Below are 71,736 nucleotides of genomic sequence, written 5' to 3'. Positions count from 1 at the left end.
TGTGTTCAAATTCTTAAACATAATCTGGCAGAAGATAAGGCATGCATTAACCTGCTACTTGGAGGAGTAGTGCATATGGAATAGTCTTTTCAAACTTTGAGTAGCTAGTTCTCTTCCATTTGAACCAACGTTTAGAGTGGATTTCTAGCATATGTGTTACAAGACAACTTGGAGGCTCTGCATCCGTTCGCTTTTTCAAGTTCCTAATTTCCCAAGTGGAAGCTGCAATCAACAAGAACGAAAAGATGTGAGCGTCAAAGAACTTAGTCTTAGAACCACCTAGTTGACAGAAAATTGTAGATGTAGAACTCGACACTATTCCAAAAACGGAGAGGCAAGTAATCACAAGCAGCTAACTACGCACAAGGACAAAGAAGCTCTGGTCATCGAAGTACCATTCCGGTCAGTGTTGGATAGAGAATGTCTTAACAATGAGAATTTAACTTTACTGCATTCCCACCAAACATCAAGCATATTGGAACGGTAAACCCTACGGATAGAAATGTTATCAAAAGAAAATATCTTACGAGTAATATTTGTACGTCGATATCCAGACTTAGGAGGCCGTTTCTTATGCACTGCTGGAAACTGTAAGATTGCTGCATACAAAAGTACAGTATGAGAGAAAAGTCGAGATATTTTACTGAAAGCTATTTTCGATAGAATAATAATGAATTAAATGAGAGTCCAGGTCCCAAGAGTATGAAGATATTATCCGGAACTAATATTAGAGAGAAGAATGCATAACTAAGATTTCTAGATGGCAGTGGTGAGCTGACATAGACTGTAACTGTGAAGTTCATATTTTAAATATAGGTTTCTTTAAATTGTTTCCATGATTAACCCCTATTTTCCTCACCAGCTCATAGGGCAAGAAAAAGAAAAAGACTATCTGGATGTTCTTTTTGCATTTGATGTTGCAACATATAACTAAAGTTGATGTTGCATCATAAAATTTACAACACAATCCTGTCTTAAACGACACAACTACAGCCCAGATATTTCACTAGCCACCCAGTGACAGGGCTTAAATCAATTTCCAGCTTTCTGTATAGCCGATGCAGACATCATCAGACTGATCTAAGAAAACACTATTTAGAAGAGTATTGTTCTGTACTTACTATATGTACCATCTTGCCCACGCACCCACTGTCTAGAGAAGACAAAATCTCTCTTTGATTGCCATCTGAAAATACTATCTAACCGATCAGTTCAACGGAAAAAAAAATGTAACAGTAAAGATATCCAGTACAACACGAGACATATCTGACAAGAGGAAAACTAGAAATATAACAAACATGACATCTTTTTACTAAAGATACAGAGCGATCAATGTGTCATTAAAGACAACCAGAACTTTCAGTTAAACAACATACCGTGAAAGATACTTAGGATCATATACGCAGTAAACAACATCATAGTGGCCCTCGTATGAGTCTATCAGTTCGGAATCACCTGTTACTGTATCCCACCTGTGTGGATAGTTAGGAAGATCTAAGTTACAAATGACATCTATATTTTTCAAGGAAATGAGCTTACTCGTATCTTTGACGTTTGTCAAGCTTAGAAATCACTTCGAACACAGCATCCGCACTAGCTTCAGCCACAGCAACTGCTTTCACAAGAACTCCTCTACCAGCCTAAAAAAGATATCATTTTGACAAGATCTGAAAATTGAGGGGCATCCCAAGTATTCAAACAATAATTGAATCCAACCAATTACGGTTCCAGTTGCAAAACAACCAAATAAAAAATACTAGTTGTCACCTTGACGTAAATAATCGCAATTATTCAGATGCCATATGTTCTGGAGTTGAGAACACTTAGTTATTAGATCTACGTCAACTTGTTACCTTGCTAATAAGAACAAATACGATGGCAATCACAAAATTATATATATTCTAGTTGAAGCAGAATATAAGGTAGTTTAGTTTCCATTCCTCCTGGAATAATTTTAATTCAGTCCTGATAGGAAATACCCAAAATCTCCAAGACCTAGTAAGTTGGGACAGCCATCCAACAACTGGTTTTTATCAATCATCCAACCAGGGGCAAGAAATCAGCAAAAGCTAACTTGAAAGAAGAGAATGTAACTGGTTTTAAATTTAAAACAAAGCAGTTCTGTCTATATAGGTGGGAATACATTCTCTGAATAAAAGTAAAATTACCTTGAAGTTAGCCACATCTTCAAAAATCCTCACACCTTCAAAGGAAAATAAATAATCAAAGGTAATGTATCAAAGAGAAAGCAAAGCATAAGAACAATCTCAATGATTTTAGGCCTTTAGTAAGGACTACTATCTTGCCACACAACCTTCTGATTCATAGAGATGAATAACGGCCAGCCTAAAAACCCGGACAAATATCGTCCGCATCTTTTTGGTTATTATGAGTCTTCTACAAATACCTCTTTATAACTGATAGAGAAGTAGACACCCCCAAAAATACAATAATGCAAGTTTTGTAGAAATTAAGTGGGTACATTCTAATTACCCCATTCTGGTTCTACAGATGAAATAATGTAATATGCAGGTTGGTTGATATCAAAGCTCGACAGTGTACTGCCAAGCATACCATTGATTGTACGAACACATTTCCATTCATGTGCCTCGATTGCATCTCCATTGTCACCACCCTCGTAGAAACCATCACCCCTGGCGTCATTAACCAAGGTAGAGGACTGCCTCAAAAGAGTCTCCGGACCTGTAATTCAACACTATAATCACACATCTTTGTTTTGAAAGAAAAGTAACTTTCAAGATAAACATTAAAAGCTGAATAACTAGATAAAACCTTAAGGATCAAATTCAATTATTTTAGGGAACTGGATAGAGTTTCAATATAACTATGACACTCAGAACTATCAATGCGTGATAAAATCAAGAGCCATAAAACTGTAACAATAGTTTCAGTTAATACAGGAAAACAAATATTTGAAGCCATTGTTGATCTATCTTTGTCAAGAAATAATAAGAATTTTCAGGGAGCTCAATACTCAGTGAGAATTTCGACACCACAACCAATTTAACCCAGTATCCAATCATTTTGCATGTGCCCAATCCAGAGATAGGGGAGCAAGGAAAATGGCAAAGAGTACTAGAGTTTTCTTTAAAATGTAAGATTTGGAGCTCCACCATCAGCTATGATCATAAATATACACTAGATGCCAACCACTGAAATTTAACAATGTAGACGCACAACTTTATAGAATTCGTAATCAATAGATGTTGTACCAAAATAAAATGGAAAATTTGACAAAAAAAAAAAACATGACGGGACATCAAACTGCATCTTTTGAATAACCATATTTGAACCTTAATGCATGCTAATGGAATGCTAATGGAAGAGCTAAGAGCCCATAAACTTGAAATGCAGAATCTTACCTTGTCCAATTCGGATAAGCTTTTTTAACCCAAAAGCATAACGCCTTACTCTAGGTCGATGTCCTTCAAGATCGATGCTTCAAAAGAAAATAGAGTATGGTTCAAAAATCGTGGACGAGTAGTGGATTTATACTATTTGAGCGTTTTGATCTGATTAAGAAGAGAGGGATATCATCAAAGTGTTATCCATTTTTTTTTTCTTTGGTCTTAGTGTTATGCGTTTTCAATTGGAAAAAGCCTCATCTTCTAAAAAAATGTATATTTAGGGCACCGGTAAAGGAACTATTTAGTTACTCAAAAATATCATTTAAGGCACTAATCATATGGTATTTAGATCGTACTTGGCCTCCATGTTTAATTTTGTTCTTGCGCTTCCACCTCTTGATAGTGCATATTCAGCCTTCCAAAACAGGAAAAACAGTAATCAAAATGAACCAAAGAAACTGGTGATACGTCATCCCAATAAGGACTAAAATAAATGCTTTCACTCACAATGAGCAATATGAACTTTGGAAAAAGTAGCCCTTTTGTGGTATATAATTTACAAAACTTCAGTACATTGCATGATGCTATAATACTTGAGTATAGTCTTCTTCGTACCTGTTGTTTTGCTTCGTCAAAAGCCTCAACCCATTTCAGGGCTTCTCCAGCGGTAGGACAAGCAATCTGAAGAAGCAAAAAAGTTACTTAATGCACCTGGGTCAGGCAAATATAAACACCAGAAACGATATAACTTTATCTCTGAGCACATTCAGGTAACAAAATGAATTACAAGTTTTACAACCAATCTTCAAGATATTTACATTGTAAGTTAACTGCTTGGTTCATCCAAGAATACAAATAAACACCAAAAAAAAAAAAAATCATAGGCCTTCCAAAACAAACTCAAGTTCACAGTGGCAAGCTTCAGTCTAGTGCACATTTCCAAAGAAAAAGATTCAGATACGCAGACACCAACGTCTTAGCCAACACAAGGCCATTGCAAAGAGGGAATTTAACTTACTTCTCCTTTTCTTGTCTCGTCCAACCGGTTATAGAACCTTATGACGTAGACATCCTACATGATATAAACAAAATCTTATCAGTAAGTGTACCTGTTTCATATAGTTTCACACTTCCATAACACATCTGTATTCTACACAGGCTGCAGTGAACCATAGAAGTAGGGATTAAGAGTAATATTACCCTTTGATTAACTTTGCGACGTCCCATCTCTTCAACCATCATTGTAGGCCCTATTACACCACGCCTTATAGGTTTCTAGAATATCAAAACGAAACAGAATACTATGGATACACATCTCGTTGGCATATCGATTTCAAACTTACATAAAGGAAAAGATAGAGACTAAACCAACATTGAGTACAACTATGTCATTCATAGATGCCACAGTGAATTTAGAGTATGGGATTAAATCATCAAATTATCGAAAATTCAAAAGCATGGGAAACGTGCCAACTTCATTCCAATACTAAATAAATAAAAAGATCAAATTTGCAAGAGCATGACCCAAGAACAAAAGGTCAGAACATTTTCTCTGTCTCCCAAAAAAAAGAAGTCAATATATTGAACATTCAGCTCACAATTTGAATAAATAACACTTTAAAAAAACCAGTTACATGTTGGTATTAACTCTACACCATACAGTGAGATTAATAAACATGTAACTCTTTACGTAGACGATATTAAGCAGGCAAGGTGTTTCCTATAATAGAATATCAAAACACATCTAGTTGGCAAATCGATTTTAAACTACAAAAAGGAAAAGATAGAGACTAAACCAACATTGAGAACATCACTAAATTCCTTCATAGATGCCACAATGAATCCAATGTATTGGATCAAATTATTGATTTATCGAAATTCAAAAGCATGAGAAACGTGGCCAGCTTCACTCCAACCAAAAAAAAAAAACAACACAAGAGACCCAAGAAAAATAAGGCCATAATATTTCCTCTGTCTCCACAAAAAAAAAAAAAGAATAATATAAGCAAACATTCAGCTCAGGATCTGAATAAATAACACATAAAGATCAACTACATGGTGGTATTAACACTACACCATACACTGAGATTAATAAAGATGCAACTCTTAAGCATATTCAGCAGAAGATACTAAGCAGACAAGGTGTTTCCTAGAAATTTCGAAGGAACCAAGCATCCAAAAAGCCAACAAAGAGAAAAGCATAATCTGAAAATCACTTAGTACAATTCATTTCTAATATCCAGATATTCGAACTAATTTGCTACGATCCAAGCTTCATGAGATTTAGTTTCCTAACAATCTGGAACAACACAAGCACAAACTCATCGAGAAGGATCAAAAGCAAAGCAATAAAACAGGAAAAGGAAGAAACAAAGAAGAAAAAAAATCATACAATGTCTGGGTTCTCGTGAGGATCTCTTTTGTACATCTCGACGTATTTGCCTCTAATGAAAAGGAAACGAAGATGACAGTACTCGTGCCCGATCTTATTCGCACCCAAATGATAGACCCAACCGAAATACTCAAACGTTCCTCCTTCTACGCCGCTGCTACGGCTGCTGCTTCCGCTATCACTATCTCTTCCGAGATTCCCGGAAAGTTTCTCATCCGATCCGTCAGCGGCAACAAGTTTCTTCGATCCAGGCGATGCCATCGCCTTTTCCAATCAAACGCTAGGATCGTGTGAGCAAACGATTCAGCTAGTTGTTTCCAAGTAGTCGGACATCGTCCGATTACGCAATCAATCGATTCAAATCGTTATTTGCTTTATTCATTTCTCTTCACTGTATTTGAGAGAATCTTACTTTTTTTTGGCTCAATGATGGAGGTTGGTTTGAGCTCATTGTCCTACTCTACGACAAAGTAATGTCATCCAATCAAAACAAGCTACGTCAGCTAAATATTTATTGTTTGCCTTTGCCATTTTATTAGACTTTGAGGAAAAACTGAATGTATGTAAGTAAGATAATCTTTTATTAATGCGCCGACAAAACAAAACAATCATTTTTTTTAACACAAAATAATCATTTATTAATAATGCTGTATTCTAAAAAAAACACATCAAAAGTATTTTAAGTCAAAACAGAGATTTTCCTCGATGTTTAGGAAGCTTCAAAAGCTGCGGAAAAAAAGCTTTGCTTTTCTTAAGTATTCAGATAGGTAACGGCGAGGACTCTTTTTTCTGGTATGACTCGTGGATATTGTTTGGATCCCTTATCGATTTTCTTGGTCCAAGTCAGAGCCCGTCCTAAGGTAAAGCTGGTATAGCATTTGTTTTGGATGCCAAAATATATTAACATGTTTAAGGACATCAATTTCCAAAAGTTAGTGGTGTAGTAGTTTTATTCACGTATAATACTGCAGAGATCTGGGGTTCGATTTCTGGACCGGCCCTGGTCCAAATGGACCAGCTCGGTTGGGAATACCTTTAAGTGTTCTGGTTTCTGACCACATTTTATCCAATGAATGGTCCCTTCCTCCCGTGAGGTCTGATGAGCAACTTCAGCTATACACATTCATCATTCAACTGAGACCATCAGACTCTTCTGATCACGCAATCTAAAAATTGATGGAAGAAGATTAGAGTGACCAAGCCTAAGGTTCCATGGTTCTCCTTACTATGGCACAAAAGGGCCATCCGAATGCACACTCTTTCCACTTGGCTATTTATCCTCAATAGAAATCCGATCATGGACAGAATCTCCTCATGGGGACTTGACCATCTCTTCTTCCAATGTCCCTTCTCTTCTGAAATTTGGCATGGAATTAGTGTCTTCTTGCGATTCAACTCTGCTCCCACCTCTTGGAATGCTGTTCTAGATTGGGTTGGGGCTGTGACAACCCCTAAATATCTTTCCATTGCTCTCCGCCAAGGCTGGCAGGCTTCTGTTTATGAAATTTGGTTGGAAAAAAACCGCAGATTCCATCAGGGTGTGTCCCTTAATCCATGTCAGCTCATCACAAAAATTCTGGCAGTGATCAGGAACAAGGCACAGGCGCTTCGATTTTATCTTGCTTCTTTTTAAAACAAAATATTATGTATCATATGGGCTGTACATAGGCTGTGCTTTGGGCATCAAAACATGACGGGCCGGCCCTGGTCCAAATGGACCAGCTCGGCTGGGAATACCTTTAAGTGCTCTGGTTTCTGACCACATTTCATCCAATGAATGGTCCCTTCCTTCCGCGAGGTCTGATGAGCAACTTCAGATATACACATTCATCATTCAACTGAGACCATCGGGCTCTTCTGATCACGCAATCTAAAAATTGATGGAAGAGGATTAGAGTGACCAAGCCTAAGGTTCCATGGTTCTCCTTACTATGGCACAAAGGGGCCATCCGAATGCACACTCTTTCCACTTGGCTATTTATCCTCAATAGAAATCCGATCATGGACAAAATCTCATCATGGGGACTTGACCATCTCTTCTTCCAATGTCCCTTCTCTTCTGAAATTTGGCATGGAATTAGTGTCTTCCTGCAATTCAACTCTGCTCCCACCTCTTGGAATGCTGTTCTAGATTGGGTTGGGGCTGTGACAACCCCTAAATATCTTTCCATTGCTCTCCACCAAGGCTGGCAGGCTTCTGTTTATGAAATTTGGTTGGAAAAAAAACCGCAGATTCCATCAGGGTGTGTCCCTTAATCCATGTCAGCTCATCACGAAAATTCTGGCAGTGATCAGGAACAAGGCACAGGCGCTTCTATGGAAGGGTTCCAAGTTTGGGAATGATCTGGTTGGTGTCTGGAACCCCCCCCCCCTAATCCTCATCAGTGTCTTCCTCTATCTTTTGTGATGGTGATTTGTTTTTCTGGTGGAAATTATTGTGATAGATAATTACTGCGTTGTTGTGTTCGTTTTAGCTCTGTTTTGCTCTGGTTCTATTCTCATTCCTTATTTTGTTTCCTTGTATTTTGTTAACATTCTTTGTATTTAAGTAAGCCCTTTAACCAAAAAAAAAAACACATCAAATTACATCAAACAAATATTCATTGTTGGGAATAAATTCGATTATTCCTACTTAAACGAATTGCATGCTTATAATGTCCATAATTTTTTTGCAGGTATGGTTCCTCCTGGCCAAATTAGGATTTGTACAGCCCAATACGATATAAGCATATAGAACTGGGCTTCGAATCTTTTGGATTCGAGAGATCCGACACGAAAGACCACCTATTCTTGGGTTCTGATAACACCGTATTTTGACCACTTTTATGGATCGTTTTAAAATATTTTTTCTATGTTTTTAATTGCTTTTAAGTACTTTTATTACGTTTTTCTAGTATTTGTAGTTCCAAGACTCTTTTCAAATAACTTAGGGAAAAACTTAACAAAATGGATAGAAAACCAGATTTCAGCTCAGAGTCAAACTGTCAGAAGTTCACCCCCGATTGAAGGCCTTCTGACCGTCTGATCCAGCTCAAATTTGGAGATCTTAAAGATGGAAGTATCAGCTTTCCAGCACACTTTACAGCTTGGCAATCCAACGGTTCAATCAAAAGATACGCGAAAAGTAAGATGTCACGTAAACCAGCCGGCAAGCGTTTCCACCCGCGGCCAACAGAGCATTTTCAGCGGTCAGAACCACCGCGACCGCAGCCAGCAACCCATTCCCCGCGGTCACAGCCATCCCGACCGCGGCCAACTACCTCCGAGCCCGAAGGCCCATTTCTGAAGCCCAAAATGATTCCCTCATTTGGAGAAACCCTAAGTGACGCCCAGAGATGTCTTGAGCACTATAAATACATGTTTTAGGAACCCTAATTCGTATGCCTTCATATGTTCTTATTGTTTTAGAATACTTTTTAAGTTTTAGGTTTTAAGGAGAGAGAGATTTGTCTCTTGAACCCTTGTTCTTTCTTTTTCAATTTCGGTTTCTATTCTACTTTTTAATACTATGTTTTTGATTTCGTTCATTATGTCTGAGTAGTTTTATTGTTGGGATTAAGGGATTTTCGATGGGGATTTATATGTTCGATGAGGATTCCATGAGCTTTTGAGCCGAATCTTAGAACTTTTTCTTCTGAATTCGTTTTTACTGCATGAGAGTGGCGTTATGAACTACAATCTGATCCAGATGCTTGGTGACACGAAAGTGTTCATCCGGTGTCAGATCTAGTTTGTGAGAGCAAAACAAACATAGGAGTGGAAACCTACCTATGGGCGATTTGTGAATGCTGACGAGTCTTAAACATAATGCATCTCTTCTTTTCTAGGGCCAGAGTGGAAATCTACTGGTCAGGGTTGAGAGAGATAGTTGTCTATGATCACGACAGTGGCATATTCATACGTCTGTGACTCCAGTTCGAAAAGTTTAAGCTAAGATCTTATCAATTTTACTCTCTAGCAATGTTTTGAATCGTTCGTACCCCTGAGAAAACTTCCCTGAACCCCAACGCTTTCTTCCTTATAGATTCACACCGTTTTTATTTTAAGCTTTAGTTCAATATTCTCATTCCTTTTTAATCGATTTTCATTTAAGCAATTAGATTAGTCGTTTTTCTCGTTTTTACCTGTTTTCGTTAAGTTTAGTTATTAGGTCATTTAATTCCCGTATTTTCTCCTTAAGATTCGTTTTTACATTTTAAACACATTACCAAAACCCTCACAAAACTTCCCTGGTTCTAGACTTCCTTACTTTATATTTCTTTCAAAGGCTTTTGCAGAAAAGATCCTCCTTCCCTGTGGATTCGATCCCTAAGTACTACAATCGATCAGCTGTGCACTTGCGGCTATTGAATTCATTTAGGGTAAAACTTGACAACCCTCACGACAGCACACATCAGGTTCCTCATATCTGAGAGCGCAAACCACACTGTCAGTGACAAAGAGATCGAGAACTGAGTGGTAAAGAGGAGGAGATGTTACATTCTCTATGTCCTAGGTCCAAGCTCATTTATCTGAAAATGTCGGGATATAAAGAAATATAAACGCATAGATATCTGGAGAGAAGAGTCAGCCAACAAGACAATCAGGACAGCCCGATCCCAGTATCAAGGGATCCAGACCAGGTATGAATAATTCTTTTAAGCAGGAAACACTGTTTAAATTTTCGTTCACTCGACAATTGGAATATGCCTTAATCTTATTTGACTACCCATACTTTTACAAACTCACGAAATTGGCATTTAATACACTATTCTTACACGTGTTAGGTGACAATAACCATTTGCAGAAGGCAGAGGAAAAGTAGAACCTCAGCAAAGGCCATACCGCGTCTGAACCGCTGAACCCAACCTATATGCCTAGAGAGAAGAAATGCGCCAAGGAGCGGTCTCGCAGCAGGCAGAACACGTCAAGGAAAGTTGGTGAGATTGTCAATTCAGCCAAGTCGGATCACAAACCGATCCGCCTGACTCACGACCCAAGGACCGACCTGGTATACTAACCCGTATCAGGTAAAACTCTATAAATACTTTGTCCCTTCTAACAAGGAAGGGATTTGTTGGTGGTGTACTCCGCACCCCCGGTTTAGCCCGGTATGAACCAAGATTGGCCCAATTAATCCCGATTTATGATGGTTCACCCGCGGAATATTTTCTGATCTTATCTGGAAAAGGAAATATTCTCAGAAGATAATTCCTCGAGGAAAAAGGAAGTTGTTCTTATTTGCTCCAAGAAATAAGGAAATCTGCATTATCAAGTCAAGAAAGAAAAGGAAAATCGACCGGCTTCAACCTCTATAAATAAAGAGCTCCTCGTTCATTCAAAGATGATTCATTCACAACTCCACAGAAAATCTTAGAACACATCTTTTTTCTATTCTCTCTGTAATATGAACTATGAATGGCTTGATCCCTCTTTTAAGTACGTAGGCAGCTCATCTTGAGTTCAGCTATAACTATAATAAAAACTCTTTGTGTGATACTCGGTATCAACAATTGGCGGGCCAGGAAGGGGACGGGAAATTCTTTACAACCTAAAAATATTCTCCGATCAAATTTATCAAGACAAAATACAAGATATAGCGTTACTTGATAAAGAAGAAACAAGGGAAGAAGGAGCCTTAAGGTTTTTTATAGCCGTACAATGTAGCAGTCTTAGCAGACACTATGACAACAAAAAGAAGAGGACTTCACAAAAGTCGAAATCAACCTACATAATCGATGTTTCCATTCTCCAATCACAACCATGGGTCTTTGACAATACCACCGAAAAACGACTTCGTCACAAAAGTTAAGTTTTCAATGTTTGATTATTTACTTAGGGTTTTGGTATATTATTGGTTTACAATAAACCAACTGGTTTAATTTAATGTTGAACCAAATCAAATTATATGGTTTTCCTTTTCACATGATTCTTACTTATCCAATGGCAGGCGAAGCAAATACCTTCTCCCTCACGCGACGAGAGCTCGAGGACTCTGTTTTTAATTCTTTATGGAGATATCGACTACATGTCCACGTTACATGGAATCCACGACCTCATCACCATTAATTTGTGATTAAAAAACAAAGCAAAAGAAGAAAAGGAGGTCGTCACAACTTCTTCTCCAGACTTCTCTAACTTCACCACCGACGTAGCTTTATCTCAGCTCGTCCGTACTCAAGTCTTCAACAGCAATTCACAAACAAATCTGGAACTCATTGGTCTTCATACGTCTTCTCCCATACCGAGCTAAGCCTCAGAGAATGGCGAGACCACATCGAGACATCACCTACATTACCACGTTCCATGGAGTCCTTTGCTGAAAAATCAGAAGGATTCGTGGCAATCTACAAATTCTCAGAAGCAGTTTGAGACATAACTTGTGGAGCAATCAAAACAACAACCTTCAACAAGAACAAAGATCGTGTGCACCTTCTCACGACCGAGCTAACCCTCCGTAACAAACACCGACGAGCTACACAAAAGAGGTTCAAGCACAATCGCAGTGAATGACAAGTCTACATCAAAACGTTCTCCGACCTCCCGCATAATGCGGTCCTCCATTCTCCGATCTCCTCAAACTTCACGACTTGAAGGCTCTTTAGAACAATACAAAGAGTTCAAACACCTCAACTTGATGAGAAACAAGAAGAGAGTATCCCGTTTCGTACATTCAAGCAAGGTTCATGACCTGAGAAAACATCACAGTCACGATTAGTTTGTTTCAAAAAAAAAAAAAAAAAGAGTAGGGGCTAGGAGAGATCACTGCGTCACGCCACACCCCCGCTCAACATCTTGCTGACCTCGATTCGCTATTATTCAGAGGAGAAGATAATGTCATATTAAGATCAGCGAAGAAAGATGCAGTTATCTGCAAATTGTAAGCAAAGAACCCTCAAAATTGGAGCTTAACTTGGACGACTTCACATCTGCTAGTTGCGAAATCTACTTCTAAAAAGCCCAAGATCACAAATCAACTTCACATCTCAAGCCGACCTCTCCTTCAATGGCTCACATCATCAACAAGGAAATATTAAATTGGAGATCTCTGTTCTTCCAAGGGGATTCTCCGTTGCAAAAACCACTCACCGAGAATCTCACTCCGACTTTAGACGCTGTATTTGTTCTCCGATTATATCATCACCACGACCATGGTCTACAATCCACCACCACTCGAGCTTTCCAGAGCTCTGCCGTCGCCGCCTCTGCAACAAAACCAAGCCGTCATTGAAGAAAATCTGATTTTCTCATCTGTTGGGCTTGAACAAATTATTGGCCCATGCAAAATTATAAGATGATAGGCCCAGACTCTGACCCAAGATGATGTGAAGACTTTGGCCCATTCCTTACCATCTCGTCGATGCCTCACGATCCTTCCTCGACGGTGAACCTAAGGCAGCTCCGATAAAAAATCTGATGAATCGCCGGTCACGGAAAATCCAATGACCCTGACCAGACCTGCAATTTCCGGCGAACTGTAGATTTTACGACCTGAGCCGTCTCCATTATTAACTCCATCAAAGAACCTCAGAGACCTTTCCCTCTTCCTTGCTTCAAACAACCATGGCGAGAAAAACACACGCCGCTTCCATTTTTGGATTTCGAAAATTCATTCCTGAAATTCTCCATCGTCGACCTCAAGAGCTTTCATGTTCATTCTGGGCTCGGAAAACTTCAGAGATTCGCAAAACAACTCCCAAGCTTCAATTCCCGATAATATCCTAGAAAAACTTCAATGAGATTAAGAAGATTTATTGGTTCGGTTTTAATTTTCTGTCGAAACTTCTAGCTGATACCATCACCACCTTAGCTCGCCGTACGGCTTCACTAAGCTCTTTACCGGAATCAAAAAAACAGTTTGGAAGCACCTCGTCAATCCGTTTCTCATCTAGATCACAAGAGATGGATAGAGTAAATCGTGAGAGAACTTAATATTCCAGATCTTTGCTCTACAAGGATTGAACGTCAAAGAGCCGAGCTCCACAATCCCACACCAACACCAAAAAGCTAAGTATCATCTTCTTTACTTAACTGTGATCCAAAATCTCTAAGAGATAGATATCTTCACAATTTTATTCAAAATATCGCAGGATTGCTAAAAGTCATCGCTCCAGCTAGGACGATTTGCTACACACGAGCCGCTATAACGACAAACAATCAAAGATATGTTTTGGTACGACTATAAGCACACAACCGCACTGAGCTCACGATAGAAAGATACTCGTCTGAGCTCGTTCCAGTTCGTTAACCAAAAACGCTTTCACAGCTCGTCAAACCGAGCTCCCAAAATTCAGGTATCATCTATCGTAAACTTTATTTTTTCATAACTTTGCTTCACATAAGCTCTGTCCCTCCAAGCCGAACTCCTGTTCGCAAAAAAAAAAGAGAAAAAAGACTCTTCTCTAATGCTCTCCATAAACGAGCTCCGAGCTCCCACCTTAACTCACTTCTTGGAAGCTTTTCATAAATAAGCTCTGGATTTTTGCTTCATACCGCAACATCTTAACCAAACCCAGTTAGTCAGCCTCAGCTCGTGCAACTTCAACTCCTCTCATATTCAGCTCTCAGTTTCGGGTTTCAAATTCAGTTCGTCAAATTTGGGTTTTTGTTTCGGTTCATCAAATTTGTCTTTCAGTTTCCAATCACAGCTTTAGTTCAGATTCAGCTAGCTCAGAATTCCATTTCAGCTCGGCATCAGGTTGCTCAGAAATCTCAGTTCCAATCAGTTTCTATTCAGAAATCAGTTCGTTTGGTTCTGAATTAGAATTTCAGTTCGGTTAAAAATTTCAGCTCAGTTCAAAACTTCAGAATTTTTCAGTTCGTCATCAGATTTGGATTTCGGAACTTCAGTATTATCAGTTTTGTTCAGAATTTTGAGTTCGATACAGCAGATCAGTTAGTCAGACAGATTCAGTTCATCGACTTGAGTTCGTCATCTCAGAATACAATCTTTTACCGAGCTAAACTACGTTCATCTATGTTTCAAGCTCGTTGCTTTTCCAAATTAAGGGTCCGTTCTTCAAAGCCGAACTGACATGTTCGCAGTCTCGACCGAATTCATCGGTTTTACATCGACTTCCTGACCAGTTGTTCGATAGCATTTCTCAACAATGCACCCTAAAAAGCCGAGATCCGTCTCGCGAACACCCCAATGGTATCGTGGTAAACTCCACATCTTAAAAGCCGGGACCAGTCCCGCATTTAAATATTTCTAAGTCACCGAGAACAATAAGCCGAGTCCATCTCGCACACTGTGGTTCGACTTAGGAAACCCTGAGTCTGTATCGTGTGTTTACAAGAGTTCAAACTTCACTCTTCCAGCACGAGAAAGCTCACTTGGGTCCCCCAGGCCGAGTTCATTTAACTCGCACAAATTAAGCCGAACTCCTCTGATTCGCACCGTAAGCCGAGTTCTCAACACTCGCGAATGTAAGCTGAATTATCGCAATTCGCAACAGACTGAGTTGAAACTCATATAAGCCGAGCTAACAGCCTCGCAAGTCTCCAATCTCAATTCACACCAGACTAAAACTACTCATGAAATCCGCCGAACTCTTACACATACTCTTTCGCCGGACTGAGGGGGGGCTTACTGTTGGTGGTGTACTCCGCACCCTCGATTTAGCCCGGTATGAACCAAGATTGGCCCAATTAATCCCGATTTATGATGGTTCACCCGCGGAATATTTCCTGATCTTATCTGGAAAAGGGAAATATTCTCAGAAGATAATTCCTCGAGGAAAAAGGAAGTTGTTCTTATCTGCTCCAAGAAATAAGGAAATCTGCATTATCAAATCAAGAAAGAAAAGGAAAATCGACCGGCTTCAACCTCTATAAATAAAGAGCTCCTCGTTCATTCAAAGATGATTCATTCACAACTCCACAGAAAACCTTAGAACACATCTTCTTTCTATTCTCTCTGTAATATGAACTACGAATGGCTTGATCCCTCTTTTGGGTACGTAGGCAGCTCATCTTGAGTTCAGCTATAACTATAATAAAAACTCTTTGTGTGATACTCGGGATCAACAGGATCCAACTTTCTGTTATCAAAAGACTCAGGCGATACTCGTGATCCTTATGCCATAATATTTTTACATTTTCGGTCGTCATTCCGACCATCTCTTCACTTCCTCTCCACGGTGGTTCCTAAACTGTGGAGCATTTCCATCTACAAACTCTTACACTTCTTATCTTTCTACTTCAAAAAGCCCATCACCACCTAAAGGCCCGAGTGGACTCCAATTTCCTCAAGAGCTATCGGCCCATTTTCTTACATCCGTTTTCTGATTTCTTTTCTCTCTACGATCTGCCACTTTGTGGTTTTTTTTACTGTTTTATGACTTAAGCGTCGGTGAGTCATTGAAAAACACCCTTCCATCGTGTTTTCCGAGACCTTCACGCGTTTGTTAAGTTTTGCAGAAGACTTGCTCCCAAGAAGACTAAAAATCCCCTAAACAGTTTGGCGCTAGAAGGAGGGGGGCAACACTCTCCGAGAAAAACTTCTCCGTTCAAGTTGGAAAGTCGTCAGGACCCCAGATCCAGGGGCAACAGAGCCAATACGAGGAATTCAGAGGAAAACCAAGCATGGAGATAATTCGGAAGGAAAACTAGAGGTCGTAGAAAAGCACCGCAGCGCCGAAAGAAGGCGAGTCAAACACCTCCCTGCAATGGAATAAAGGGAGACACCAAAGGGACAACCAAGAAACCGTAAGGGACGTTGACCCTGATTAAGCCAAAGATTTGAGCAAACGATCAGAGGAATGCATCCACCAAATCCGCTTGGCCGCAGCTCCGGGAGGACGAAACAAAAAATGTGAAGAAGTGAATGCATGGGTTCCACCACCGGGTTCGACCATCAACCCGGGCAAGGGCAACCAGAAGACAACAGACAGATTTAAACCCTGGTACGGATATCATCGATCTGGCAGACACAGAATCCGTGACAGCTCCGTATTCAAGGAAGAGCTACTCACCTTACTCTGCCACCCTTCAATACGACACCTGTTGTCAGAAAAGGCGCAGACGATTCTGAAAAAACAAGATGAGGCCATGAGAATAGCAAACGATGTCAGGCAAAGCAGGAAAAACTCAGAGACGGATAAAGAAGAATGTGGCAGCGAGGGGACGTGTGGTCCTGAGATCCCTAAGGAGGGCACGCGGGTAGACGCTAGGGGCGTTTCAGGACTGACATTCCCAAGGCCGGTCGTAAAGGTAACCTTACAGATAGGCCGTAGGTGGATCGGACGAGTTTAGGTGAACCAATTGAGCCCCATCAACTTAATCTCCCAAGAAACTTTAGGGAACATCAGAAATGAGTGGAGGACGCTCCCCCTTATCATGATGGGTTTAAGTTGCACAGGGAGAGAGCTCTCAGGGATGACAGGGGAAGTTAGGCTCCCTGTGAGTGCAGGCGAAATGATGAAGTAAATCATATTATGGGTGGGATATGGTCCGAATAAGTACACATCATGGCTAGGGAAACTTTGGATCCACAACAATGGCTTCAGTATCAAAGATGCGGTGCCTGTCGAATTCCCTGATGAATGGAGGGAGAGAAGTTTCCTAGAGCAAGATAGCCCGGGTTTAAGTAAAAAATGAGAATGAGAAACCCATGTGGAGTAAAGGTAAGTCCTCAGGAAAAAAAAAAGCCTCGAAGAAGACACAGATCCGATAAGCAGAGGCAAAAGGGCCGAACTAACCGAAAGTAAAACACAAGCATGGAACAAGAATAATATAAATGCAAGACATTTGAGAAAGAAGTACATGGCAAAAATATATGTGCATACAAGTATATACAAAAAATGGGCCTAGTCAGTACAAACAAAATGAGGAGCAGGAAGGACGGTCTAGTTTCACTTGGATTCTCGGTCTCCCATGGACGAAACGCTACCCCTTGGGTTTGAGGAGTCAAGAATCACCATGGTCAACCCCGACACCTAACCCAATTGGCGCCTACCGGGAAAGAGCGAGGGATTCTCTAAAACGGCCTCGTTGCTTAACCACAAAGGTCTGGAGACGTGCAAGCCTCGTCCTCAAATTCTCCAAAGCCTCTTGCGTAAAGCGAGGAGAAGCACGAAGGGTCTCCACGGAAGCCTGAAAGGTTGAAACAAAAAAGGGAATCACAAACAGAAGCAGAAAGACCATGCAAGACAACCAAGATAAGAGAAGCGAGGAGAAATACGGTGTTATCAGCTAACCCAGGAGGAGCCAAACAGGTCAAGAGACGTTAGACGGCGAGCGCTGGTGGAGTCTGATAACCAGGGTCAGGAGTAGTAAACCGGAAACGAGTTCAAATGCTCCCAAACGATGGATAACATATCTGACTTGTCTGCCAGATCGGAAACAGATTGAGATTCTAAAAAAAAATAGGAAGACAAAGCGAAGGCAATTTGGAGAAAGAGGATTATAGGACATGACCGAATCACCATAAGGGATGAAGGGGCACTCGCCGTGGCCGCGAGGGAGGTTCTCCCGGCCACCACAGGGTGAAGCAGAAAGAGGGGATTTTGGAGGGAGGCCATAATACGTTGGAGAGAGTTCGGGAAAGGAGGATACGAATGCCTAGACACCGGATCTGACCCTGCAAAAGTGGAGTCTCCTAAGAGGAAACAAGCGAAGCTGGCAGAGGTTTGGATACAAAAATAAAAAGAGAGAACTTACCCAGCGGAGACCAATTGTACGGGAAGTGAGAAAGACCCCTGGACCGGACGAAGACGAAGTCATCAACAGCAGGAGTAGAAGAGAGCAACATCAGGGGAGTCACTGGGACCTCAGAACCAGGAGGGGGTACCATATTGTACCGGCAGCACCTAGGAGCCACCTCAACCGGGCGATAAACACCAAGAACCATCTCGCCAAAGACCTCCGACCCTGATAGGTTGAAAAGGACTTGAAGAGAATGGTCAGGAAGTGAACTGGCTGGGAGCTAGAGAGGTGGATCGGCAGACCTCTGCCATCACCCAGCAGACATTGTATTGAAAGTCAAAACACGGATCACCGTAAAGCCTTGAGGCGGGAACCACAAGGTATCCGCCAAGGAAGGGAGGTCGATGTCATTTTCCGGGACCACTGAGTCGACCCACTCCATGAATAAATCTCAAAAAGCACTGGGCGTGATGTGATCATTGACCCAGAGGCACAAGTGGAGGTTCCGGAGGGTCCTTTAACGCGGTCCAAGACCCGGAAGCTTGCTAGAGCTGTTCAGAGTTTGCTTGAGGGAATCAAGAACATGGAGGTTCATGGCCGGGTCAATAAAGATCAATTTACACTTGCCATCTTGACCTCAGTATCGTACCAGGAATCGGATTGAGGTTTGGCCGGCTTGTAAGTTCATGGTACTCTTTTTCCTGTGCTCGGTTTTGTCCCAATGGGTTTTCCAGGTAGAGGTTTTAACGAGGCTATGGGCTTACATTCCTTTCCCGGCCCAAACTCATGAAGAATTCCAAGAGTCATCTCGGCTGGCAGTCCAAGAGTCAGTCAACGTAGTCAAGGCAGCCGAGGAGTCACTCCAAGCTTTATTTATTTCGGTCTTAGCTTCATTTAATAAAATTGTCTTTACCGAGTATGGCTTTTCGCCTGCTCCTTTCCTTATATAAACGATGTAGAGATCCCAGATCTTATTCATTCAGTTTTTTTCCTTAATATAATTTCTTAGAGAATTCTCTCTTTTGTTCTTCGTGAATTTTTTCTGATTACTTGGTGGTTAGCCATTTGATCATTTTCGGTTTATCAAGTGTCGTTCATTACACTTGACACAGCCTTCACCTAGTTGTCTCGTTGGGACGTTCAAGTAGTTAAAGGGGCTTAAGGATTTTCGTGAACTTAGTTCTCACTCCTTAACATCCTTTTTCCGCGGATCCAATCAGCCAGATTAGTCACCCCCTTGTTTCAAGCCTTTCACCGAGAGTTTGGGCCTAAGGATCCTTCGGGTTTCTATCCACCCCTTAGCATATCCTCCGTGAATTCGTTTGGAGTCAAGGATCTATCAGCCAAATCTGGTCAAGAGTGTGATTTCCTTGGGAAGATCGTATCAAGTGGTATCAGAGCCACACCCTTGAAATCGGTATTATCTATCCTTTAGTCTTTTAAACTTCCACCTTATCTTCTCTTTCTTTTGTAAAATTCCCAGATCTTAAAAAAAAAAAAACGAAAAATCAAAAAAAAAAAAAGAAGATCTGGTTGAAAGACGAAAATCTTTTCTATCTATCTACTCTTTTTCTTCTTCATAATCCGCTTGATATTCTGTTTTGGTTTGGGCTTAAATCGAGTTTTCGATATAGTTCTACAAGAACAGAGGAGAGTTTCTAGTATTGTGAGGACATTAAGACTGATTGAGTGAAACACTTGTGAGAAAACTTTTATTAACTTGTTTGTTCATTTTGCGAGGTACATCATGTCTTCTAGTGAAGATCCATCCTCTGTTCGTTCAGGAGAAATAAGGGACGCAGCCGTGGTTCATAAAATGGATCAGATCACCCGGATGCTGAGTCGCATGAACGGCGTATGGAACGGTTGGAGACCACGTAGCCCAGACGAGCTGATGAAGCCGGACCAAGTGATGGTGGTTGAAACCGTACGGGCCAGAGGAGGAGAACTCAAGACCAGGAAGAGGTTCTTGACGAAAACCCATTTTATATGGACGGACACTCCTCGGGTGGAAGTAGGACTCGACACAGGCGAGGTCGGGAGGATCGTGATCGGCCGAACCATGACCGCAACCCAAGACGAGATGGTCGGAACAAAGACCAAGGTCGAGGCGAACCAGATCAAACTCGGGGTCGGAACGATAATGACATCGGTGGGCTTAAGCTTTGAATTCCACCATTTTACGGGAAAAACGATCCGGACGCGTTCTTGGAGTGAGAGAAAAAGATTGACATAGTCTTTGGGTGCCAAAACTTTTCCGAAACGAAGAAGCTTAACCTTGCTGCGACCGAGTTCCATGGTTATGCGGTCGACTGGTGGGATCAGATTGTGACGAACTGAAGACGGAACGGAGACCGACCCATTAGTACATGGGATGAGATGGCAGCTCTAATGAGGCATCGCTTTGTTCCTACACATTATCACCGTGAGCTACACACTAAGCTTCGACGACTGACCCCGGGTACAAAGAGTGTGGTGGATTATTTCCAGGAGATGGAACGGCTTGTGCTAAAAGCCGACGTAAAAGAGCCGGAGGATGCTACCATGGCGTGTTTCTTAAGCGGTTTGAACTGGGACTTACAGGACCGAATGGAGTTGCAAGAATATGCAAGCATGTTCGAGATGCTACACAAGGCCGTGTTGGTGGAGCAACAGCTTAAGAGAAAAGGCACTTCTCTGCCAACCTATGGTTCTAGTTCACGGCCCAGTTACCGAGATGAAAAGCCAAGCTATCAGCCGAGGTCCGATTCAAAGTCCAAGCCAGATCTCAATCCCAGTTCATCCGCATCCGAATACAAAGGCAAGACCGAGGCTAATCCGGTCAGAAACAGAGATATTGAATGTTTTTAGTGCCGAGGCAAATGGCATTACGCCAACAAGTGTCCAAACCAGCGGGCAATGATTTTACTTGACTCCGGCGAGATTGTGTCAGATGACGAGGAAGATACCGGACCGGTTTTTGACGATGATGAGGAGCATGCAGATGAGGGTGAACTGCTCGTATCCAGACGAGTTTTGCTAACTCAGGAACCAGTCAAGGAGGAGGAACAGCGGGAAAACCTTTTTCATTTCCGATGTGTTGTTCAGGGAAAGGTGTGCAGGCTTATCATAGACGGATGAAGCTGCACGAACGTTGCTAGCACTATCTTGGTGGAGAAATTGAACCTTGTCACTCGGAAACATCCACAGCCATACAGCCTTAGGTGATTAAACAATCAGAGGCAGCTGAAGGTTACTAAGCAGGTTTCAATGCCTTTAGCCATCGGCCGATACGAGGACGAAGTGGTGTGCGATGTGTTACCCATGGAGGCCGGCCATATATTACTCGGGAGACCATAGCAGTATGACCGGAGGGCAGTACACGACGGCTTTACCAACAAACATTCCTTCGAATTCAAGGGCCAGAAGGTTACTCTTGCACCTTTATCTCCTCGCGAAGTTTACTTGGACCAACTTAGACTCGAGCAGAACAGCAAAGGAAAATCCATTGTGAGTGATCTTCCAAACACCTCTTCCAATAAATCTGAGAGCGAGAGTCTGAGGAAAACCCAGAAAATGGCCATTGAGAGTGAACCCGGGAGATCAAACCATTCTTTATTTGTGAGGCCGAGTGAGATTAAATACGCCTTGCTTTCTAGGCAGCCTTTCATTCTTCTCTTGTTTAAGGATGCTTTGACTAGCATTTCTGACCCAGAGCCGGTTCTTCCGAGCAGTATTTCATCTGTTTTGCAGGAATTTTCCGATGTGTTCCCGGAAGACAACCCATGCGGCTTACCACCGATCCGAGGGATCGAGCATCAGATTGATTTTGTACCTGGAGCTTCATTACCGAACCGTCCAGCTTACAGAACCAATCCACTTGAAACAAAGGAGCTTCAAAAGCAGGTTGGTGAGCTTATGGAAAAAGGCTACATCCGGGAAAGCATGAGTCCATGTGCGGTACCTGTTTGGCTTGTACCGAAAAAGGACGGAACCTGGAGGATGTGCGTAGACTGTCGGGCCATCAACAACATCACAGTTAAGTATCGCCATCCCATTCCCAGGTTAGATGATATGCTTGATGAGTTACATGGGTCTAGTGTGTTTTCGAAAATTAATTTGAAAAGTGGTTACCACCAAATCCGGATGAAGGAAGGTGATGAGTGGAAAACCGCTTTCAAAACTAAACACGGTCTGTATGAGTGGCTTGTCATGCCATTCGGTCTTACTAATGCACCCAGCACTTTCATGCGTTTAATGAACCATGTCCTTAGGTCTTTCATAGGTATCTTTGTTGTTGTGTATTTCGATGATATTTTGATTTACAGCAAGACTCTAGATGACCATGTATCGGACATTTGCGACAGGTTCTAGAAGTGTTTAGGCAAGAAAGGCTTTTCGAAAACTTTAAGAAATGCTCTTTTTGCACAGATAACATGGTCTTTTTAGGTTTTGTGGTGAGTTCACATGGCATACAGGTGGACGAGGAAAAGATTAAGGCCATCCTGGATTGGCCAAGCCCTAAGACGGTTGTAGAAGTCTGAAGCTTTCATGGCCTAGCCGGTTTCTACAGGCGATTTTTTCGGGACTTCAGCACCATTGCCGCACCACTAACCGAGGTCATCAAGAAGAACGTGGGCTTTAAGTGGGAACAAGCCCAAGAGGATGCATTCCAGCTGCTAAAACACAAGCTTACTCACGCCCCTTTACTTGTTTTACCAGATTTTCTCAAAACTTTCGAGATTGAATGTGATGCTTCTGGTGTAAGTATAGGAACCGTACTGATGCAGGAAAGGAAGCCGATTGCTTTCTTTAGTGAGAAGCTTGGTAGAGCCACGCTGAACTACCCGAGTTATGATAAGGAGCTTTATGCCTTAGTCCGCGCACTTCAGACCTGGCAGCACTACCTTTGGCCGAAGGAATTTGTGATCCACACCGACCATCAGTCTCTCAAACACCTTAAGGGACAACAGAATTTGAATAAGAGGCATGCTCGGTGGGTAGAGTTCATAGAGACGTTCCCTTATGTAATCCAGTACAAACAAGGCAAAGAGAATGTGGTGGCTGATGCCTTGTCCCGACGCTATGCACTGATTTCAACTCTTGACGCCAAGATCCTTGGGTTTGAGATGATCAAGGATGCCTATGCCACCGACCCAGACTTTCAGGAAGTCTTTCTTTCTTGTGAAAAATTCGCTTATGGCAAATATTTCCGAAATGATGGATTTTTGTTCTATGAGAACCGACTATGCATCCCTAACTCTTCATTGCGAGATTTGCTTGTCAGGGAAGCACACAGTGGGGCTTTAATGGGACATTTTGGCGTGGCCAAGACCCTTCACATCTTACAGGACCACTTCTTTTGGCCTCATATGAAACGCGATGTGGAACGGATCTGTGGCCGGTGTACAACTTGTAAGTTTGCCAAGTCCAAAGGCCAAAATCAAGGTCTGTATTCCCCTTTACCCATTCCTACCGAACCATGGACGGACATTTCAATAGATTTTGTTTTAGGTTTGCCTAGGACTCAGAAAGGAAGTGATTCGGTCTTTGTTGTGGTAGATAGGTTTTCGAAAATGGCCCATTTCATACCTTGTCATAAAACCGATGATGCATCGAACATAGCAGATTTGTTCTTTAGGGAGATTGTTCGATTGCATGGAATGCCTAGGACCATAGTCTCGGATAGGGATACAAATTTTTTGAGTTACTTTTGGAAAACTCTTTGGTCTAAGTTATGAACGAAACTTTGTTTTTCCACTACTTGTCACCCGCAATCAGATGGTTAGACCGAGGTGGTCCATAGGACTCTTTCCACCCTTTTGCGTGCTGTGATTAAGAAGAATATTAAGTCTTGGGAAGATTGCATGCCTCATGTAGAATTCGCTTATAATCATGCTGTGCATTCTACGACCTTATTCTCACCATTTCAGCTCGTTTATGGTTTTAATCCACTTACACCTCTTGATCTAACTCCTTTACCTATGAGTGAGCGTGTAAGTATGGATGGTAAGAAAAAGGCCGAGCTGGTCAAGTAGATGCACGAAAAGTCAAAGCAGAACATTGAACGCAAGACGGAGCTGTACCGAAAGCATGCAAACAAGGGCCAGAACGAGAAAATATTTGAACCAGGCGACCTTGTGTGGATTTACTTGAGAAAAGAACGGTTTCCGGAGGAAAAAAAAGTCCAAACTCTTGCCCAAAGTGGACGGACTTTTCACTGTTTTGGAGCGGATCAACAACAATGCCTACAAGATTGATCTCCAAGGTAAGTATGCCGTGAGTTCTAGTTTTAATGTGGCTGACATTATCCCTTTTGTTTCAGATGGACCAGACTTGAGGAAGTCCTTTTCAAGAGGGGGGGGGGGGATGATGTGATCATGGACCCAGAGGCACAAGTGGAGGTTCCGGAATCAGCCTTAGTCGTTCCGGAGGGTCCTTTAGCGCGGTCCAAGACCCGGAAGCTTGCTGGAGCTGTTCGGAGTTTGCTTGAGGTAATCAGGAACATGGAGGTTCATGGCCGGGTCAATGAAGATCAACTTACACTTGCCATCTTGACCTCAGTATCGTACCAGGAATCGGATTGAGGTTTAGCCGGCGTGTAAGTTCATGGTACTCTTTTTCCAGTGCTCGGTTTTGTCTCAATGGGTTTTTCGGGTGGAGGTTTTAACAAGGCTATGGGCTTACATTCCTTTCCCGGCCCAAACTCATGAAGAATTCCAAGAGTCATCTCAGCTGGCAGTCCAAGAGTCAGTCAACGTAGTCAAGGCAGCCGAGGAGTCAGTCCAAGCTTTATTTATTTCGGTCTTAACTTCATTTAATAAAATTGTCTTTACCGAGTATGGCTTTTCGCCTGCTCCTTCCCTTATATAAACGATGTAGAGATCCCAGATCTTATTCATTCACTTTTTTTTCTTAATAAAATTTCTTAGAGAATTCTCTCTTTTGTTCTTCGTGAACTTTTTCTGATTACTTGGTGGTTAGCCAATGGTTCGTACCCATTGCATAAAAGTTACATTATGTATATTTTGTTATGACTTGCTAATAATATTCTAAGATTCTAGTGATTGCTATCATTCTTCACGATCTGATTCCAATGGTGCTTCTGAGATTCTAGTGATTCCCTACTCCCTAGTTCTTGTTGTTTAGTTAACTAAATCGTGAAGATTTCATTTCTAAAGAAATTTAAGCTTACATCCCTACGGCTAGCTCACTACAAAATCAAAGTCGACTACAATGTCATTTAATTATTGGTGTTCCTCTTTCTCTTGCTCATTCTTCTAAGCCACTGAGCTTGTTTTCTTTTTCTTTTCTTTTTTGTCTGAAATTTTGAGCAAAGATAGGAGGTTGTGTATCATTAAGATAGAAAGAGGTGCTACTCTTAATTCACTATCGTGAACTTGCAGGCGGTCTTGTTGCAAACAACAACAAAGCAGACCATTCTAGGCGGGGCAACATGACAAGATATAGTTCAGAGAGATGGGTGGGTGACCGTTGTGGACCAAAACCTGGTTCTAAAAGTTAACATGCAAAAAATGAGGTAACAGGTTGGAGAACCAGAAACTGAATTTTAGAGTATCAAGCATGAGATGAAGAAAAGAGTGAAAAAGTTACAAAAGACATAAGAACCAAGTTGTTTCCATTTTAATGTTCATGTTCTTAAGACTTATAACCTCGTGATATATAGATATGAAGATGTTCATGTCCTTTTTGTTCTATGTCAAACAGTTTTTGAATCTTTAAATATTTGAACCTAATATGAAAAGTAAAAATCATTTTCATTTGATCAAATTGGTTAAAATACAATTTAGGAGGGCATCCTTAAATTTGTAAACAATATTTCTAAAAAGTCAAAATTCTAAATTAAGGAAGCATTTATAAATAATTGGAAAAGGTTCATACAAATTTAGGAGTGTATTCTTTAATTAATAACCAAGAAACAAAAAAAAATGTCTTTCTAAAATTTGATGAATGTTTTCCAAGATTTCTCGAAGGATTTTCTTAAAAAATTCTTAAACCCCCGATAACTTTACAAAGATTTCTAATGGTTTAAGAAGCTTTTCGAACATTTTAGGAAGCCTTTATAATTTTTTAGGATCGCTTCTAAACATTAGAAAAGTTTTACTACAAATATTTATGAATGGTTTTATATATGTTTTCTAAGAGTTTCAAAACCTCTAGAAACTCTAAGAGGTTTACAGAGCAATTTCAGTGTTTTAAGAAGCTTTTGTAAACTTTTAGGAATAATTTCCTAAATGATAGAAAATTATTACTAAAAAGATTTATGAAGGCTTTCTTCAAATATTTATGAATTATGAATGCTTCCTAAGTGTTTAGAGAAACCTTTAAATATTAAATTGGTTTACAAAGTTTTCATAATGTTTTAAGAAGCTTTTCTTAACTTTTAGGAACGCTATCCTGAATGTTAGAGAAATCTTACTAAAAACATTTATGAAAGCATTTATAATTTTAGAAAGCTTTTTGAACATTTTAGGAAACATTCACACCTTCTTAAATGGTAGAGAATCTTACTAAACTTATTAATGAAAGCTTTCTTAATGGGGTTTTATGAATGTTTCCTAAGAATTTAGAAAATTCTATCAAATACTGAAGAGACTATTTACAAAGTATTACTAATGTTTTAGAAAAATTTTGAACATTTTAGGAACTTTTTAAAATGTTTAGGAACCGGTTCCTAAATGTTAGTACAACATTTTACTAAAAACATTTCTAAAAGCTTTCTTAAAAGTTTTTTTATGAATGCTTAATAGGAGTTTAGGAAATTTTAATAAATATATAAGAGGTTTACAAAGTTTTTGAGTTTTTCTAACATTTTAAAATATATTTCTAAACATATACAATGTGTTTCTAAACTTTTCGGAAAGCTTTCCTTAATGTATTGAAAGCTTTCCTGAAATTTTTACACATGCATTTCTAAAAATTTAGGAACCCCAACTCATTTTTCCATTATTATATAAAGAGAATATTACCACCATGTGCACTTTTTGAAAGTGTAATTGTCAAAAAGGCACTTTCTAAATCAGGTAGATTTATCTTACTTTGCTCCCATTTTTGGACTTTTTACCCTTCTTTTTCTTTTGCTTTACCAAAACGTACGGAACCCACTTAAATTCACTCATCAGCTTCTACACACTAAATCGCATGGAACTCATCTTAATTTATTAGTTTTCATACATTAAATCACACAAGATCTACATATATATATGCAACTATATAGATACACATGTAAATATGTACATATAATTATATAGTTATATCCATCTATAATATATGCATGTGGATATGCATATATATATATGTGTATCTATATAGTTATATCCATTTATACTCTATGTACGTGGATATGCATATATATATATATATATATATATATATATCTACATATTGTGTGTTCACGTGTATGATACTATATGGATATGTATGTGTATACATATATATCTATACAATTGCAGAGATATCTATATATTTGTGTCTACGTGGACGCTACTATATGGATACCTATGTGTTTATCACTAAACGACGAAAAAATTTAAGTTAAAAAATATAAAGTGGGTATCAAAGTATTAAGAAAAAAATTATATAATTTATAGTGTCAAAATAATTATTCAATATTTTTTTAAATAATTGTTAAATAATAACAAAAAATTATGGGGAGTGTGTGATATTAATATAATATTAAATAAAGAAATAATATAGATAAGTAAACAAAATGGTTAAAACAGTCATTTGTCTCCTCCAAATAGTAGAAAAGTATATCTTTTGGTAATTAAAACACAAAAATCCATTTTCTGGACATTAGATAACTCAAAAGTACTCCTAGTGGTAACACACTCTTATATAAATACACAAGCAAAAAATTCATATAAACAAACGTTTTAAAAAAATAAACACGGGGAATAACTATCTATGCGTCTCTCATGCTAATGTTTAGACTATCTCATCGTTCTTTTTCCAATACCAGCATTTCCCTTTAGCATCATCCCCACAAACTTACCATAATCAATCTTTCCGTCCTGTAAAATAAATATATATAACCCAGAAACTTTTTATCATCTGGACACATTAGTCTAGAGAGGAATGTGGAACAGAGTCATCATAAGTTATGTTACCGCTTGTTGCTGCTCGTCGATTGTTATGTAACCGCTTCCGTCATTGTCAACACTTTGAAACGCAGCGACAAGATGTTCAGAACCTAAGCAACGCATTCTTAAATTCATATTCTGAATTTATCACAGATTAATCGAACAAGGAGCTAGATTCTTTACTTTTTTTTATGTGAGTTCAGAACCTAAGCAATCATTCAAAAACAAATTCAACATTATAAAATTTGCAATTGAATTTGTCAACTTACAAGGGTACTATCAAGAGTGGCAACGAGGGTGAATTTCCCATTAGGAGAGAATTTGGCGAAGGAAACACCAGGAAATTTATCATCAATCAGAGTTGAAAGGGATATAACACAGAGACAATGAGTTTAATACACTGCTTTCGCAAAACACCTTTTTGCCTTTTATTAGAAATCACTTAGACAATCTCAAACGATCTGTCTAATCAGTTTTACACGACCTTGCACAGCAATTCGACACTGACCGATTCCTAATCTACCCGACCTAGCACAACAACAGTTGTGGAACTAGATTACAATCACTCACCAAAAACCCTAAACTCTAACGAAGTTTCTTGTGGTGATGCTCTCTCAAATCTTGCTCAGAACGGCTAACCCTACGGAGCTCATTTTCGTTGGAATATATACACCTTCGCCTTGTGTATATCTCCATTCCTTTTTCTGTTGGGATTCCAATCTCCCTTTTCTTGTTACGAAGATCCTCTTCCTTGCCTTGCATCAGTAGTGCCACGTAAGCATTCCTTCAGCATCCTACGTGTCACTTACGAACTTGAGTTATGCCCGCTCTTCCGTGCGTCACACATCTTGCCTTGTAAAGCCACGACTCTTACAATCTCCCCCTTTTTTATCTGAATGTGATACTCCAAGTTTTCCTGACAAAAAGAACAGCCAACACACACAAACTATCCAAAAACAATAAGGATATTCAATGAATCAACAGAGACGGACATCTCAACACATCAACAACCAGTCTACCATAAATCCAAATTGTTTCAAGTGAGCTTTAGGAGCACATGGTCCAAACCCAAAAGAAAAACGTCTCAAATAAGGTTCAAGCATAAAGCTAGAAAACACAGAGAAACATAACAACTTGAGTACATCTAGTTTCCAGCCCATTCATTTTCATCATCAGCGTTATCGCTATTCTCCCCCTCAGTTGACGCACCATCACTCTGCTCCCCCTCAACCGAACGATCCTCATCTCCATCGCGGTTTGCAGCAGGCACCGGACCTTGTGTTCGTAACTCAGCATATTCTCCCCCTGCTTGAGTTCACATTAAGATAAAAACGACAAAGAGTCAACCAGTGAATCAAGTGAGAGATACTTACCTCGGACCCGGAGCTGAACTCGTTTGAGCCACGTAGCTAGTTGTTCCAAATCAGCTGCAAGAGATGGAGCCGGCTGAGGTTCATCATCACCAGAGCCCTTTCCAGCTTTCGGATCCAAATTGATCTTGAGAGGAAAACCTGCGAGAGGGCGATCACCTCGATGTCCCGGAACCGTGTGCTGAAAGGATAAGAGTTGGAAAATGAGATTGGGAAACATCAGCTTGTTGTTCACCATCTCCGGAGTCCGAGCGGCAGTCAGAATTTGATCATACACCATCCGACCAAAGTTGAACTTATGTCCTTGCACAATGTAAGCGAGAAGATGGATGCGTTCCTTGACCATGGTGGTATTGTTCGTTGTCGGCATCCAGTTTCAGCAGCACAGCTTGTAGGGAACACCATGGAGAGGTACGTGTCGAGACCGAAAACCTTCCCACCGATGCTTACGACCTCCCGAAACACATTGGACAGCTTCATCAATGTTGATCTGTTCCCACTCACCATAGGGCAGCGAGTCATCGACCAGGAACATCTTGTTAATGATTTCCGGAGAAAACTCTAACATCAAGCCACGGATGTAAAGACAATTCGTGCCGTTGTGGTATTCCAAATCACCCAGGTTGGCATAAAATGCGTGGACAATATTCGGCTGATACGGTTCAACATCGAGGACAGTATAGATCAATCCAGCATCATCAATGATCTTCCGAGCACCCACGAGCTTTGGATCATCCAGAGGAAGATATTTTTGATTATGAAACGGTCGGAGGCGAAAGGAGACAAACCTGTCCTTGGCAGCCAGAGAGGAGAAGTTGTCGATAGGTCGCAAGCGAGGACGCGTAATTTCAGGATGCATGCGATCTCTCACCACTTGTTCACGGTGATTGGCGGAGTAACTCGCCTCACGGTCAAGATAAAGCAAGTGATGTGCCTCACGCGGATCCACAAAGTCATCAAGATCCTCAGCAGAATCTTCGTCCATCTCGTCACCAGCAGGTGGAGCGAAAGGATTGGAGAAATCCTCCGGAGAAGCATGCGATCCGTCAAACAGATGTTCGAACTCCTCAGCAGCAGAGGAACCATCATTGTCATCCTCGTCAGCACTCGGAATCTCAATGGGTGCTTTCCCAGAGCGAGATAGAGCCTTTCGTTTAGCTCGAAGACGCAGAAGGGCCTCGGCAAGAGTTTCCTCGTCATCTGGGGAACGGCGGTGTGAGGCGTCGATTGCGGAAGCGAGAAGCTTGGCGGTGGCTGAGCGAGTGTTGCGTGGCATTGTGACCCAAGAGAGAGAACAGAAGCGGCACGAGACGGTAGCACACGATTAGGGTTCGTGACACACGAAATGTCACCCACCACTTTTTAAAGGATCGCGGGAAAGAACCCTAGCTAAACACTCAGCCCACAGTTAGTGTAACACATGGGCCATAAGCCCAAAACAAGTGCAGAAAAAAAAATGCTCACAAATGCTGATAAGTGACGAGAAAACCCAACATAGATGGCTAGACGCACGTATGTACAAGGATAATAGATATGAGGACCCCATGCTAGAGATTGAAACACATCGCATCATGAGTGACACAAGCTAAGGATATCACCAACCTTGAGCCAGGCGTTGTGTGTGAGATATTAGACACAGAGGTTTCATCCAGGGAGGGTGGTGCAACACATATGAACAGAGATCAGTGTTTAACAAACAATTCGCTCTCTGGGTGGAAGTGTGTGGCATGCCCTTAGCCAAGGAGCCTTCACACACTCCATCATCTGTCCAGCGGCTTTCCCTTTTTCATTCACTTCATCCAAAAAGAGTTGTGTTTGATCGAAGTATACATGAGAGCATTGTCAGGTGTGCACTTCAGCCATCACAGTCGAATGGTCCTACCTCAGCAGGAAACCATCGAGAGTTACCCAACCAGACTATGTGCAAGAACATCATAGTGCTGCATTCCCCCAGCTGAGGAGCATTCACACTTACTCAATATGATTGAGACACCAGACTATGTGCATTTTTTTTTTTTTTATTCTTGTCCACGCTGATGGTAAGTCTCGGTGATCACTGCTGTCCTAACTTTGTGCAGCTTTCTCAGCCGAGTAGCTTTCACACACGCCACAAAAGAACATCGAGAACAGGCAGGTAGTTAAGAACCATCCTCACCTTGGCATGTGCTCTCACATCGACTTCCCCGATCATGTCAGTGATCAGTGTCAGACTTAAAGTGTGGTGACACCTTAGTCCAAACTGAGTAACAATCATACCGGGACACATCTCCTCACATGCAGATACTTAGAGTCCAGGAGAGCTGCTCAACAAATGATTTACCAAGAGAGAAAAAAACAGTGATTTCTGTACAACACAAATAAACTTGAACCTCGCACCACCTCCTGCGTAACACGCAAACTTAGAACTCACACACACCTAAGGCCTTTCGCAGTCGAAGAAAACTGTTCAGGTCTAAAGGTTTTGTGAAGATATCAGCTAATTGATACTCGAATGCAACATGTTCAATAACAGCAAGTTTATCCTCTACTAAACTTCGAACAAAGTGATGCCTAGTATCAATATGTTTTGTGCGTGAGTGTTGAACAGGATTTTTTGTGAGATCAATTGTACTTTTATTGTCACACTTAACAAGGAAAGAGTCAGAAGCTATACCATAGTCAGCAAGCATTTGCTTCATCCAAAGCAGTTGGGTGCAGCTGCTCCCCAATGCCACATATTCAGCATCGGCAGTTGACAAGGACACGCAATTCTGCTTCTTACTGTGCCAGGATACCATGTTGTTCCCCAAGAAAAAACATCCGCCTGAAGTGCTCTTCCTATCATCCAGACACCCAGCCTAATCTGCATCACAAAAACCAGCAAGATTAACATTAGTTTCCTTCGTGTAATGTATGCCATAATCCAGAGTTCCTTTGACATATTTGATCACACGCTTGACTGCATTCAAATGTGACACACGAGGTGATGCCTGATAGCGAGCACATAATCCAACACTCAGACATATGTCAGGTCGACTAGCAGTAAGGTACCTATCATGGCACGGTACAGCTTCTCATCTACATGCTGCCCTCCTTCATCCTTGGACAGTTTGTTTGTAGTGCTCATAGGGGTGCTAGCACTTTTGCTTGTCTGCATTTCGAACCGTCTCACTAAATTCTTGGAGTAAGTGCTTTTGGAGACAAAAATGCCATCTTGAGTTTGTTTTACTTGTAATCCAATGAAGTAATTCAACTCGCCAACCATGCTCATCTGAATTTCCCAGGTCATTGTTACCACGAACTGATCAACCAGGCTTTGTTGTGTGGCACCGAAAATTATGTCATCGACATACACTTGAACTATCAGAATATCTCGGCTCATGGTTTGGATAAACAGTGTCTTGTCCACACTTCCTCTCTGAAATCCTGCTTTCATCAAGAACTGAGCCAGCCGTTCATACCAAGCTCTTGGAGCTTGTTTTAGACCATAGAGTGCTCGCTTCAGCTTGTAGACATGGTTTGGGAATTCAGGATCCTCAAAGCCTTTGGGTTGAGCTACATATACTTCTTTCTGAAGCAGACCATTCAAGAATGCGCTCTTCACATCCATTTGATAGAGAGTGATTTTCAATTTGCAGGCAACCCCAAACAAAAGTCGAATTGATTCCAAACGAGCAACTGTAGCAAACGTCTCATCAAAATCAATTCCCTCAATCTGACAGTAACCTTGTGCAACCAGACGTGCCTTGTTTCTGATAACATTGCCTTCCTCATCAGTCTTATTTTTGAATATCCACTTAGTCCCCACAGTGTTGACATTAGGTGGTGGTGGCACTAAGTCCCACACATCGAGTCGCACAAACTGTTCCAGTTCTTCGTGATATGCAGCAACCCAGAAATCATCCTCTAAGGCTTGTTGAACTGTGGCGGGCTCAGAGAATGATATGAAGCAGGCTAGCTTGACCATAGCTTTGAAATCCATCTTTTTGTTTCTGGTTTGTCGCTCACCAAAGACGTCACCAATGACATCATCAGAGGAGTGATTCTTGTGAACAACCTCTTGATCTACAGTATGGTCAGATGCAGCATTAGGTTCGTCACCCTCGATAGGTTCTTCATCATCCTGAGTCTCGATGTGTGACACACTGTTGTCAGAGGTACCATTCTCTTCAGATATGACTTCTTCAAGGATGCAGATGTTCTGATCATCAAACACAACATTTATGCATTCCCCCACCATCTTAGTCCGATAGTTATACACTCTGAATGCTCTACTGTTTACTGCATACCCCAAGAACATCCCGGTGTCACTCCTTGAATCGAATTTCCCAAGATTGTCCTTATCATTGAGAATATAGCAGACACACCCAAAGATGTGAAAGTAGCTCAGATTCGGTGTTTTGCCATTCCATATTTCATATGGCGTGGATTTGGTTCCAGGCTTGACGTACACACGGTTGATGATGTAACACGCTGTGTTTATGGCTTCAGCCCAAAATCGCGGTGCCACATTATTTCCATGTAGCATGGCTCTGGCCATTTCTTGGAGTGTCCTGTTTTTTCTCTCCACTACGCCGTTCTGTTGAGGAGTCCGGGGTGCAGAATATTGGTGTCTGATCCCCTGGCTTTGACAGAACTTTTCAAAGGCATCATTCTGGAATTCACCACCAGGATCACTTCGGATCTGAATGATCCCGCCTTTGTCTGTTTTCAGCTGCAGCGCAAGTATCTTGAAGCTTCCAGTGGCATCAGATTTTTCTCTCAAGAACCTGACCCATGTATATCTCGAGAAATCATCAACAAGTACGAAGATGTATTTCTTCCCATTAATGCTCTCAGTCTGAATTGGTCCCATGAGGTCCATGTGAACTAACTCAAGAATTCGTGACGAACGTATCTCACTTAGGGGTTCGTGTTGAACTTTTATCTGTTTTCCCTTTTGACACGCTGCACAGACGGTATCCGTGGAGCTCTGAAGGTTCGGTATTCCCCTTACAACTTTTGCCTTCACCAGTTTACTCAATCCCTTGACATTCATGTGTCCTAGCCGTTTATGCCACAAATCCAACTGTGATTCACGAGCTGAGAGACACTTGTTTGAAGCACTCCACATGTAGCAATTGTTTCCAGACCGTATGCCATACAGAACCATGTTTCCATTTTCATCCAACGCTTGACACTCTTTAAGTGTAAATAGCACCTTTAAACCCTCGTCACAAAGCTGACTAACACTGATAAGATTTGCCTTTAAGCCATGTACATAATACACATTGACCAGTTGTGGCTGTTCTTCACCACAGAGATTTCCAACTCCAAGGATTTTTGCTTGTCCTCCATCACCGAAGGTAATCTGTCCTCCTTTAACTTTCTGCAGTTGGTCAAAGCTTTCAAGGTCTCCGGTCATGTGTCTCGAACAACCACTATCAAAATACCATGCACTCTCTGTTTCACCATTTGTTGAAGTATAGGCAACATTGCTCACTATTTCTGGAATAGTGGTTGTGGTCCTAGCAAAGTTGCACACGACAGTTTCCTCAGACAAGTCCTTTTGAGAACCACTAGCCATCACTTGATCCCCATACAGAATTCGTTTGTCAACCCAAACCTTACCAAAATGCCTTGGTTCTGGATAACAATGGTGTTGGCTCCAGGCTTTTCTAAGAATTTTCTTGAGTTTGAAGCATTTCCTTTTTATATGGCCGGTTTTGTGACAAAAGAAACATGATCTTTTCTTTCTACCTCCTCTGATCGGCTTGACATTTGTACCTCCTCTCAGGCAAGTGGTCTCTTCTTTTGTGTCAGTAGTCACAGCGTTCTCTATTGCTTGAGTTTTTTCAGCAAACTCCTTTGACAGTTCACTAACAGATGTTCCTCCATAAACAAAACCCGGAATTGGCCCAGCTTGTTTAGTGGGACGATCCACCAGAACTCCTCCTGAATATCCCAGACCCCAATTCTTCTTCGGAGGTTGTCCTGCACACAGAATCTTGTCCAAGGACTCAGCTCCAGTGTTGAGCATCCTAATCTTTTTATGATTCTCAACCAGCTGACTTTGCAGATCTCTTGCCTTTTCCTTTCAAAACTCACAACTTCCCTCAGATTGTCAAGTTTATCTTCAAGAGCCTTCCTTCTTTCTTGCTCTTTAGTTAACTCATCCCTCAAGTGCAAGCCCACTTCACTGTTCAGATTAATCGACTTGTCAGATTCATTAACTGATAGAGCCGTTCGTTCCATCTCAAAGATGTTCAGTTGTGCTTTCATTAGTGCCTTGTCTTTCACTAACTGAAGGTTTTCGGTACTCAACTTCACCCAGTTGTCGTATAGTTTTCGGTACTCAGCCTTGGGATCTATGTCATCATCTTCTGACTCAGACTCTGAATCTGTATGCAGAGGTTCAGGTTTCTTCTCATCTTTAACAGTCAGAGCCATAAAGTTCAGCATAAGGTTTTTGGTTTCTGGTTCTTCCTCCTCATCAGTGTCAGAATCTTCGAACACAATCATGGATTTGTCTTTACTTTTCAGGTTGTTAGGACATTCGGCCCTAGTATGTCCGAATCCTTTACACTCGCCACACTTCAATTCTTTCCTCTTGGTCAATGGGCAGTCACTCCTGAAATGACCAAAACCTTCACACTCATGGCACTGAAGATCTCGTTTCTTTCCAAGACGGTCACCTTCGGATCTCTTGTAATTTCCTCGATCTGAATCTGCTATTTGATCCTTGGTGAACCGATTTTGCCCCTTTTCAACTCTTTTGAGCATCTTGTTGAAATTCTTAGCCAGAAGACTTAGGTTTTCTTCCACTTGTATCATCCTTTTATCTTCATCAGTAACAGTGAAAGCAATACTTTTCTGACCACCTTTTTGATCATCTGTTGCCTCCATTTCTTCTGCCTTAAGTAGTCCAACAAGTTTGTCAAACTTGAGATTGTCTGTATCTATGGAATACTTCACAACAGTTTTGTGAGCTGCAAATTTCGGAGGCAGACATCTAAGCAATTTCTTGACCAGTTTCTTGTCCTTGTACGTTTTCCCAAGGACGGCAGCTTCATTTGCAATAGTGCTCAGCTTGGTAGTGAAACTCGCAACAGACTCATCCGGACTCATTTTGAGGTTCTCGAATTCAGAAGCCAAATGATCAATTCGAGTCTTCTTAACACTTGTATCGCCTTCAAAATGATTCACCAGAGTATCCCAGGCTTCCTTTGCTGAATCACACCCTTGAATGATGCCAAATTCATCCAGATCAACCGCAGCAAAGATAGCAGAAATAGCCTTAGAGTTGAACTTCGAAAGATTTTTTTCAGTCTCAGTCCAAGTATTCTTGGGTTTTGGAATCTGAGTTTTCTTTCCATTCTCGTCCTCAGACACAACTGTTGGATACTCCCATCCTTGTTCAACAGCTGTCCAAGCGTCCTCATCAATGGCCCTGATGTGATGTCGCATACGAGCTTTCCAATGACCAAAGTTCCCTGCACGAAGAATCAGTGGCTTATGCACAGCAATCAACTCCTTGGATGTCTCCATGAGTTCCACAGCCTCCACAGAATCTAAACCTGATATAGATCCACTGATCTAGAGAGGCAACCCGCTCTGATACCAAATGAAAGGGATATAACACAGAGACAATGAGTTGAATACACTGCTTTCGCAAAACATCTTTTTGCCTTTTATTAGAAATCACTTAGACAATCTCAAACGATCGGTCTATTCAGTTTTACACGACCTTGCACAGCAATTCGACACTGACCGATTCCTAATCTACCCGACCTAACACAACAACAGTTGTGGAACTAGATTACAATCACTCACCAAAAACCCTAAACTCTCACTAAGTTTCTTGTGATGATGCTCTCTCAAATCTTGCTCAGAACGGCTAACCCTACTAAGCTCATTTTCGTTGGAATATATACACCTTCGCCTTGTGTATATCTCCTTTCCTTTTTCTGTTGGATTCCAATCTCTCTTTTCTTGTTACGAAAATCCTCTTCCTTACCTTGTATTAATAGTGCCACGTCAGCATTCCTTCAGCATTCTACGTGTCACTTACGAACTTGTGTTATTCCCGCTCTTCTGTGCGTCACACATCTTACTACCTTGTAAAGCCACGACTCTTACAAGAGTCTTCAAGCAGGTTCTTTCTTTTCCCATCCCAGATTTTGCAAGAACTATTGTTGCTTGCCGAAACAATCAACGAACCGTTCTGATTGAAGTGAGCTTTATTCACGCGGACGCACTTGTCCGTTTTCACCTCCCAGATCGAAATCATTTAGCCGAACGAACCAGACACAATCAGATTCGACAGAAGATTGAGATTGACGCAGAAGTCAAAATTGGTGTGGGCCTCTAAGCACCTTAGGGCAATAGCGTCTCAGATTTGAAGCTGCAATGCAATCATCGGAAGTGGACGAAGTGTAGTGCGAATCAGAGAACCAAGCTAGATCGGAGATGCCACTAGCGTGACCTTTGTATCGATGAATAAGAGTGATCGCCGACCAGAGGATCATGGAAGGGAAGGGTTTGCTTAGTCGTGTTTTCTTAGTTTAATGAATGCTAGATTTGTCAGATTGAAAAATAGAAGCTCTATTTGAGAAGATTTAGTTTTTTTGGGGCTATTTTTGAGAATTGTCCATTAATAAAAATGTGGTCATTTAAATGTTTTTGTTGTCGAATAAGAAAATAAAATCAGGATTTGTTTCGATTTTTTCCGCACATTTGCACTCTTCCTGCATTCCAAAGACAGGTTCATGTGCTGCGCCTGCGACAATGAATTATATGATGCTTAGACCATCCTATCAAAGACTAGAGATATCATCATTTTTTCAAACTGGACATCAGATACTCTATACATAACACATACGAAAGACCAAAAGATGAATATAAAACACATTGTGTTAGAGCAGCCCCACAGTGCAATTTCCCTTACACCAATGTTGTTTTGCACCTTCAATCTTCATCACCATTTGTTAACTCGAATGTTCCACAACTGTTTTAGCTCCCTACTTTAAAAAAAACCGCTTCCGAGGAACCCCCTGCAAGTATTCCTCAGATTCAGCATCAAAAACACAATCCTCATCTGAAAATTCCAAGTAATGAGGGAGTTTTCCTTACCAGATTCCTGATGGCTTCTTGCTTTCCTCCCTGAATATGGAAACAACTTCTCAGTTATTGTTCAAAACAACCGTAAACGAGTAACCAATAGTTTAAGAAGCACCATTGGAAACAATTTTTTACCGCGATTTTCCAGAGAAGGCATCGTTGATTTGGTCAGGGGTTGGCCTTTCAGAGTACGTTGATATTAAGATGTATTTTTCCTTCCCATTTTCCTCATTCACCCTCTTGTAAAGCTCATACCGATAAGGATAAGACATCCTGACAAAATTCAAGTAAAAATATTCAGAATGAATAGACAATGTATGTGTTTTTCTTGATAACTTTGTTAAGAAACTTTATATAGCTAATGACCGAACAACCGTACCTTAGGGCGCCCATAATCGGGTATTGTGTTCCGGCATAATAGAGAAGCCGGAATTCATAGCAGTTGTCAAACGTTAAAGCATATTCCAGCCTTTTCTCCCTGCCCATTGTCTGAGAAACGAAGAAAATGATAAGCAACGTCGTAACCTTCATATCAGATGGTTTAGGGAATAACTGTTGTGTGCTTACTTGCATTATGCCACTTGAAGCGGGTAAGTCCTGAATAATAATGTATATATCAAACATGTAACCCACATGAGATGACAATGTTACCAGATAGTCTCTCTATAAATTATGCAAACAGAAAATGTACCTTGAGTTTAGGATTGATAAGCACAACTGGCCTCTTCCCAGCAGCAGTAGTCATCGCTTGTAGGTCCTAACAAAAGGATGAGTTTAATACGTTAAAGTGCATGACGAATCTACCATTTCAAGCTCCTTACATCTATAATGCAGTTTCCAACGGCGTTTTGTGGAGCCACTAAGATGAACAAGTCGTCTTCGTCATCAACTTCATTACCACCTGTAATCGCAAAAACAGGTTTGTTAATATGTGCCTCAAAAGAATAAAGAGCAGCATAATGTATATTAATTGTATCCAAAAAAATATATCCATCTTGATAGCATAACAAGTTTGATTCTGAAGCTTGGTGCATTTTTTGTAACATTCTCTTGTTACCAAACTCATGAGACACCGAGAGGTATTTCTTAAACATGGTTTCGTCTATCTATTTTGAAAAGTACTCGGTAAGTACTCGGTTTCGAATATTACCAATGGCACCAAGCTTGACGAAAGTTCCCAAAGTTTCATCATCACCCCAGTCCATATATTCTAAAATCTTTCGAGTGCCTGCTAACTGTAGTGGCATCCCAGCGAGTGCACCTTCCCCCATTGAACCTTGAACACAAACCTTCAAGAGGAAAGAAGCTGAATGAACAAGAATTTTAAAACAGTATACAAGTGACATCACTTAGCCTTCAAAATCTTGTCTACCTTCACTCTTTTTCCATCATCAGCGAATGACAAGGCTAGAGTTCGAACAAGTTCCATCAAGGTTCCTATCCGGTAAACATCCTAAGTATCACAAAAGCTCATGATTATTGATAAAATATATGAATCTTCAGAAACCATGTTAATGATTAACTTACCATTTCTGGATTTAGCTCAGGGATATTTATGTCCACCTATTCATTTGATAACATAATCATTTCCAGGCAAAGAACTGTTTTTAAGTATTGTGAAATAAAGACGACATGCGACATTGCAAATAGATTGGTGCGGATTAGCCTCACCCGAAGACGGGTGTTTCCATCCTTGATAGATCTAATTGTGGCTTGCAGCACATCTTCATAAAAATAAGACCTGATATCCCTCGAATGAGGAATGTTATTCAATCTTGTTGGTATCCCTCTCCAGTTATCCTGAATAAAAAAATGTTACATAGCATATATAAGAACATCTCCAACTTCCTGCTACTTGCTAGCTGCAAAGATAAGTATTATTCAAGGACCTGAACAGCAGATGCTTTATCTGCAGGGACCTGGTTCATTATTAGCAACGCTTGCATAGAGCGGTAACCAAATAGAAGTTAAAAAACAATTAAACGGAGTAATTTACTCCCAAATGTAAAAATTGGACACAAAATCTAAAAGACACTAGAAAGTTCATGGATCTATTTTTCTATGTTGGTGTGGCCATCAAACTTGTATGAGATCAAAATTCTAATTGATTATATGGAAGCAAAGAGACAGATTACTCAAGAAAGTATTTTCAAAATGACCTAGAGTAGAACACAGCACGACAAAAAGTTATGATTACAAAGATTGGGAAAACTCATCTTGAACTGGTAAACACTGACCCTGCTATCAAGAACTGCACCACGAAAACAATTTTATAAAAATGTGTGACTACTTGCCAGTCCGTATCATTCTTTTTAAGCGTATCTGAGATAGTAGAGTTTGTGTCTCCTCGAAAACCACTTCTTTTGGCCTGTTTGCATCAATCTGTGTTCGAAAGAGATGATACCAAACCAAAAAGATCATTGATGGTATCTCAATACTTCATAGAATCAAAAAGTAAGAGACGAAAACAGAACTCGTAATACCTTGATCATAACATCTGAGTATGCAGAAATAATGGCTTCAGAATTTTGTTTGTATATTAGCAAACGTGCTTTTACCTGCAAATAAAACAAACGCATGAGCTTACAGTTGAAATGGTATTTATGGATTTATTGAGAAAGCAAGTAACAAGTCCAAAAGATGAACCTTCTCTTCTTTATCATCAGGGCGTGTAAGCAGTCTCGCTTTAATTTCGTCCGATTCAGGAGGGTAACTTTTAATATGATAAATTTTTCCAGTCACTGGATCTAACCTTCTACCAACACATCTGTCGATTAGAATTTCATCAGGAACCTGTCATTAAGATTGGCATATAAGCAAAGAAACATAGCCATGCAATAAATGGATACCATATGCAATAAGAGCAATTTGCACGTACATCTAATAAGAGAAAAATGTCGGGCTTGACGTTCAGTTTATCCAGACTTTGCGCCTGCGCAAAAGTCCGTGGAAAGCCATCGAGAAGCCATCCGTTCTTTTTAGCGTCTTCACGTGATAATCTTCTTGCCACCATCTAGAAATGTAGTAGATGTCAGAGGTAGAAAGATAAACTAATACATAAGCAGGTAAGTTAAAATCATTACCGCTATTACGATCTCGTCCGGAACCAAACTACCCGAATTCATGAACTCTTTTGCTTTCTTTCCGATTTCTGTCCCGGATGACACCTCTGCCCTCAAGAGATCCCCCGTTGATATGTGCACCAAACCAAACTGCATGACAAAGAAACAGAAATCTGGTTAAAACTCGAAATACTAACATCAGAAACATAGGAGTCTTTTCTTACAGCAAATGTGCTTTCTATTTAAAAGATGCTATGGAACAATCAATATTCAAGGAAAAATTAGGACCCTATGGATAGCAAGTAAGATTTTATGATTCACACCAAACATTTTATACACATTGTTTAGTATACTAGATAATTTAAATGCATATCCATCTTCACTGCACTCGAGAGAGAAGAAACCACGAGTCAGACCCCACATTAGACAAGAGATCATGGAATAGCATACACGAACCGTCTTATAAGACAAGTACGCACTCTGTTTATCCATTGCTCTGAGCTGCTTTACTGCTGTGTTAGTCTATGTTGATGATGTTTTTGTCGCTAGAAACAATGATGAGGCTATATTTGCTTCAAAGGACTAGTAACAGACGCATTTTTAGTTCAGGCTCCTCAGGTCATTAGGATGCTTTGTTCGTCTTGGTACCTAGAGCCTCAAAACGGAACTACTTGATGAGCAGAGGTCTACATAGCAATTCCAATGGTAAAGATGGCGAAGGTAAAACTACGAAGGGATTGAATATTACTATAGCTAGACCAGATATTTCCAATGTTGTAATCAAGCTCTGCTGCTCTTCCTTGTCACAACACAACACAAAAACATACAGCGATGTCACAGTTTCTGATTAAGCATCTTGTTTGCAAACAAAGATATCCTTCTCTTGTTATTCTTACTCTATGATTTCATACTGTATTACACAACGGCTTCACAGTTTCTTATTGGGCATCTTGTTTGAAAACAAAGAGATCCTTCTCTTGTTTTTCTTACTCTATGATTTCATATTGTAGATTCGTGGTTTCATGGAAGTCAAAGAAAGAGACAAACTGTTCATAGATCCTCCACTGAAGAAGAATACAGCATTGCATATTAAATTATTAACACAACCAAGTTGTGTATAACAGCTTTTAGACTAAGACTATAAACCATATTTTTGGGTATTTATTAGTACAATGGTTAAGTTAAACAGAGAGTGGTTAGTGAAAAAAATCACTCAATTAAAATAAGAATATTACCTTGTCAACAATGAGCTCACATTGAGTGCCTTTGCCTGAAGCAGGTGCACCAGAGATCATCACTTTCAGTGGCTCATCTACCGAACACCTAATCTATAAATTCCCAAACACATTCTCCAAATTGGACATGAAATTGAATCGGAACGAGAGGAAGCAGTAATTAGGGAAAAAAAAGGAACCTGATAAGTGGACGTGGAGAATGAGTGAGAAGACCGGCGGGGGATGACGGAGAAGGAAAGACGACTGCGGTAATGGCGGCGGATCGGTGATCGGAAAAGAGGTAGAGACTGAGACTGAGACGGAGAAAGCGATGAAGTGGAAACGGAGGAGCGAGACGGAGTTGAAAATAAATGAGCGGAACTAAGAGAAATAGACGCCATTGTTAAATCCTCTCCTTTGCTTTTCTCACCCTTTGGATGATCAAATACAAACTATTCCTGGAAATGGAATTTAACGGCCACCACACATATACTATGGCCAAATTTTAATGAAAAAAATATTGTGTTTTGGAGAAAGAAAATCTCAAATGTTTGTCGTATCCGTTATGGGTTGTTTCTTTCTTCTTTTTTTTTTTTTTTTTTTTTTAAACTAGAAGGTTCGGTTTGTTCTTTTGGTTTTAGGATTTTAGAGAGTAGATTCCCATTTGGAATTAAATTTTATATCGGTTTTTGCGCGGTTTGGTTTTTAATAATTTTGGGCGGTTTGGATTGTATACAGTAAAACCTCTATAAATTAATAATGTTGGGACCATGATATTTTATTAATTTATCGTGATATTAATTTATCTATGAAAAAATTTGTTTTCTGTATATAATTTTTTAAAAATTTCTTTGGAATAATGTTATATTTTAAAATTTTTACAAAAATCTGATAATATAAATTATAATTAACAATCATAACTATCACAAAAAATAGTTTTTAACACCATATTGGATTGTCTATGTTAAAATATACATGTTCATAAATTAAAAATTTATAAGAAAATTATGGCTACTATCAGTATTATTGATGATAAAATTGAAAATAATATTACAATACATTTAAAAATATTTACAAGTAAGATAATCAATTATCACATCAAAAAATCATAATAAAATTTGAATGTATGTAGTAAAACAACATTAAGAGCTACTGATATAATAATTAGAGAAATGAGAACCAATGAAATTTCAACTTTAAGTAAAACCAAATACATTAGTCATATTTTAAAATATTATGTTTACATATATTTGCATAAATTTATATAATTATTAATTTATGTTCTTGTTGGGACCATATATTTACTTAAGAATTTCAAAAAAAATTATTATCTTATTATCTTATCGAATTTGATGCATTTTAACATTGGCCCGACTTGGGACCAGCAACATTTATTAATTTATAGTGATTATTAATTTATCAAGTATTAATTTATAGATGTTCTACTCTAGTTCGTTTTGGTTTTTGACAAAACTATCATTACATAAGTATAGAAAACTAGTAACTTTTAAATAACTACTAGATTTTACTAGATTTTACATCCACGCTACGCGTTGATAGTTTTTTAGTACTATATAAAATCATATTTAAGCAATCATATTTAAGCAGTTATATTTATTTAAATATAATTTATTGTAATAAAATTTATCAAAAGTAATTCAGTTTTAATCTCAAAATTTATATATAGCTTTTGAGATTTCAATGATCTTGTTTGTATTTTTATATGTGTTATTTAAAAAACATATTATTTTGTTGAACGCTTAACATTTTGTATACCAAAATCAACTTAAAATATAACAAATTAATTAAATAGTAATTAGTTAGTATTAACACAAAGATAAATACTATACATCACTTATTAGTCAAGAAAAGAAGTTTTTTTCATTAGTTGCCCTTGTTATATATGTTTTTATGAAAAATTAATAAAATTAATAAAATTAAAAATTATTCTATTTTTTTTAGCTAGTTTAGTCGATACAAATTTTTGATTTATTCTAAATTTAAAAATAAATTAATAAACACAATTTTTACTTTCATATATTTTTAGTAAATAAATATAAAATAACATTTAAAACTATTTTTAAATCACAAAGATCGATGAAATCTATATAAATTTTAGTCAATTTTATCTTAAATTGGTAAATACCAAACCTTTTGTCTACTAACATATTGTGTGATAACTTCTAAATGATTTTTTATTGACAACCAAGAAAGATAAAAAATTTCACCTTATTTTACTGTTTTAATGAATACAAATTATACTTGATAGCATTTAATTACCCTTTAATAAACTATTAAATTAATTTTTAATATATATTAAAATAGATTTCACAAATTTATTGTCACCTTTAAATTATATTTAAACCATCAATTATCTCCACATAATAATATATGTGTTGTTTTTTATGTTATAATAAATATTATTTTAAGTTGTTATATAATTTCAATTTGTAGAAATATTTTTAAATTCTCCAAATGCTTGTAAGTTAGTATACTAAAAAGATAACTTAAAACAATAACAAAATAATCAATTAATATTTAATAAAAATAATATTGACACGAAAAAATTAGTATACGTTTCTTTTCTAATAAAAGAAAATAAGATTTTTCATCATCTTCAATATTGTTCTTTTTATATCAGTTTTATAAGAAAACTGAAAAAATTAAAAATTACTTTTCTTCCTTAATTGACTGCATATTATTTTATATCTAAGTAATTTTATATTTTTTTTAAGAAATGTTCTTAATTTAATATTATTTAGTTTTTTTTTTGTTAATAAAAATTTAATACATAATTTCCTTATTCTTTATATATTTTATTTACAATAATATAATTTTTGGAAACTTTCTTAAATTTGAATGTTGGTGTGGACCAATAGAATTGCCCTTTTTTATCCTATGTAGACACTTTTAGAGGCATAGCTTTAAATTTTATCAGTATAAGATAGGATTTTGATTTTAGTATATTTAAATATATTTCTAATAATTAACTAAATGCATTATTTTTTTTTTATTTCAACTCATTCGATTAATATTATGGTTTCAAAAAATTTGATTTCGATTTTGTAACGGGTAATTCAGTATAAACATTTCTATTTCATTCATATTATTACTCTCTAAAACTTAAAATCTTATCAAGATGGTTTTAGCTTTAAATGAGTCCAAACATAATACTTTTAGTCAGGGCCAACCCAAAGTCATATGACGCCTAAAGCACACTTTAAAAATGATGCCTTTAATTAAAATAATTTTACAACATTTTTTTTTTAAATATAAATCAAAATCATTGATTTTTTGGCCTAAAACCGATTTCTTTAGTTTTTTTTTGCCTATAACAATTTTTTTTTTAAAAAATCAATCCTAAAATCAAATTCTTAAGGTCTAAAATTGAATTTTAAAAAAAATTTGTTGATTTATAATTAAACCCAATAATAAGCCCACAATTTTCTTGAGGATAAAGAGTGGATGATGACTCTTATTTATAAGTAAATTTTTTTTTCTATCTTTTTGGCTTCATTGATATGGGACAAAGTTTAATACATATTTTTTTTTACAAAAAAATTATGAGCTAAGAGATATTTCTAAAATAATAACCTAGATTTTTCTCTCCAAACTTTCCTTATTCGTCTCCTCCAAGCAACCTCAATCCTGGCCTCTACGGCCATGGGATTCACGCAGCCGGCAACGAATCCGGCCTCTACTCCCTGCTCAGCCTCTCCACCATCTCAGAAATCACCATGGTCTGGTCAACTAGCAAACAACCCAGTCTTCTGTTTCGTGCGACGTCGTCAACGGCATCGCTAAAGCCTCCATCCCAAAAGAAATCCTTACAAATGCTCAGCCTCTCTGGACAAATTATATTGTCGGCTACTTCATAGGCGACGCTCCCCACATAGGGAAGGTAAACGCCACTGTCAACAGAATTTGGTCTTCACAAGACAAACCCTCCAAAATTGATGCTCAATTCATCAACGCCAAAACGGTCCTTTTTAGGATCGATAACGCTCAGATCCGGGATCGAGTCCTTAAGCGTCACTTCTGGCACATATCGGACATTCCGCTGGTGGTGCAAGAGTGGAACCCGAGAACTTCATCCCATAAGCCAGATCTCTCCTCTATGCCCATCTGGGTGGACTTGCTTAATGTTCCAGATTCCTTATACACGGACAAAGGTCTAATGTTTCTTGGCAACCTCATTGGGGAAGCAAAGACGCTCCATCCGAATACAGAGCGCTGCATAAGACTCGATGTTGCTCGTCTTCTGGTGGTGGTTAACCTCGACAAACCACTACCCGAGAAAATATGTTTGGAATCAGATCCAGACATTGTCATCCCCATCAGTTATCCCTGGCTCCCTCCTCTTTGCTCACTGTGTCTGAACTGGGGTCATCTCGATAAAAAATGCGTACAACTGAAAAAGGGATCACTAATACAAGTTGAAAAACAAAGAGATCATATTCGTGAAAGTCCGATGAGGACTCCGCAAAGCCCTGCATCTCTGCAAGCTAAATTGGTAGAGGAAGATCCAATCTCTCTGGAAAATAATGCAGTGTCAGCTAAGTCAGTAGCATCAGAGGACCCAGCAAACAAGATTGGTTCAGATGAAAGGAAAGTAGAGACTACAGAGATAAAGGAAAGTGAACAGAGTCGACCAAATTCAGTGGTTACGGACTCTTCTGAAAAGACTCATTTCGAGGAAAAGTCTGTTAGGGAGACAGAAACACCATGTACAGAGGTCACAAAATCGAGCAGAAGATCTCCAGCTAAGCAGAACGAATCCGCTCTGCTACACAAAGATTCTCCTTCGCCTTCTAACTTCAACATCCTCGCTAATCTAGCTGATAATGAGGAAGAGTTGGAGGATGGAGAAATAGTGAGTAAAGACGGTGGAGACTTAACAGTGGATGAGCATGGTAAGGAAAATAAGGAGCTCCCTGAGGACCACCTTACACATAAGCAGAACGCTCAGACTGGTGATGCTAATAGGTCCAAACCAAAGGTCGCTAAAAAGCAAAATATCTCAACAAACAATAGACTTCTTTTCCAACCAAAGCAAAATAAGAAAGCTTCAGTAAGGAAGCATTGATGATCATGACGTCCTTTTTTGCGTAGAATACCCGTGGTTTTAACAAAATGCGCAAACATAATGTTGTTCGGTCTTGGGTACAGACTGCACGTCATTCTTTTGGTTGTCTTCTGGAACGTCGTGTTCAAGAAGAAAACAGTTCTGCTATTATTGATAAGGTCTTTTTAGGGTGGAACGCCATTACAAATTATGACTACCACTGTCTGGGTCGAATCTGGGTAATATGGTCTGAAGATGTCACGGTCATCTCGTTGTACAAGAGCCCCAAGTAATCGCCATTGAAGTTTCTTCTTCAAGGGCCCCCTCCTTCATTTGTTCTTGTGTCTATGCGTCCAATTTTAGCAGGGATCGCAGAATCTTGTGGGAGGAATTAAAACATACCAAATATTCTCTCTTCAGTGATAACCGGCCTTGGATCATCATTGGCGATTTTAACCAAACTCTTGCATCTGAAGAACACTCCCGAGCTCATGACTTTATAGGTGATCAATCTGGTATGCGTGACTTCCAGCATTTGGTAATGGAATGTGTATTGATGGATCTAGGATACATTGACCCCAAATTCACCTGGTGGAATCATCAGGACGAAGATCCAATAGGAAAGAAACTTGACAGAGCGCTCGTCAGTAGTACTTGGTGCACTCTGTTCCCTCAATCCTTTGCTGCATTCGAGACAAATGGTATCTCAGATCATGCTCGTTGCTTGGTTCGGTTGGACGTTTCGACTCCGGAAAAGAGACATCAGTTTCAGGTTTTTAATTACCTCGCAGAGCACCCGCAGTTCTTGGAGATTGTTTCTCGTGTGTGAAGTGAGTCTCCTCCATTGTTCCATTCTAGGTCAGCTCTTCACCATTTTCACCGCAAGCTTAAGGCTCTGAAGTTCCCCCTTCGAGCACTGAATAGAGACAGATATGGGGACATTACCAGTAAAACAAGAGAGGCGTATGAAAATTTATGTGTGAAACAGCAGAAAGTCCTTTTTGATCCCTCCTCGGCCAACATTGCAGAGGTCTCCGAGGCCTCTTCTTCCTGGAATCACTACTCTGCGGTTGAAGAAAAATTTTTCCAACAAAAGTCCAGGATAACATGGTTGCGGAATGGGGATCACAACACCAAATTTTTCCACCGTGTTGCTCAAGGTAGGAGGTCTAAAAACTCAATTAAACAACTGGTGAATGCAGCTGGCGACGTTCTCTTAGAGCAAAAAGACATCAAAGAGGAGGTGGTGAATTAATTTCAATCTTTCCTCCAGGCTCAAAGCGGTTCTGTTTCACTATACAGTATCGTTGTCCTCAGGAATTGACTCAGAGTTTGGTTACTCCGATTCTAGAGGCAGAAATCAAAGCTGCTCTTCTTTCTATGCCTTCTAATAAGACTCCGGGTCCAGATAGGTTTACAGCAGAGATTTATATGGCGGCATGGCCTATTATCTCGGCGGATTTTATGATAGCAGTTCAATCTTTTTTCCTTTATGGATTCATGCCACATGGAGTGAATTCACCAATTCTTTGTCTAGTACCAAAAACAACAGATCCTCAATCAATGAGAGACTATCGACCCATAGCGTGCTGCAACATGATCTATAAAGTTATCTCTAAGATCATTGCCAACAGACTGAAGGTGATTCAACCTGATGGTATGGTTCCTAATCAAAGTGCATTCGTCAATGGTCGGTTACTCCTTGAAAATGTGATTCTCGCCACAGAGCTCACTAAGGACTACCAAAAGGATTCAATCACTGCTCGCTGTGCGCTTAAACTAGATATCGCTAAAGCATTTGATACAGTGTGTTGGGAGTTTATAGTCTTGTGTCTCAAAGCCATGAGGCTCCCGGATCTCTTTATAATGTGGGTGGAAAGCTGCATCTCAACTGCGTCTTTTTCGATTCTGGTAAATGGTGAACTAGGGGGATTTTTCACAAGCTCCCGAGGGTTAAGACAAGGATGTTCACTGTCTCCATACTTGTTTGTAATAGCGATCAATGTCCTCTCTCTGCTGTTGAATAAAGCTGCTCAGGTGGGTAAAATTGAATTCCACCCTCTATGCCGGGAACTCCAATTAACCCATCTGAGTTTTGCGGACGACATGCTGGTTTTTATGGACGAAACTGCGGATTCTCTAATAGGTACGATGGAGGTGTTGAAAATTTTTGAGAGAGAATCGGGATTAGCGATAAATGTCTCCAAATCCTCCCTCTTCGTGGCGGGGAGAACATCTCAGACATTGCTCCAAACTGCTTTGGATCTGGGGTACCCATTGCAACAATTACCAATTCATTATTTGGGGCTTCCCCTAACAACAATGAGTATGACCAGAGCAGATTATGAACCTTTGATAGACAAGATTAGAAAGCGTATGGTCAATTGGTCGACAGCTTGACTCTCTTTTGCTGGTCGACTTCAGTTGATTCAGTCTGTGATCGCAAGTATTATGAATTTCTGGTGCGCTGCATTTCGGCTTCCACAACGCTGTTTTGATCTAATAGAAAGTATGTGTTCTGCGTTTTTATGGTCTGACTCTCCCAACATTACCACAAAGGTGAAAGTTGTGTGGGATGATGTTTGCAGGCCAAAGAGAGAAGGTGGTTTTGGGATTAGACGATTAAAAGACTCCTCTCGGGTGTTTGCTCTCAAACCGATCTGGAAAATCTTCAAAGATTCAAGTTCTTTATGGGTGGCATGGACAAGGCACTATCTGCTCCGTCATTCGTTTTTATGGGATATCTCGGAGGGAACTCGAGGTTCATGGATCTGGAAAAAGCTCCTAAAGTTAAGACCGCTTGCTGCAACATTTCTCCTTCATCAAATCAGAAACGGTGAATCCACATCCTTTTGGTTTGATAATTGGCTAAATATGGGGAGACTTATCGACATCACAGGTGACTTGGGCACGCGGGTTCTGGGTATAGATCGTCAAGCTCCGGTATCTGCGGCAGCACAGAACGGGAACTGGACTATTCGCCGATGTAGAGGTCGGCTTCTCATCGCTTCTATTCGATAAATGCCAGCTCCATCTTCTGTTGCAGGACCAGACATCTTTCTTTGTCGCCATGGTCACAACGACTACAAAGATCATTTCTCAACTCAAGCCACCTGGGATCAGATTTGTGAAACTCGTCCAGTAGTTTGGTGGAACAAGCTGGTTTGGTTCCCTCAATCTATTCCCCGTCAGGCTTTCATTACATGGCTAGGAATCAAGGATAGGCTCGCAATAGGGAACCGAGTGGCTCTTTGGGGGCAACCTAAGCAGTGTATTCTTTTGCGGATAAATTAATGAAACGCGGGACCATTTGTTCTTTGCATGTACCTATGCGTTCACCGTTTGGGACTGGCTCACGTCTGGTCTCCTTCAAGGCCGCACCAATCCGGATTGGGAGATAACAATTCGCTCCATCACAAGCTGCCGGAGGAGTAAGGAAGACTCCATTCTTGCCAACCATCTATGGAATCTGGAGGGAGAGGAATGGTAAACGCTATCAACTCCCCCCTCGTTCCGCTCTTGTGCTCGCTCACACCATTGACAAGGACATCTGTTCTCGTTTAAGATCCTTGATTCCTGCTCGCGATGATGACAACTCGGCCTTACTTGCTCGTTGGAATAGTGTGCGAAGTATTCCTCTTCAATAACCACGAAAGCCTCTGGTTACCTTTTACCTTTTTTAAGCTCTGTTATATTTGTTGATCCAATGCTCTGTTCTGGGCATCGAGTTTTTTGATTCTGCGATAAACTCCTTGTACACAATTCATATTTTGTTGATCAATTAATATAACATTTCAGCAAAAAATAAAATAAAATTTATGGGCTTTTTTGCTGCCCTTAAAAATATGGTTATATGAGCAGCTCTAAAATCCTTGCTTCATGGGCTTTAGCCCAGGGCCGACCCTGCTTCTAGTTTCAGAGTTGGGCTTTGGCTTTTCAAAACATTAGGTTAAGAATAAAATCTCTGGTTCGGATTTCATATTTTTAGCCAAACTTTAAAGAAGAAAAAAGAATACATCAAAAAAGAATACATCAAAATATCAAATTCTAAAAAAAGATCTCTTAACCATCGAATCAATCCTAAATTTGTCAATTGACTGCATGTTCAATCTAGAGATGTTTAATTTCAACCTAAATTGTTGTTATTTACTACAATTTCTCTTACAAAAATAATTTTAACAATTTTTCATAAATACTTAAATAGAAAAAAACAAAGAGAAACACGAAATAAAATGAAAAAAATAAGAAGAGGTGGTTTGGTCAAAGATCCCAAAAAGATAGAATTTGCTGATAACTCCAAAATCATATCTGAAAACAAACAAAACAAATTTGCGTAATTGACAACTAGTTAACTCTTCGTTCACGTTAGACAATTAAAAACATCTCCTTCGTAACATAAAAGAGGATGGCCGCTGGATCCATGGACGAAATGTTTCGCAGTATCTTAGTAGGTGCATTTCTAGTTGTGACTCTTCCCTCGAACGACGTCCATACCACAAAAAATGCGGCTGCACGCTTCACGAAAAATTTCACAGTGCACGTAAGAATTCAAACTTAGGGTCCAGGTCTTGTCGCCACAAGTGGTTCAGGATTGCCTGGTTCCCTATCAGACGGTCGTGGAGTGAAGGTAACTGTATGGCTCTAAATCTCACCTCATCTTCTTCTTCCTCGAATCTCCACTCGCTTTTGCTATCTTCGTCTATTTCTACAGTAGCATCGTTATCTTCTACAACTTATTTGACAATATCTGATATTGATTCTTCCATTGAAGGCTTAAATTAAGAAATCCCATTGAGTTACTATTTTTTTTTTTTGACTATATGGATAGTTTTTAAATAATTTTTAGTGCCTTTTATTTCTTTTAAGTGTTTTATTATGGTTTTCTAGTTTTTGTAGCTTCAATACTCTATTCAGGAAACTTAAGTAAAAGCTTTGAAAATTGGATAGAAAACCATATTTTCAGCTCAGAGTCAAACCGTCAGAAGTTCACCCTCAAATGAAGAATTTATCACCGTTTGATCCAGCTCAAATTTGGAGACCTTAAGATGGAACAGCCAGCTTTCCAGCACACTGGACACCATAACAGTCCAATGGTTCAATCCAAAATTACGCGAAGAGCAAGAAGTTCTGTCAACTAGCAGGCCAACATTCCTGACCGCGGCCAGCAAACATTTTCCACCGATCGCGTGCCCTCTGACCGCGGAGAATACACTACTAGGCCAAGAAGCCCATTTCCAAGCCTAAATTGATTCTCTCATTTGTAAAAAATCTAAGTGACATCCATATATGACTTGAGCACAAGGCCGTGCCTGTGTAGAAAAATTTGAAACTTTGGCCTACAGGTCTTTAAAAAAAAAAATTATACTTGAATTTTTGTGATTATTGTAATATTGGAGTAAAAAAACATAATGTTATTAGAGGTTTTAAAACAAATTACAGTATAAATTATTAGTAAAAACTAAGATATAGTAAAAATAAGACAACTAATATTAATCTTTTTCGCACATATGATATTCACCGTCATTTTACCACTAATAACATTATACTTGTACTAATTTATCAAAAACTTATACTAATTTTTTAGTGCAGTTTTATATTTATTTGAAATAACGATAACTATTACTTTAGCAGAAATAATTTTTCTGTATATCGCTTCGGGTCTCCATAACTCTGGGCACGGCTCTGCTTGAGCACTATAAATACATGTTTTGGGAACCCTAGACTAAAGAATCTCAATTTTTTTTAGAGTTGTGTTAGTTGCATTTCATATTCCTTAGGTTGTTTTAGGTTTAAAAAGATAGAGATCTATCTCTTGAACCTTTTTTGTTTCTTTTCAGTATTTCAATACAATGTTTTTGCTTTCTTTAATCATGTCTGAGTAATCTACTTGTTGGGTTTAAGAGAATTTTTGATGGGGATATCATATGTTCGATGAGGATTCCATTAGCTATTAAAGTCGAATCTTAGAACTTTTTTTTCTAATCTTATTTTTAATGCATGAGAGTAGCGTCATGAACTATAATCTGATTTAGGTTCCTAGTGTTGTGAAAGTTTTCATTAGGGTCCAGATCTAGTTTGAGAAGAGCAATTCTGCCATAGGAGTGGAAACCTACCTATGGGTGAGTTTTGAATGTAGATGAGTCTAGTGCAAGATTGCGTACACTCGCTTCTGGGGCCAGAGTGGAAACCTACTGGTCAGGGTCGTTGGTGATCACGACAGTGACGTAGGCATATCTTCGAGCTCGAGTTCTAAAAGTTTTTCCTAGGATCTTTTAAATTACTTTTTAGAAATGTTTTGAATCGTTTGAGATAATTTTTCTGAAAATCCAGCGTCTTGTTTTTATAAGTCTTACATCGATTTTATTTTAAGCTTTAGTATTAGGTTTTTCTTCTTCCCAGCCGATTTTATTACATTTTAGCATTATGTCATTTTTAATTCCCGTTTTAATCATTTCTTCCTTTTCCCGTTTAATTTAAGATTTACGTTTTAGTGACACCCAAAAAACAGCTTTAAAATATCGATTAGTTCTAGACTTCCTTGCTTTAATTTCTTTCAAAGGTTTTTGCAGAAAAAATCCTCCTTCCCTGTGGTTTTGATCCCTAAGTACTACAATCGATTAGCTGTGCACTTGCGGTTTTAATTGATTCTATTAGGGTAAAACTTGTTCCCACACTTACACTACATCAAGTTTTTGGCCCGTTGCTAGGGAAGGCAAGCGTTTCCTCTTCCGCAAAACCCTGTAAATGTTAGTAAATTGACTCTAGAACACTTTTTTCTACTTATTTTTGTTTTTGGTTCTCTTTGTTTCAGGTTTTGAAGGAATGAACCTTATGGACCAAAATCCCTACTACGAGGAAGGTTTCTACAACACTCCCGAAGTAACCAGACGCAGAGAAGAGCATTATATGCGTGATCTTCTCAACTCGGTTCGAAACCCTAATTTAAAACATGAGCTTTACGGAAGTCGCGCGCCTCCTATGTACCGAGATGAAGCTTTGCCATCTCCTATGGTCAACCATAGACCATATGCTCATCGCCTACCTCATGAAATACTCCAGCAGGATGAAAACGTGCAGATCAGTAACCGTTTAGTGCAGCTTGAAGCCACAATCAAGCTGTTTATCATGTTCATGCTGTCTCAAAGGCCGCTCTTCATGAAAGAATTGATAGCATGTCAATTCACTTCAACAAGAAGTTTGAAGACCTCTCTGCCCAAGTCAAATCCATCAAAGCACAAGCAAACAGAGATGCTGCACTTATCCAAAAGAGAATAGAAGGCGTAGAAGGACGAGTTGGAGAGAACAAAACCAGCATCCGCAAAGCAAAAGGAAACATTCGTACTTTAGAAATCAAGCTCAATGAGGCGGAAGAAACTATGACTGACCACAACAACCAGAACTACTTCTATGTAGAGGAACTATGGAGCGGAGTAAATGAAGTTCGGGACAAAGCAGACGAGATAGACTCCACTGTAGACAAAATTGTCGATGCACTTGATGAAGTTGAAGAAAAGGTTACGAAGATCATTAAAGGACGTGAAGTACAAGACTCAACACCTCCCAACAATGATATTGACTAAGGAAAAGAGCACACTGAGCCAGAAGACCAGGAGACCGCTTAGAACGTAAAGGAGAAGGTGAATCAACCAAGTCACCTCGGAGTCCTTTCCCCGTGGTCGCATCACCCATGACTGCGGACAACAACCCCTCAGCCGCGGTCGTGCAAGCTTTACCCGCGGCCAGTGACCCATTTCCCAAGGTCCCGTCTTCTCTAACCGAGGCCAACCATCGGCCAGACTCTCATCAGTCCTCTTTTATTCATACAGGCCACTGCTCGTCTGATATTCCATAAGCTCTGAAGATAAAGATGAGGTACTACCATGCGACATAGACTTGGCTTATGAAGACGAATACGAAGAATAGTACCTTGAAGAGAAAGATTATCGTCAATTTTATTAAAGGAGGGAACCCAGACAACTCATTAGATCGAGACTCACCAATCTCTAGGGAGAGACTTATAGAATTCAACAACTTTGTGAAGAAAATCCATATCTATGAAGGTTTCGATGATACTTGGAAGCTTGGCTGTTTGCAAGTCTTCTTTAGATACAGCAAAGAGACCAAACAGGAAATCTGAACCTACTTTGGGAGAGCTAGACGTTTGTGTTTTACTAGAACATCACCTGATGATGCTGTTTACTCAATCCATCTCCAAAAGCCTGAAGAATGCAGCTATTACACCAACAAGATCAGCAAGGAGAAGCTAGATGAGTTCAAAGATGTGGTTCAAAGCTTACCTGAAGGAATCATCTTTGCCAGAGCCTGAAAATACTACATAATCGGCCATTACTGATATGTTCATAAAATGGATCATTTAGCTTGCATGTTTTAGTCCAAATCATGTCTTATTTCATGCATTTTAGGTCTTTAGGTGTTGATTTAAGACTTAGGAAATTGCATTAGGTCCAAGTGAGTCTTTGCATGGTTTGAAGTCTTAATCAGGTACTTTGGAGGTTTTTGGAGTGGAAGAGGTGGAAATGGTGTTTGGAGGTTCAGAAAAGGTGGAAATGGTTTTTTTTGGATCCATCGGCAAAGCCATGTACCGTGGGTTACTATTACTCGGCTAAAAACGTTCACCGGGTGATTTATCTCGGCCAAATGCTGTACTCGACCAGGAGTTTATCGGTTGAAATTTCATGCCGAGTGGATCGTGTTTTTATCGGCCAAAATGCTCATTGGGAGACCAGTTTATCGGCTAAAAGTTGCGCATCAGTACATGAGCCCTCAGCTAAAACTTGTTCTTTCAATACGTCTCAAAGATCACTCGTCCCGGGAATCTTAACGTCCGATTCAGCTGTCGGGATCTTCATCAAAGTTGGAGAGGATCGAGTCAGAGTTCTAGAACAGCTGAAATCAAAGGATTCGGATCAGTGAGCTGAGAGATATGGCCATTGGAAGACATGCCTGTTTCGCTTGTATTCCAGACCGATCCAATATGCTTCAAAGGTTATGCAGGACGATGCCTTTCCAGACCGATTAAGTTTCCGAAGCCTTCATCAAGATTCAAGAGCTTCCAGTCCACTTTCCAGAACACTTGAGATCACACAATGTAAAGCTCTGAGCTGGGAGATAGAGTTTCCAGAGTAAACACAGGTTCTAAAGCCCTTTTCCGGAGCATTCCGATGTGTCTCAAAGATTGACCGTCCTGGAGACCTTCCTCTCGCCGGATGCAGATGGTCCCTTCAACAAAGTTGGATCTGAGTGCGTTGTATTTCACCAAGAGTTGGAATATTTGGATTCTGAGTGCTGAGCAGGAAGTTACAATAGTTTAAGTGTTGAGAGGTTCCTGGCACCGAGATGAATACCGAGCAGAATAACCTCGGTGCTGGTCATACTTTGAGGATCTTGCTACACTGAACCTAACAACGTGGACCACACCGAGATAATACACCCTGGTGCTAGGTGAGCCTTGCATCAATCCTTTTTCATGTCAGCACCGACCACAACATCGGAGAAGAGCACATCCGTGTAATTTGCATCGTTTCAACCTTTCCTGCCACATCGAGCTCCACACCGGTAGAGCTTGAATACAAAGCTTTTTGAGCTGTTAAACTGTTGAATTTTGACATCAAGACCTCCCAAGGGAAGAGGCTCCTCCAGCTGCATGAACTTGAAGAGATCAGACTTGATGCTTTAGAGAGCTCAAGAATCTACAAAGAAAGAACCAAGACCTTACATGATCAGAAAATCCTAAAGAGAAAGTTCAAAGAAGGTGACTTGGTCCTCTTATTCAACTCTAGGCTCAAGTTGTTCCCTGGTAAGCTGAGATCCAGATGGTCAGGACAATTCAGAGTTCTTGAGGTTAGAAGCTATGGAGCATTGGTCTTGGAAGGTAAGGATGGCAAGGGTTTTGTGGTGAATGGACTAAGAATCAAGCATTACCTGGTTTCAGAGAAGAGAGAGGAGGCTTCAACAGTTTCTCTTGATGACCCACCAACCTGTTAAACAGGTTTTCAAAGTAAAACTTAGTGACATTAAACAAAGTCCTCTTGGGAGACACCCCAAGCTTATCCTTGTACATATTTCTTTTTAATCTTTTCACTTTCTTTCTTTTTATGTTTTTATGATGTTTTTGATGTGTCTGTTGAGTGTGTTCAGGTATAGAAATGTTCAGGAGTTGTCCAAAGAAGAAGGAATGGTGCCAAAGAAAGGTAAAGACATGCTGCACCAAGTTAAATCCGGACTGGGACACACCGAGCTCAACATCGGCCATATGCACCTCGGTGTGGGAAATTTTCTTTGGAAAAGTTTAACACCGGGGACAGCATTGGGCAAATGACCCTCGGTGTAGAATTAACACGAGAACGTGGAAAATACCGGGAATATGATGGCCGGTGTAGAAACTCCCCAGACTATGCAGCACAACACCGAGATCAGCATTTGGGAGATCAAACTCGGTGTAATTCTTGCCTAAAAGCATTCTGATTAGTACCGGGGATTACACCGGGTAAGAGAAGGCCGGTGTAGAACTTTTCTCCAAGAAAGACTCAACACCAGGGACCACACCGGGGACATGAAGGCCGGTGTAGAACACGACTTGGGAAGAAGAGGACAGCACCGGAACAAGCACCTGGGAGACTTAAACCGGAGTAAAACGCAAAGTGGGAAGGGAAACTCAACACCGGGGGTCACACCGTGTAAATGGAGCTCGGTGTTGAGATTTTCCCCAACACGTACACCAGCACCAAGGTCTATACTGGACACAAGCAGGCCGGTGTTGAACCTCCCGAGTCTGCTCAAAACAACTCCGGGACCGGCACCTGAAAGAACAAGCTTGGTGTAGAAACCCTCGGAAACACAGCTGAACAACACCGAGCTCAGCATCGGGAAGAAAAAGCTCGGTGCAGCTTGATGCACCTATTTACCTGGCAGTCCATAGGGTGTACCTGGTCAAATTTGATAACTAAGGTTTTTAAAGCCTTAGATGGGGGTATCAATCCCCTTGTCAAAGTAGTATAAGGGGTGTCAATCCATATGTGTGGTAGTTAGGCACTAGTTTATGTGATAGGTTCTTAAGTCAAGTAATCAAAGATGAGTTTTGTGAAACCAGCAACAAGAAAGCATAAAACAAGAAACAAACAAGCTATGATTAATGAACTAAGCAAGCAAACAAAACAAGATGATGGTGATTAAGCAAATGATAAAAGCTAAACCTCTAGATGTGATCATTGATTAGGGTGCTTTAGATATTGAATCATGATGCTAAGAACATAATGCAACACTTGCTACTCTTTAGTCTAGGCTTCTTAATCAGATTAATTCATTCCCATGACAATAATCCCTTTGCAAATCACTTAATCAAGTCTAACAACCATTAGATATAATCAAGCAATCAGCAAGCATAATGCATCAAGCCTAATAAGTGACCAAACAATCTCTCAACCAAGAAGACTGAATCTTATACAGAAAGACATAACAAGCAATCACATGATCTCAAACATTTCAACTTAGAACTCTAATCTAGACTAATCCTCTCATGAAGGCATTAATCTCTACACTAATCCACTTTCAAACCAAATCATCATTTGTGAAATATGAATCAATGAGCATTAAGAAACAGTTCTAATATGCCATTCATGCATTTAACAATCATTCCCATGACATTAATGCATAAACCCTTAGTTAGCTTTCATTCAGGCATTTCATCAAACACTTTTGGTGCATGAAAAACCCAGATTCTAGACCCAAGTGATGTGCAAGGATCTAGCATTAGGATCAGCTAACTAAGGAAAGGAGAAAAGAATCTAAGCTTAAACAATCATTAATCTACATCTAAGCACCCTAATCTACACACCTAGAAGCTTAAAAGATGACTACTCACTAATCATGAAGAACACATCTAATCTTTTGCAAGAGATGATGTTAATCATGATTAGAAGCAGAAATGAGATGATGAGATGATGAGAAACAGACTTAGATTGATTAAATCCTTGAGATCTCTCTTAATCAAAAACGTTTTTACACTAAAAAGGAAAGAAAACTAGAGAGAAACTAAGAGAGAAGATGATATCCTTGGGTTTTTCTCCCAAAAAACTATATATACCTAGTGCTAATGGACCGGGTCAGCCCAGGACAAACTGGGTACTGACCCGGCTCAGTTGGGTCAAGTGGAAAACCTGCGGGTCAGTCCAGTATGTCCCAGGTCGCACACCTAAGTCGCAGTAGATGAAGACTTGTCTTGTGAAGCCTGAATCGCCTTGTCTTAGCCGCACGCCTAAGTAGGAGTGTTTTGCGAGTGTTGCTGCGGCTTGGTCTCCTTCCTCTCCAACTCGCAGGGCTAAGGCGGTTTCTGGGGAATGTACAAACTGTGCGGGTTGGTCTCTATTGCACCTAGGTCGCAGGCTCAAGTCGGAGTGATTTGCGAGTGTTGCTGCGGCTTGGTCTCCTTCCTCTCCAACTCGCAGCATCCAGAGCAGCTTAGACCACTTCGCATTCCGGAGAGTGTAACTCCTATGAGACTTGTCCGAATTGAATGATTTCGGTTGCAGAAGACAGAGGACTCATTTATCTCCAACTTTGGTGAAGAAAGCTTCGGTGCTTGGGAAGTGTAAGGCTTCCTGGAGGGCACATCTTTGCAGTGCATGTACACGACCAGAGAGAGGCGTCTAGACATGTGTCCATTCCGGAGACTGTATCTTTCTGCTCATAGATCCGAATTGAATGCTCTTGGACGTTCTGGAAAGAAGACTCAAATGTCTATGGTTCTCATGAAGGACCCGGAAACTAAATCGGCCTGGAAGTGCACCGTCCTTCGCATCCTTTAGAGCTGATCTGCTCGGTCCGGAATACCTGCGAGACTGGGGTTCCTTCCGACAAGCTTATCTCTCTGCTCACGCGTCCGAATTCCACGATTCTACTTGCTAAGAGACCGTGATGCAATGCTCTCCAAATTCTATGAAGCACCCGCCGTCTGAATCGGACCGGAAGGCTCCCCGGACAGGCGATCATTCAGGGGTATCGGATTGCTCCGGAACGAGTGCGAGACCTGTTCGTCTTCCGATTACCATATCTTTCAGTTCTGTGGTCCAAATGCCTTGATTCCAACTGTTATGAACTCTTGACTCAATTATCTCCAACCTTTATGAAGACTCCGATAGCTGAATCTGACCGGAAGGTTCCCTGGACGGGCGATTTCGGAAACGTGTCTGCACCCGGAGATTTTGGCCGAGAGACTTGACCGCGGTACGTGTTTTTGGCCGAGAAAGCTACCCGCGGGAAGGATTTTGGCCGAGAATCTTCGGCCATCAGTATATCATTTTGCCGAGAAACCCAAAATTGCTCCTTTTCACCATTTTTGATCATTTCAACTCCATTTCTTCATCTGAATCACATCCTCCACTCCAAATAAACTCCAAAAGCACCTGTTTAACACTCCAAAACATGCAAAACTCTCTTGGACCTAATGCAATCTCCTAAGTCCTAAAACAATGCTTAAACACCTAAATTGCATGCAAATGAGACATGATTTGGACTAGAATATGTACATTAAATGATGCAATTTATGAATATATCAAAATTCAACAGAGGACAGCCCTCACCAGCTGTATCCCACACCGACCTAGAGACTTAAGTCTCTTCTTCCCCGATACTAGGCTTGCCTCTCTTTCACTCTCAGAACTTCTTTTTCTCTTAACTTGCTCATTTTAACTCGGTTTTTCGTGATTCTTATTGCGCTGAGCTCGTTTTTCCATCCTCTTTCTGTTCCTGCTAACGTCTCTAGCAGCATTTCACTTAATCCCAAGGTAATCAATCATGAAAGCATCCCATCTTGTACTTGAACTGAATCGGTTTTTGAAAGATTTTTTCTTGAAGAAATGTTTCTTGAAATCGGTTAATGCACTGTTATAGGAACTTATAACCTTGGGATTCAGGCTGGAAATGAGTTAGAAAGGGACCCCTGTACTTGATTTCTGTTCTTGAACTGAGTTGTGCATTTCTTGAGAAACTTGTCTTTGAGCAGTAATTTTGGTGCAAGAATTGTTCTGGGCTGATCCGATTTTTTTTTTTGATGTGGTAAATTGCTGTGGACTGATTTGGATGTGCTCTTCATGCTAAAGTTGTTTCCAAAACTTCACAGTGGTTTTACCATTTTTGATATCATAAAATCGTACAAGTGGTATTGTCTTGGTTTATATGCTCATTTCTTGTGTGAGACTTGTGTTTTCAGGAACAATGGAAAAGACCAGAGGCTCTGATGCACCAGAAGGGACAAAAAAATCTGCTAAGAAAAACAAGCAGATTGTTATGAGAAAAGGAGAAGCCTCAACCTCCAAAGCCCAAAGAAAACGAACTGAAAGGGGAGAGGCCGCTGGTGATGATGTGAGAGTTGTTCAAACAGCTGCTGGGAAAAGAAAAAAGACAGAGAGCAAGAGGTCAAAGAAAGCCAAGGAACCATCTTTTGCTGATTACTTGAAGAAGCTGAGAGAGATAGAGATGGAGCCAACTTGGTTTCCTGATTGTGAGTTCCTTGAGAATCTTGGGATTTTAGAAGATGTGAGGACCATTACCAAGATAGCTGGTCTTCAGAACTTGATTGACATGCCGCACCATGCTTACAATGATTCCACAGCTCAATTCCTTGCCTCATTGCTTGTAACTTACCACCAAAATGAAGGGCATTGTTCCATTGACTTCAAGATTGGTGTGGAGAGATATGAGATGCCTTTTGCTATAATATGTAAAGTTTTTGGGTTTGCCACTGAAAACAGATCTGATCTTGGTGAGCCATCTGCCACCACAGAAGATGTAGAAGAACTTTGAAAACTCTCAGCCAATGGAGGTTATCTTGCTGGGATAAGCAAAGCTTCTAACTTGAGGAATCCAGCGATAAGAATGGCTCACAAGGTTGTTGCTCAGACATTCTTTGGAAAGAAAGAGTTTGGGTCTGTGTCTCAGAAAGAGATGAGGATTGTGCAAATGGGGATAAAGGCTTTCTTGCCTTTTTATCAAAGTGGTGCACCATTTATTGGAGATGAGACAAAGCCTTCTATGGCCGCACTTTTAATCAAGAATTAATTTTTATGCATCTCAAGGAATGGGCTCTCACCACCAAGAGCAAGAATCCACGCCTGAGTTATGGAGGTCTGATCGCTCCTCTCTTGATTGCTAAAGGCACACCTCTGCTTGGTGAGAAGAAGCATTTTAAGTTGATGGATGCATCACATCTTGTGAGAACAACTTTCATTGAGGGATCTGTGGAAGGAGGCTTGTTTGCTTATAACCTCACTTTGCATGACAGAGAAGTGGGGATCTTGCTGCCCAATACATCCATCACCTCACTTTCTGATAAGAGGAAAATTGGTTTTCACATCACCAAAGACCTCCACTACAACCCAGCTATTCATCCTCCCATCATCAGCATCAAGAGGAAAGTGACCAAGGGAAAGCATGCAATGAGCGATGATGAAGAAGCTCAAGAGGATGAGCCAGTGATCCCTGATCCAAAGTATGGAAGTGAGAGGTACTTCTTCACTCCATACAATGGAAGAATTCCTGAACCCATTGCCCAAGCTCATCACCACACTAATCAGCTTCAAGGGTGGAACAAGTGGCAAGACATGACAATCAAGAAGCTGGTGAAATCGGTTAAGAGGTTGAAAAGGACTGTTAAGGGGATGAAGCTCAAGATCAAGGAGTTTAGCAGCCAGGGAGAGAAAGGAGAGAGCTCCCAGCCCATCAATGTTGAACCGCTGCAAGCTCAAGAGGCTGTAGGAGAGAATTCTGAGCAAGGAGGACAACTGGTGGTGTACAGCGATCATGAGTCATCTGATGAGGAGCTGAGGGCAAAGAGAGCCGCAATGAGATCACCCTCAGACCAGTCCAGCAATCCATCTTACTCAGTGGGGTCTCCAACCCCAGCTCGAAGTCCTTGAGAGGTACCAACTCCAACTTGTACATAGCATTTTGCATTTTATTTTTCTTTCTCATATTGCATTTTGAGCTTGATATACACTCCTTTCTTATGCTTTTATATTACAAAGGACTGTGTTATTTAAGTGTGGGGGAGGAGTTTAGTATTGCTAACTGATGTGCTGTCGTGTTGAGGGTTGTCAAGTTTTACCCTAAATGAAATCAATAGCCGCAAGTGCACAGCTGATCGATTGTAGTACTTAGGGATCGAATCCACAGGGAAGGAGGATCTTCCCTGCAAAAGCCTTCGAAAGAAATATAAAGTAAGTAAGTCTAGAACTAAACAGTTTTTTGGGGGTTTTGGTGGTGTGTTTAAAATGTAAAAACGAATCTTAAAGAGAAAATACGGGAATTAAAATGACCTAATAACTGAACTTAACGAAAACGAGTAAAAATGAGAAAAACGGCTAACCTAATTGCTCAAATAAAAATCGATTGAAAGGGAATGAAAATAGTAAACTAAAGCTTGAAATAAAACGGTGTGAATCTATAAGAAAAAAAAGCTGGGGTTCAGGGAAGTTTTCTCAGGGGTACGAACGATTCAAAACATTGCTAGAGAGTAAATTTGATAAGATCTTAGCTTAAACTTTTCGAACTGGAGTTACGGACGTATGAATATGCCACTGTCGTGATCATAGACAACTATCTCTCTCAACCCTGACCAGTAGGTTTCCACTCTGGTCCTCGAAGAGAAGAGATGCATTATGTTTAAGACTCGTCAGCATTCACAAATCGCCCATAGGTAGGTTTCCAATCCTATGTTTGTTTTGCTCTCCCAAACTAGATCTGACACCGGATGAACACTTTCGTGTCACCAAGCATCTGGATCAGATTGTAGTTCATGACGCTACTCTCATGCAGGAAAAACGAATTCAGAAGAAAAAGTTATAAGATTCGGCTCAAAAGCTCATGGAATCCTCATCGAACATATAGATCCCCATCGAAAATCCCTTAGTCCCAACAATAAAACTACTGAGACATAATAAACGAAATTAAAAACATGGTATTAAAAAGTAGAATAGAAACCGAAATTGAAAAAGAAAGAACAAGGGTTCAAGAGACAAATCTCTCTCTCCCTAAAACCTAAAACTTAAAAAGTATTCTAAAACAATAAGAGCATATGAGGTCTTATGAGGTGATGATCCAAATTAGGGTTCCTAAGACATGTATTTATAGTGCTCAAGACATCTCTGGGCGTCACTTAGGGTTTCTCCAAATGAGGGAATCATTTTGGGCTTCAGAAATGGGCCTTCGGGCTCGGAGTTAGCTGGCCGCGGTCGGGATGAGTGTTACCGCGGGAAATGGGTGGCTGGCCGTGGTCGGGGTGCTTCTGACCGCGGGAAATGACCTGGTGGCCGGTGATACTTCCATCTTTAAGATCTCCAAATTTGAGCTGGATCAGACGGTGAGAAGGCCTTCAATCAGGGGTGAACTTCTGACGGTTTGACTCTGAGCTGAAATCAGGTTTTCTATCCATTTTGTTAAGCTTTTTCTTAAGTTACCTGAAAAGAGTCTTGGACCTACAAATACTAGAAAAACGTAATAAAAGTACTTGAAAGCAATTAAAAACATAGAAAAAGTATTTCAAAACGATCCATAGAAGTGGTCAAAATACGGTGTTATCAACTCCCCCAGACTTAAACCTTTGTTTGTCCTCGAACAAAGCAAAAGCCTAAACTGGTTAAGTGAAAACAAAAATAGGAAATGCACAAATATCAGAGACATGAACTCCTAAACTAGGACCAAAGATCGTGCATCAATCCACAACTTAGTCTAGAAAATTCTCACCAATGCACAAAAGATACTAGTCCACTTTTTCCGTCATGCAAAACTTAAACAATCTAAATCTTGATTCCAGTCAACTAGCTCTCTACATTCATTAAGTTCAATAGTGAGTTCTCATTAAAGACATCATCCAGGGTAGACGGCGTTTGGCATTAAAGGGCTGTTTAAGTAGTGGAGTTAAGTGTTTTGGGTTACCTGATGAATCTGGAGGATGCAAGATAATATGCAAAACCGCAAGAGAGATAATGACCTGTTGATGACCGCAATTTTCAGTCAGTTCTTCTTGCCAAATGTTGTTGCATAATCCTTCCTCCTTTGTTGTGAACAGCTATTCCCCCAGACTTAGATTCTTTCCTGGAATCAGAAAATGATCTCCAAAACTCCATAAAATCAGACTCCAGTTGCCTTGAGACTTAAAATTCGACCTCTCTAGACTCTCTAAGGCTTTTATTTCCTTATTTTCTTATTTTCGGATTTTTTTTTTTTTTGAAAAGGAAATGCCTTTTAAAGAGAGAGAGACTAGAGGACGAGATTGTACCAAAATTTGAGATTTTTCTAAGGCAAACTGAGCTTCCTCTTGTGCTGAATCCTTCCGAGAACTTTTCCGGCAAATCGCAGGTCTCTGTCCTTGGTGACTGAAAACTGCGTCGTTCCTCTTTCTCTCCAACGTTTTTACACTTATCTGCATATAAGACAATAGAAAACAAGAATGCATGTGGTTTGAAAGAGGATTGGTTAAGGTGGGGAACTAGCTAAAGATGAACTAGCCATTCAAGATCAACTGAGAGTGGTAAAAGGATAAAGGAGTCCTGAATGTATGATTCGTTTCCCTGGTCTAATGCTTCAATGAGAAAATTAAGTCTAAATTAGGTCCAAATAATACAGAGCTAGTGTATTCCTTCATCTAAATCGAAATCATTCAAATTCCTCTGGGGTACTTCGTTTCGAATGTGCTTAGCTACCGCCTAGTCTAGTCATAAATCATGAATGAGCATGTCACTAGGAACAGTCTAAAAGCACACAGTCAACTATCATTGATTCATGTTCACCATTCCCTTTTAAAACGTATTTTATTTTGAAAACCGATTTTGAAAAAACTTTAAGGAAAATGCAAAAAGTGTAGATAATGCAAGACTCATGAAAGAAAAGTGGTTAGAAAGGGGATGAAATCCTCCCCCAGACTTAAATCACATTGTCCTCAGTGTGAAACAAATCGAGATTGGATGAGAAAAATGCATAGATAATCGAATTGGTGAGGCCAAAGAGAACTTACCTGGATCCGGGATGCTGGTGGAGATGAACCGGATTCATTCGAAGAGGTTTGGGAAGGTGATAGGTGGTGATGAAGGTGGTTGAAAGTGATGAATGAGGTGGAGTGGGGATTGGTGAGGTGGAATGAGGTGAAGTGGGTGGTTTGGGGTCGGGTTTGATCTCAACGACCATTTGCCGCGGTCAGGAGCCATGCGATCGCGGCAAACCAATGCTCGGCCGCGGTCAGAAAGACGCGACCACGGTCGAAGGGGTGTTTCCCGCGGTCATAGCACCTGCGACCGCGGGGGCTTATCTCGCGGCCTCTTCCTGCTTCTCCTTGGTTCCTACTGGGTCGAGCAGTCAGGGACCGTCCTTCTTTTTGGTTTTTTCGGGTTTTTTGATTTTTTTTGGCTTTTTTGTTTTATAAGAAACACCTGAAACTAAGAAAAAGAAAAAGATCAATAGAAAAAGAAAGAAAAATCCTAAAAAAAACAATACCTAAATGTGTTGCCTCCCATTAAGCGCTTCTGTTTTAAGTTGTTTAGCTCGACATTTGGTGTTGGACATGGCTTAGTCCAATGAAGAAGACCTTGTCCTGAGACAAGTCTTTTTCGACATCTCCTTGCTTTGTCTAGCAGGTTCTTCGTCACTCCAAAGTTCTTCTTCAAACTCTTCTGTTGCAGAACGTTTTCCTTCTTTGCTGTTGTATGGGACAGCTTCTGTGAAAACATCTTTGTCGATATTAGCAAATGAAATCCTCCTGTTTGGCCAGAACATTATAGCTCCGGAAGTTGCTAGAAAAGACCATCCGAGAATCACTGGATATGTTGCATCTCTCGTCTCGACAATGTAGAAGTCAACAGGCACTATGCAATCTCCTATTCTCAAAGGAATTTCATGAGCTATTCCTTGAGGTGTTGCATTGGAATCATCAGCTAGACTAATCTTTGCTCTAGTCCTGCGCAGGTGTTTAATACCAAGTCTCAAAGCAATTGCCTTGGACATCATGTTAAGACAAGCTCCAGAATCACAAAGCACGTTTTTAAACATTTCTCCTCTAATAGAACAAGAGATAAGAAACTGACCTAGACCTTCGATTTTGTGAAGTGTTCGAACGGGTTTACCTCTTCTTGCATGGTTGAACAAGTCTTCTATCTCAGGGATTGATTCCTTGCTCTCACAGAAGTAGTGGCCTATCATGAAGTTCTTGCAAGCTCTGGCAAAGGTGATTCCTTCAGGCAAATTTCGAACAACATCATTGAATTCGTCGAGCTTTTCTTTGCTGATTTTGTTGGTGTAGTGGCTGCAGTCTTCAGGATTTTTGAGGTAAATTGCATAGACAGCTGCTTCTGGTGTTGTCATGTATCGATATCGCATAAAGTATCTATGGATATCCTCTTTAGACTCCTTGCAGTACCTAAAAAAGACTTGCAAACGACCAAGCTTCCAGATTTCATCAAAGCTTAGGTGAGCAGGAAATGACCTGACCACGTTGTTGAACTCCATGAGCTTCTCTCTACTGATGTTGTTGGTGATCCATTGAATTTCTCCTGAACTGTCCTCTGAGGTATATCCTGCGTTTGGATCTTTTACAAACAACCCATACTCTTCATCTTCAGACTATTGCTCTTCATACTCATCTTCACAAGACAAGGCCATGTTGCAGGGCCATGACTTGTTCTCGTCTTCAGATCTTTGGGTGCTGATGGAGCAAACCAGTTGTTGATGGAGTGGTTTAGTCATCCCAGGAGGTATATCAGATGCACAGCTGCTTGTATGAGCTGAACGGGACTGTTTTGTAACATATTTCCGGTTGGCCTTGACTGCAGGTGACGCGACCGCGGGAAAACGACCATGGGCCGCGGGTAGACCTAACACGACCGCGGGAAAAGGCTTCTTGGCCGCGGTCGGAAGCGACGCGACTGCGGGGGAGTTTCTCCGAGTTGATTTGCTGTTGTTGCTTGCTCCTTGGCTTCCTGGATGATCTCCTGGGTCTTCTGGCTTGAGGTACTTCCTCTCTGGGCTTGAGCCTTTAGTTTTGATTGCTGTAATCTGCTCTCCAAGTCCTTGTATGATCTCCTCAACCTTTTCTTCAACTTCATCAAGAGCATAGACAACTTTGTCCATGGTTGAGTCAAGCTCTTCGGTTTTGTCAATGACTTTGTAAACATTCTCTGAAACTTCGACTGTGAAGTCATAAGACTCGTTCTTAGCTTTGTTTAGGGCTTTGTCCAGATCATAAGTTTGAAATCCAGGTCCATGACTTTGTTTTTGGTGTTGCGGAGCTCATAGGTGTGCTTTGCTTGCTCTTCCTCCATGTTGTCGAACCTGTTAGCGATCATAGCTGCGTCCTTGGTTGCTCGTTCTTCTATTGAATTGACTTGTGAGGCTAGGTTATCGATCTTCTCATTGAAAATTTTCGATATCCCGTCAATCCTTTCGTTTAGAGCGGCTGTAGCGGTTACTTGAGCTTATATGAATTGCTTGATCACGCCTTCGAGCTGGCTCAATCGGTTGCTGAGCTGGACGTTCTCATCTCGGTGGAAAATCTGGTGAGGTAGGCGATACATAGGATATCTAGGGTTTGCCATTGGAGGTACGTATGGCTCGTTCTGGAACGTTATGTTGGTAAAGAGTTTAATGAATGTTAAAGAGTTGAGGAATAAGAGAACTTGTGGAGATTACTGTTGAGTTGATACATCAGAGTATGGTCTTGCATTGCATATTGAGCATGAACTTGAATTCTCTTAGTGGTCACTTTTCTCTTTCAAAGGAAAAATGAGCTCCCAATGCATTCAACCTTTTCCTCTCATTTGTTCCTTTTTGCTTGAGGACAAGCAAAGGATAAGTGTGGGGGAGTTGATATATTCATAAATTGCATCATTTAATGTACATATTCTAGTCCAAATCATGTCTCATTTGCATGCATTTTAGGTCTTTAAGCATTGTTTTAGGACTTAGGAGATGCATTAGGTCCCAATGAGTCTTTGCATGTTTTGAGTGTTTATCACGTGTATTTGGAGCTATTTGGAGCTGAAAAGATGGATCCAGGAAGTGGAACGGTGATCAAAGCTTGAAAAATGGTGAAATTGGGTCTTTGGAGGTTATCGGCCATTCTCGCGCACCAGGAAGGTTTTTCTCGGCCAAAACGCGTACCGCGGGTGGATTTTTATCGGCCAAAACGCGTACCGGCTAAAGGATTTCTCGGCCAAAATCTCCGGGTGCAAACACGTCTCCAAAATCGCCTGTCCGGGGAACCTTCCGGTCTGATTCAGCTGTCGGGTGCTTCATCGAAGTTGGAGAGGATTAGATCACGGTTCCATAGCAAGTGGAATCATGGAATTCAGATGCGTAAGAAGAAAGTTAAGCTCGTCGGAAGGAATCCCTGTCGCGCTGCTGTTTTGGACCAAGCCGATGAGCTCTGAAGAATGCGAAGGGCGGTGCACTAACAGGCCGATTAAGTTTCCGGGGCCTTCATAAGAATCAGAGACGTTTGAGTCCTCTTTCCAGATCTTCCGAGATCATTCAATTCGGAGCTATGAGCAGGAAGATACGGTCTCCGGAATGGACACATGTCTAGACGCCTCTCTCTGATCGTGTAAATGCACTGCAAAGATGAGCCCTCCAGGAAGCCTTCCACTTCCCAAGAACCGAAGCTTCCTTCACCAAAGTTGGAGGATATATGAGTCCTCTGTCCTCTGCAACCGGAATCACTCAATTCAGACAATTATATCAGAAGTTACACTCTCCGGAATACGAAGTGGTCCAAGCTGCTCTGAATGCTACAAGAAAACCTTGCGACTTGGTTAACTCGCAGGCCTGAAGACGAATGCCTGTAAATTGATGCTGCGAGTTGAGAAGTGCGGGTAAGCTATCAATGGATGAGGTCTGAGGCTCCCGAGCAAGAAAATTGCTAAGTCCACAATCGTGCGACTTAGGCATGCGAGTTGGCCGCGCCTGGAACCAAGCCGCACGATCACTCGCAATCTACTCTGACTTGAGCCTGCGACCTGAGTGTAATGGAGACCAAGCCGCACGGTTTTACATTCCCCAGAAACCGCCTTGGTCCAGCGAGTTGAAGAAGAAGAAGATTAAGCCGCAGCAAGACTCGCAAAACACTCCTACTTGGGCGTGCGGCTAAGACAAAGTGATTTAAGTCTCACAAGACAAGTTCTTCATCTACTGCGACTTGGGCATGCTACCTGGGAGACACTGGACCAACCCGCAGGATTTCCACTTTACCCACTAAAGCTGGGTGTTGGGGTCGGTTTTCAGCCCAAGTAGATAAACCACCTCAGAATGGCTAAGTATGGAAGAAAGATAAGTGGGAGAGCCATGGTCGCCAAGTGGGAGAGCCGTGGTCGCCAAGTGGGAGTGCCGTTCTCACCATGACAAGTGGAGAGCCGTTCTCACCAAGACAAATGGGAGAGCCGTGCAGATAGGCCAGTAGGGAGAGCCGTGAAAGAAGACAGG

General features: G+C 40.4%; 3 protein-coding genes and 1 pseudogene across 13 annotated transcripts in view; 2 read left to right on the top strand and 2 right to left on the bottom strand.

The window, feature by feature from the left end:
- Positions 1-6,184, bottom strand: part of LOC18020388 (protein ENHANCED DISEASE RESISTANCE 2) — a 10,002-nt gene extending 3,818 nt beyond the window's left edge. For 5 of the 7 annotated variants that reach the window (XM_024157272.1, XM_024157271.1, XM_024157269.1 and 2 more), the window contains exons 1-13: positions 5,761-6,184; positions 4,569-4,643; positions 4,387-4,440; positions 3,984-4,049; positions 3,725-3,783; positions 3,384-3,460; positions 2,575-2,703; positions 2,169-2,203; positions 1,540-1,640; positions 1,377-1,472; positions 1,122-1,195; positions 528-599; positions 52-222 (exon numbers count right to left, since the gene is read on the bottom strand). In XM_024157272.1, the coding sequence (XP_024013040.1) occupies positions 52-222; positions 528-599; positions 1,122-1,195; positions 1,377-1,472; positions 1,540-1,640; positions 2,169-2,203; positions 2,575-2,703; positions 3,384-3,460; positions 3,725-3,783; positions 3,984-4,049; positions 4,387-4,440; positions 4,569-4,643; positions 5,761-6,021 (1,270 nt within the window). In that variant the 5' untranslated portion in view covers positions 6,022-6,184. The remainder of the gene's footprint in view (positions 1-51; positions 223-527; positions 600-1,121; positions 1,196-1,376; positions 1,473-1,539; positions 1,641-2,168; positions 2,204-2,574; positions 2,704-3,383; positions 3,461-3,724; positions 3,784-3,983; positions 4,050-4,386; positions 4,441-4,568; positions 4,644-5,760) is intronic. The other 2 variants (XM_006402995.2, XM_024157268.1) reach the window with 1 other exon arrangement.
- Positions 6,185-38,549: 32,365 nt separating this feature from the next.
- On the bottom strand, positions 38,550-43,662 carry LOC18020387 (adenylate kinase 5, chloroplastic). Of its 5 annotated transcripts, none has more exons than XM_024157304.1 (21): positions 43,394-43,408; positions 43,215-43,307; positions 42,728-42,778; positions 42,436-42,634; positions 42,001-42,129; positions 41,796-41,930; positions 41,564-41,710; positions 41,401-41,475; positions 41,212-41,299; positions 40,807-40,826; positions 40,589-40,717; positions 40,445-40,480; positions 40,290-40,370; positions 40,068-40,206; positions 39,739-39,818; positions 39,609-39,674; positions 39,485-39,514; positions 39,297-39,406; positions 39,053-39,190; positions 38,930-38,959; positions 38,550-38,850 (listed from the first exon to the last, which is right to left on the bottom strand). In XM_024157304.1, exons 4-21 carry the CDS (start codon positions 42,469-42,471, stop codon positions 38,823-38,825), a joined length of 1,497 nt encoding a protein of 498 aa, XP_024013072.1. In that variant the 5' UTR covers positions 42,472-42,634; positions 42,728-42,778; positions 43,215-43,307; positions 43,394-43,408; the 3' UTR covers positions 38,550-38,822. The 5 variants fall into 5 exon arrangements, with proteins under 5 accessions (XP_024013072.1, XP_024013071.1, XP_024013073.1 ...); XM_024157303.1 differs by having other exon boundaries at positions 42,436-42,627; XM_024157305.1 differs by lacking the exon at positions 43,394-43,408 and having other exon boundaries at positions 42,436-42,627; positions 42,728-42,774; positions 43,215-43,229.
- Positions 43,663-52,663: 9,001 nt separating this feature from the next.
- LOC112087242 lies at positions 52,664-53,040 on the top strand (annotated as a pseudogene).
- A 3,272-nt stretch (positions 53,041-56,312) lies between these two features.
- LOC112087241 lies at positions 56,313-58,263 on the top strand. Its single transcript, XM_024157274.1, has 2 exons — positions 56,313-56,417; positions 57,892-58,263. The coding sequence occupies exons 1-2, from the start codon at positions 56,313-56,315 to the stop codon at positions 58,261-58,263; spliced, it is 477 nt and encodes a 158-aa protein (XP_024013042.1).
- The last annotated feature ends 13,473 nt before the right edge of the window (positions 58,264-71,736 follow it).

The sequence above is a fragment of the Eutrema salsugineum genome, unplaced genomic scaffold (genome assembly GCF_000478725.1).
Source record: "Eutrema salsugineum unplaced genomic scaffold, Eutsalg1_0 scaffold_18, whole genome shotgun sequence".
Taxonomy (NCBI): Eukaryota; Viridiplantae; Streptophyta; class Magnoliopsida; order Brassicales; family Brassicaceae; genus Eutrema; species Eutrema salsugineum.
Note: the sequence above shows the minus strand (reverse complement) of the source record. Positions and strands in the feature narration are given on the sequence as shown.

Excerpts from the sequence above, each read along its gene's own strand:
- LOC18020387 (XM_006402993.2), bottom strand. The coding sequence starts at position 43,594 with ATGGCGTCTATTTCTCTTAGTTCCGCTCATTTATTTTCAACTCCGTCT. Across the intron at positions 39,675-39,738 it reads TTGGAAACTGCATTATAGAT|GACCTACAAGCGATGACTAC; the intron begins GTAAGGAGCTTG and ends TCCTTTTGTTAG. Across the intron at positions 38,851-38,929 it reads AAGAAGCCATCAGGAATCTG|GGGGTTCCTCGGAAGCGGTT; the intron begins GTAAGGAAAACT and ends GAATACTTGCAG.
- LOC112087241 (XM_024157274.1), top strand. The coding sequence starts at position 56,313 with ATGAAGGTTTCGATGATACTTGGAAGCTTGGCTGTTTGCAAGTCTTCT. Across the intron at positions 56,418-57,891 it reads CTACTTTGGGAGAGCTAGAC|ACCTCCCAAGGGAAGAGGCT; the intron begins GTTTGTGTTTTA and ends TTTGACATCAAG.